We start from the raw sequence: 63,679 nt of genomic DNA, 5'->3' as shown, positions 1-63,679 counted from the left end.
AGCATATCATCTAACTTTTGATAAATATTGTGCTCGTGACATTTTAGGCCTATGTATTGACTACATAAGCCAAATAACTTTCAATTGGTTGAATCAAAAGTTAATTGATTGTCGAGTCACAAATATGTGAAGTGCCAAGCTATAGTGTGTGCTCCATAAGTTCAAGGGGTCCAACAAGCCTTTCATGGAACCTTTTGTCAGTTAATGTGATGGAGGATTGACAGTGGATTGAAATGACATCAACAAATTGGTTGATCAATTCACATGAGTACGGATCACATCTGTGATTTCTTGGATCCTCAAAAAGACGCGTCTAAATGCTCAAGCGTGCAGCCTCTAGGGGTATCCACACAGTCCCTAACAAGCCAACTTTTTGTCTCGTTGCGCCATCCTGATAGCATAAAAAATGGATAGGAGATATGGGGAGAAGGGAGAAGAAGTGGAGGCCCCTTAACAATTCAAGGCCTTCTCGAATTTTTATTAAGTGGGTAGTACATTTTTGGCATCCAAAAGACCATTTGCATGTGACCCTCGAGGCTTATGTGTTAATACAGTTAAAAACTCCATTGGCCCAATAACCTTCATTACCATTCTAAATTAATTAACTATATAATAGTATAGATTAATTAATGATGGATATATTTAACCTAATAGATAGCTCGTGTCTCCGACATGCGGGGGGGTGCCAAGCTACACCTCTAGAAGATACAAAGGAGTAAGTATCGACTTACTCATAAAACCTTTATGTCATCGATTATATTGTATGTATAGTCTCTCATCCACTTGAGGCTCCTAGGATGACTCAGGGTATGGTCAACTATTAAACCCTAATTGGTCATTCGAGTTACCACTGATGCAGTCATATATCGTCAGAGAACTCTTCTTTGATAGTTCATTGCATTGGCCAATGACTTCATTGCATCCTTCCTTAAGCTATCCTCTTATATCGAGGGTGGATGATCCCATCTTGACCTTTCAATCACATTTGTGAACTTCTTGATGCACTTGAACTAAGAATATTTAGAATTCTACGATGAAGAACTCATAGCTCAATGTCAAAGTAAAACCGTCCATCTATAAGACCTCCTTGGTGTCTCAAGTCTAAGGAAGGCTTACACAACCATGATATAAATCAACATGGTTGAGAGTTTGGTATAATACAATTCAGGGATTCATACAAATCAATTCAGTAAACTCTTTCCACTAAAGAGCACCATTGTCTATTATTAGTGTCTCCACACTAATGGCTAAAGGACCAACCATACTCATCATATGAGTGAGACTATATAATTCTTTTCTACATGGATACTTTGATGTACTTCTGGACTATCCATTGAATAAAAATAATTTGTACACATGCTTAAAGACTAATGATATCGACATTATGATCTCATCATAATTCACTAAGTCTGATCATGTATTCATGGGCATCATTATAAGAGTCACCTGTGCACTATAATTAATATATTGTATTAATGAATAATGAAGTGATACAAAATGTAACTTTACTTATAGATTTAGCTTTGCTCACCCTTCTCATCTCTTATGTATTTCTTATTTAATAAAATATATCTTCTTGTTCCTTAATTACCATTCCAAAAAGGCATTTAATCCCCATTATATGTTTCCTATTGACATGACCTGTGCTCATCGCTAACTTTTCAAATTATTTTGTTAGTCAAATTTTATATTTTTTAATTGATTAACTGAAATAACAACAAGTTTGAGTTCATCAATCCTCCTATGGGTATCCATGTGTGAATGAATTCTTCAAAATCATATTATTGCAAGTGTATCTTTTAAGATCATATGGAGCAATAATTACTCTTAGGTCATTAATGACCTTTGTTATTGTATTACTTTTTTTCTCCCATTTAAAATTCATAAGAAAAAATTATGGTGCGGAGGAGCAAATTTACATTAGATTATATTTAATTGGTTATATTTTCTTGAATGTAGAATATTTACTTCCCTTTTCCAAGAGTTAATAGCAGATTTGTGTCTCATTTTTGGTTCAGATTCTATTCGATCTGTCATCTATACTTTCATCTATTTGACGAGTTGCACCAGCTAGGGTATTCTGGTTTCCTACCTGATTTTCTTGAGATTTAGGCATTATCTTCTCATTTTCCAAGACGTCAAAACAAATATAAGAAGTTATTTTTTTATGGATTCAAAAGGTTAAAATATCAGTAGCATTGATTGTTTTAACTATAAAAGGTTAAATAGTTTCTTTGAAGAATTTAAATTGTATTTTAATTTGCATATTGTAAAACTTTTAAAGCTAACTAAAATAACTTTATGTTCTTTTTACATTAAATAAAAACTATTTATCTGTAATGCATGCTCTTAACACACATTTAAATGTCTTTTATCATCGTTCATAGTTTGAATTGATTGGGAAAGCACATGTTAACATTTAATTTTGACATTTTCGTGTTTTCCACGGGTAAAGATACTGTTTTCCATTTTATATTATATCTAAATAAATAGGGGTTATATCACGGTGTGGCCCGAACTTTTTTAAAATTCGAGTTACAGCCCTTACTTTTTTTTTTGCCGCGACACAGCCCGAAGTCCCATTTGGTCCGAAGCCTGTGACGTGGAGTCTACGTGGCTGCCAGGTGGAGTTCCGGCGGAGTCCACCTAGGCAGAATCCACGTGGCAGCCACGTGGATTCCACGTCACAATGCGATTTGAAGAAAGAAAGATTTTAGCCTGCCCAATGTGAGTCACCCGGGAGAGAGCTAAGAAAGGCGACGAAGGAGAAGGAGACGGTGGAGAAGGAGGAAGAAAGGGCGCGAGGGAGAAGGGGCTTCCGCGCTGATCAACGCCGTCGGCGCCAGAATCGTTGCGAGCACGTCCTCGCCCTCGCCCTCCTCGATCGGGTGAAGCGGCCGCCCTACTCTATCGCGCCGACGGTCCTCACCTACAACACCGTCATCAACGCTTGCTCTCGGGCCACGGAGGTGCCCTGGGATAAAGAGGAGATGGGCGAGCTAAATTCATGCTCTTCCATACCCATTCGTTCATTTGCGTTTGCTGTTCTAGGGTTCATTGAAATTTGATCTTCAATTCTTCTTCCTCGCCGATTCTTTTTTGCTTTGATCCACGAGTGATGGTAGACTGCGGACTGACTGGATCTCAAATTTCAATCTCTCTCTCTGTAGAACTCTCGCATGAAGGAGAAGGGGGGGGAAGAAGAATTCCATGGATCGGAGCATTGTCTTCAATTTGCCAAGAAATCAATTCTCAGGCCTTGGCGAATTTGTTTTCATATGCTTTTTGTCAAATTCTGTTGGAAATTTGGTTTCTTGTGATTTGAATCAAGATTTATTTTAAGCAGTACAGTTATCCGGCGGATGGATCTGTTGATGAACAGATTCATCTTTGACTGTTTTGCTTCTTAGTTTGATTCGTCCTAGGTTTGACGCCTTCTTTCCGCGTCGCCTTTTCTCTTGGTAGATCTGTGCCTTTTCTCTTGCGGTCGTCATGGATTTAGGCTGCTTCAGGATTCAATTTCTTGCTTCTTTAATTGGTGGGTCTCTTTGCAGAGCAGATTCTTGTGAGGATTGTATCGTTGACCCCCCGGTTCCCTCTTGGCCTATGCTGCAAGATCTAATGGAAAGAAAGAAGAACACGACAGATCTATTAGCCGCCGGACGGAAGAAGGTTTTTCTTGCCCCAATTCCCTTTCATGTTGCTTTTTCATTGTTCCAAGCATCAGTTTCTTGCTCTTTACGGATATTTCATGCTATTTTTCTCATTTTTAATCCTCATTTCTATTCAGTTGCAGCAATATAGGCAAAAGAAATATCATAAATCTCTCATGGTTTGTCGAGCACCTTTGAAGATGTTGTTGCTAGAAATTACCTTGAGGAACGCCAAGCCCTCCAGAAGAAAGCAGAATCAATCAAAAAAGGAGAAACACCTCAGAATAACTTCTCCTGCCTTTCCCAGACGACTGATGATGTACATCTGATTGAGATTCTGAAATCTCATCTTTATTTGAGCAGTGTCACTAAGGATTTTCTCCAGTCGCAGATTTCTGAGCTGGTCGATGAACGATAACTTAGTTCTGCTATTGAAATTTTACAGCCCTAGGATCTGGCCAAGGCGCATTACAGTTGAACATTATTTTTCCTCCTACAGATGTGAACCTGCCTTTATTTTATTCTCTTTCATTTAACGCTTTTAGATATGCACCTATGTCGTTTGAGAATTTATTGAAAAACATATTTCAAATTTCCTATCTCGGTTGATACCGAAATTTCCAGGCAAGAAAAGCAAGTGAGTTGGCTGGATTCTGTGTTCCCCACAGATAAAAAACTCCAACGTAGGAGACTGAGTTCCCCACAGCCGGGCTGCATTCTGTGCCAGGTGAGACGAACAACTATATTGCACCATGCGTTTATTATTAATAAACAGCATTTCAATAAAGTTAAACATTATTCTTGATTGGCAATTTGAATTTAAAATATGTTCTTGTTGGGTGAGAGCAGGGGACGGTGAAGGAGGCATTGAAATGATGGGGAGCATGCAGCTTATCGGCTTATCAGAGAGCTAATGACGGGGAGCATGCAGCTCGACCATGCCTGGAGGTTGACCCAGCACGGACCGGAGGTGGCCCGGAGGTGGACTGCTTGGCTCGACCCTGCCCGCCCCCTTTGATGTGCCCCGGGCGTTCAATGAGGCCATATCAATTTTGCCAACATCTCGCAAGAATGATGGATCACTTGTATCGAATTGTGAATGAGGACGTATCATTTTCGCAGACTTGTGAATTATATTCTGTTCTGTGACTCAATTTTAAGGTCGCGAGGAACATAATGAAATATGTTTTATTGGAAGACAATTTCTTGGTTTATTGGAGAATACGTACTATAAGTAGGCATGACACTGGCCGATTTAGTTCGTAAGAACCTATTGTTTTACTGTGAAAACATGGGCCCCGACGAAGAAGAAGGGCGAACAGGAAGGACGAATAAGTACCGAAATGCATGGATTAATCAACGGCGATTCAGAACGGCGAACATGAACGAGAATTCTGTGGAATTGGATAACAAAGTTCGTATCATCATCCGAGAACTGAATCCTGTTCTACAAATGTTTGTTTAGGGCGAGCGATTAATAAGCTTGAGCGCGTTGTGTTTCGTAGCCGAATTGCAACTTCACCGCCGATGGTCTTCGACAATTGGCAGATATGTAGCTTCTTGAGATCCCTGCATGATTAGTGAAACAAGTTAACTGGTTAACGTTCGGAAAAAAACGATGACACATGTAAACAAAGTTAGACATAAAATTGAAACTGTACCTGGCCTCCAGCTTCCATTTTTGGTTGGGTACATGTCTTCCGATTATGCCCAACTTGGTGGCAGAGGGAGCACGTCATGTGCAGGCCTCTCCTCGACAATCTATGTACTGTGGGTTCTTTCTCAGCGACGTCAATCCTCCTCTTCAGCTTGGGCCTTCCAGGTTGTCTCCTCACAAGAGGAGGGAATACATAGCTCCCATCAACTTCACTCCATAGGTTTTTGCTATTCATTGGCGGGATACCATAAGTGTAAGCTAGTTGGTATACGTCTTTCTTGAACCATTCACTGACAAAAATGACGGGGTCCTCTTTGACCCAATGAATGCAACATATAGCATGGGGGCATGGAATGCCCCTTAACTCCCAATATCCGCAACTACATGTTATGTGAAGTACATCGACCACAAACCTGCTTCCCAAGTCTGTGACCTCGAATTGATACTTCCCTGCATGCCTAAGAGTGCATCTCCTAGACTTCTTCTTGTTCTCTTCGACCACCTCCCTTATCCGAGGGCATAACGTATCAGTTCTATTTGAAAACAACTCCCTTTTTTTTGCTACCCTCTGCATTACTGCACCTCTGACTTCCTCCAGCATGTCGATGATTGGCTTAGACCTGGCCTGCATGATGTAGTTGTTGAAGCACTCGCAAATGTTGTTGTCGATCACCTCACACCTTCTGTCCTCATTAATGTACGCCCTGCAAAACTTCTTTATACCTATATCTTGGAAGTCTTGCGCGGCTTGTGGGTTCACACTGCTCATCTCCCTCATCAGCCGTTGGAAATCTTCGTGCGTGGTGGCCTTCGCAGCTTTTCAAAATAAGTTCTTCAAAAATGCCGTGGAATGTCCTTTCTTCTTCCAATTCGCGTAGATATGCCGAGCACAATTCCTATGCTCCTCGTTGGGCAATAAGGAGGACACTGCGTTCTCCAGTCCCTGCACAATGTTAGACGGTACACATCTATTAATGTACTACACGTGTTTGACAGTAAGCGATAAGAGTCCAAAGAAATAAATTAAGTACCTTCTGCTGATCGCTAATAATCGTCCAGCCATTTCCGTCCACCATTCCTAGATCATTCATCAGTAGCTGAATAAACCACGTCCACGAAGATTGATTTTCACCTTCAACTACCGCCCAGGCGATGGGGAACATTTGATTATTCCCGTCCTTGCCGACAACACTCAATAGTTGGCCTTTCAGTTCGGTCTTCAAAAAACATCCGTCCATTCCAATGACTCGTCTACAGCCTTCAAGGAACCCTCTTGCTATCGAATCGAAACATATGTAGAGCCTCTTAAACCTAACCAAGGAATCTGGGGTCGCTCTATCGAGAACCAGCTCAAAAGTACCACGCCTATTTACCCTCTTCAACTCGGCAACATATGCGGGAAGCATGTGGTAATGGTCGTCCAATGTTCCTAGAAGCTTCGTGCGCGCCTCGGCTCTGGCTCTATAACATGTTTGTTTTGAAACAGTGATTCCGAACAGATCATTTATTTCCCGCATCATATCTGTCACCTTCATATCCAAATTCATTCGAATTTTCTCCAAGAAGTGTTTCGCAACCCAGTGATAATCAGCTTGGCTATTCCTCGGCGTCCTGCTACACATATGAGTATCATTAAGCGTTTTCACAACAAACGCCTCTCTCCTAGCATCCAAACTAGCATATATCCTCCACGGACAGTTTCCTTTGCAGACAACCTCCACTTTCCGGTCACCGGACCTCAGAAAAGTGATGTTGAATCCGTTCCAAATAGCGTGGTCCTTCACAGCTGCCCTAAATTGCGACGCCGATTCAAACTTCATGCCCACTTGAAATATAAAACTCTCAGTGGGGCATCTCGGATCATACGTATTGCCCCTGTATCTGTACCTTCGATTTTCATCATCGTCATCGGTACCATCGGGGGTTAACATATCATCCTCTGAATCGTCATACTCGCTATGATCTACCAATTCGTCATTCCATTCCTCACTGTAATATTCGTCTGGTGCACTTAAATACACGTCACGTTCCTCAACTTCCTTACAGATATCATATTCTGAGTCATCATCGCTATTATACTCAGAACCGAACACCTTGCACTCTTCATCGGCCATGTTAAGTGACGGATGGTAAATAGTAATAGAACGTGCGTTAACACCATAAATTTTCGTCATGCAGGTTTTATAAAAAGATTATACAACCCACAGACATATTTATAACTCTGTAGAGAGTTCAACGCCAAAAAAAGTACATTACCAATTTTAAATATAATTTGAATCATCAACGCGAAGAGGGTTAGTATCGCGATGTACAAATATATCTCAAATAACATTGGAAATAATTAAAAATTAAAATTATAAGACGTGCAGGAAAAATAGAGATAATAAAATCTTACATTACTTGAATCCAAGCGTCCACTGTCGAAGAAGAGAAGAACGCCTAAAAGCGCAAAAAATAGATGACTATGATGAGAAGAGGACAACTCTTCATATTTTTCATAACAGAAAGCAAAACAAATTCAAAATAAATTAAATAGGGATCACACTTCTTGTTCTCACCAATAAGTATGAGAAAGAAACACCATATCCTCCGTGATCAATAGAGAAACACCAACATCTTTGTCATGAAAATAATCTTATTCATCCAAGAGATATAAAGAGAGAGAGAGAGAGAATAATGATACACATAATAAGAGAGAATTGCACGAGTGAACTCAAAACATTTATCCCAAGCGAGAGAAAGGAAATGCGGGACATATAACTTATACAAATGCAAGAGAGAGAACGCCACACATTTAAAAAATAAACATAGTAAGATGAAAAGAAGACAGAGAAAGTTAACTTTTACACCGAGTCAAAAAACGCAGCTCACCGTAAACATCATTTATGGCAGAGAGGAACTGAAATTTCGAAATGCCATTGTATGAAATGTTTAAACTGATAGAGAAAGTCACATGAGTGGACTGTGAAAGTTCTACATGAAGGCAAAAGTAACAGTCATAAATAATCTTCGATGAAGAGAGAGAGAAAGACTAAAATTATCCAAATGTCATTGAACAAGATGTCAAAACTGATAGATAAATTTACACGACTGTAGTCTGCAAGTTTTACACGGAGACAAAAAACAACAGCCCAAGCGATTCTTCATTTAAGAGAGACTGTAATTTCCCAATGTCTTGTTAATCAAAAGAGCAGCTCAAGGAAATCTTCCTTTAAGAGAGAAAGAGATCGTAAAATTTTCAACGGCCACTAAACAAGATGTGAAAAATGAGAGGAAGCTGCAAGAATGGAGTTTGAAAGTTTTACATAGAGACAACCAAACAGCCCAAGGTAGTCTTCATTAAAGGGAGAGAGACTGCACAGCTTTCCAAATGTTACTGAACAGAATGCTAAAAATTAATAGCAGCCCTGGGTAATCTTTATTTAAGAGAGGGACAGAGAGAAGAACTTTAAAAAGTCATTGAACAAGATCTTAAAATTGACAGAGAAAGTTACATATGGGCTTCAAGAGAAAGAGAGAATATCATCGGTATGTTGAGAAGCGGCAATGCATGTCCATCTGGAGAGAGAGAAAGAAACCCACATGTAGCTAAAGAATGCGGTAAACCATGAAATCTAGAGGGAGACACAAAAAGTTACATGAATGGAAGAGAAATTTACACGACTGTAGTCTGCAAGTTTTACGCGGAGACAAAAAACAACAGCCCAAGCGATTCTTCATTTAAGAGAGAGACTGCAATTTCCCAATGTCTTGTTAATCAAAAGAGCAGCTCAAGGAAATCTTCCTTTAAGAGAGAAAGAGATCGTAAAATTTTCAACGGCCACTAAACAAGATGTGAAAAATGAGAGGAAGCTGCAAGAATGGAGTTTGAAAGTTTTACATAGAGACAACCAAACAGCCCAAGGTAGTCTTCATTAAAGGGAGAGAGACTGCACAGCTTTCCAAATGTTACTGAACAGAATGCTAAAAATTAATAGCAGCCCTAGGTAATCTTTATTTAAGAGAGGGACAGAGAGAAGAACTTTAAAAAGTCATTGAACAAGATCTTAAAATTGACAGAGAAAGTTACATATGGGCTTCAAGAGAAAGAGAGAATATCATCGGTATTTTGAGAAGCGGCAATGCATGTCCATCTGGAGAGAGAGAAAGAAACCCACATGTAGCTAAAGAATGCGGTAAACCATGAAATCTAGAGGGAGACACAGAAAGTTACATGAATGGAAGAGAAATTTACACGACTGTAGTCTGCAAGTTTTACAAGGAGACAAAAAACAACAGCCCAAGCGATTCTTCATTTAAGAGAGAGACTGCAATTTCCCAATGTCTTGTTAATCAAAAGAGCAGCTCAAGGAAATCTTCCTTTAAGAGAGAAAGAGATCGTAAAATTTTCAACGGCCACTAAACAAGATGTGAAAAATGAGAGGAAGCTGCAAGAATGGAGTTTGAAAGTTTTACATAGAGACAACCAAACAGCCCAAGGTAGTCTTCATTAAAGGGAGAGAGACTGCACAGCTTTCCAAATGTTACTGAACAGAATGCTAAAAATTAATAGCAGCCCTGGGTAATCTTTATTTAAGAGAGGGACAGAGAGAAGAACTTTAAAAAGTCATTGAACAAGATCTTAAAATTGACAGAGAAAGTTACATATGGGCTTCAAGAGAAAGAGAGAATATCATCGGTATTTTGAGAAGCGGCAATGCATGTCCATCTGGAGAGAGAGAAAGAAACCCACATGTAGCTAAAGAATGCGGTAAACCATGAAATCTAGAGGGAGACACAGAAAGTTACATGAATGGAAGAGAGAGCAATAAAATATGGGCTTCAATATAAAGATAGAAGATCATCGGTATTTTGAGAAGCAGTAATGTATGTTCATCTAGTGAGAGAGAGAAAGCAACCCACACGTAGCTAAAAAAGGTGTAAACCATATAATCGAGAGAGAGATAGAGAAAGTTACATGAATGTAACAGAGAAACCCTACCTCGTGGAACTCCCGTAGCCAGGAAGAAGCTCGCAACGATTCCCGTAGCCAAGAAGAAGCCCTTCTCCCTCGCGCCCTTTCTTCCTCCTTCTCCACCATCTGCTTCTCCTTCGTCACCTTTCTCAGCTCTCTCCCGGGTGACTCACATTGGGTGGGCTAAAATCTTTCTTTCTTCAAATCGCGCTGTGACGTGGAATCCACGTGACTGCCACGTGGATTCCGCCTTGGTGGACTCCGCCGGAACTCCACCTGGCAGCCACGTAGACTCCATGTCACAGGCTGCGGATTAAATGGGACTTCGAGCTGTGTCGCGGCAAAAAAAAAGTAAGGGCTGTAACTCAAATTTTCGAAAAAGTTCGGGCCACACCGTGATATAACCCCAAATAAATAAATATGAAATTTTACTAAGGAAAACGAAACCCAAATTACAGTAGAATTTCCCCTGAGCCAAAACAATTTTTATTGAGAATGTTTGCATTTATTTCACAATGATATGAATTGTTGATGTCATTATGTATATTTGAATGGTTGATTTCTATTTATTTTAGATCTTATGAACTTATAAGAGCTGCCTACGTGGTACGTGGATATGTATAAAGTGCGACAAATTATTTTTAATTATTGTACAATTATCTATACCAATTTTTAAAGATCTTTTACTAGCGGTCGTCATGCCGACATCATCCATAAAGTTTTGGGGTGTAATATATTAATTCCAGAGCCAAGTTATGTTGACATTTTTCCTTTATTTTCCAAAAAATAAAGGAAAAATGAATCATGAATCTCATGGAATATTACCTAAAAGAGCAACTTCTGATTAGAATATTCTCTGAATTTATGACCCACAATAAATGCAGTAGATATTTTTTAATTATTGGGAATATTAATAATATTAAATAAAAACATATTCCTTTATATCACCGTTACTCGAAATGGAACTCCCGCCATAAACGTCCCTTTCACGCCTTCATAACGACCTTTCGTCTTCGTGCGAGATCTCGCTGACCGTCAGATCCCTCTCGGAGAATCTGGACCGTCCATTGCGAGTGAGGACAATTTAAGCAACGCTGTCCCTAACGTGTCCACTACCTCGCTATCCCTTCCCAGCCAGTCCAGAGCGGATCACGTTAAACACAAACGAACAACTGCGGAGCAGGGGACCGCAACACTATAAATACCGCCCGCAACAAAATTTCAATTTTCGAGCTTGTCTTCGTCTTCCTCGAGCTTGGAGAGTGCGCTAGGGTTTGCTCGAGGTCCTGCCATGGCGAAGGAGCGATTTCGCTTTGCACTAGTTCTTGCTGCTGTTATTCTGCTGATGGAGTCGGCGGCCATGGCGATGGCGCAATCGAGATGTGCGATGAGGAGCTTTTCCTCTAACAAGAGGTTGTACTCTCTCTGCAGCAATCTTCCCGAGCTCGGATCTACGCTTCAATGGAGTCAGGACGCGAATTCCTCTCTCCTTCACTTGGCGTTTTCCGCTTCTCCTGCTGCTTCCAGTGGATGGATATCGTGGGGAATCAACCCTGACGGCCTCGCCATGATCGGCACGCAGGCGCTCCTCGCATTTCGATCCTCGAACGGCTCCATGGACGTCGGCACGTACAATATCAGCGCTTACCGGATCCGCAAGTCGGAGATCGGTTATCGAGTCTCGGATTTGGGCGCGGAGTATGGAACGGATGGCGTGATGACGATATTCGCCACCTTGGAGCTTCCGACGGGGACTTCGATGGTGAACCAGGTATGGCAGGTCGGTCCGGGGGTTGCGGATGGGGTCCCGGTTAAGCACTCTTTCGATCCGGCGAACTTGGCGGCTAGATCCACGCTGGATCTTGCGGCCGGAGGGATTTCATCACGCCCCAGCCGTTCGAGGATCCGCAAGGCAAATGTGAGAATGCTGCCTCCGATTTCTTCTTCTAGATCGCTAGATTTCTTGTTTTCTTCCCCACTTCCGGTTCAGAACACCCGCAATAACGAGTCTTAATGAACCCGTGCGCCGTTACCGTTGACGGTGACGAAATCAAATCCTCATCATCGTCATCGATATTCGTCTGGCGGAGGATGACGCTAACCCAAACCTCATCGTCTAAGGTCGATTTTCCTGATGATTTTCGTCATCCTTGTCATCGTTGAGAGGACGCGGATGACGATTTCTTCATTAAAATTATTTTAATGATCATTGACAGCGATGATGTCTTACCGTCAACCGTTTATCATCTTAAAATCGTTTGTATCGTTGGCATTAAGACGACGATGTTTTGATTAAAATTGCTGAAGTCATGGTTGACGGTGATGGATGCTTCTTTAAAATTATTTTAATGATGATTGACAGCGATGGATGTCTTACCGTCAACTGTCTATCATCTTAAAATCGTTAGTATCGTTGGCGTTAAGATGACATTGTTTTGATTAAAATTGTAGAAGGCATGGTTGACGGTGATGGATGATGCAAACCGTTAACCACCATCCCATTACCGTCAACCGTATACTGTCATCGTTGAGAATCGATGACGTTGACGCGTTTTGACGGTTGACTTTGACGTGATCCGAATTTGTTTAACAATTGAATGAGATATTGTCCTGCAGACTCACGGGATCCTGAATGCAATTGGGTGGGGAATCTTGATCCCAATCGGAGCCATCATTGCGAGGTACTTGAGGGCCTTCGAGGCCGCTGACCCCGCCTGGTTCTACCTCCATGCCGCGTGCCAAGTCTCCGGCTACTCTGTGGGTGTCGCTGGCTGGGCTACCGGCCTCGATCTTGGGAACGAGTCTAAAGGGATCCAGCGAACCACGCATCGCGCCATCGGCATCGCTGTCTTCTGCCTCGCCTCTCTCCAGGTAAGCCAGCCAGCCGACCAACCAACTTAACCTTCATCCCCTAGCTCAGTGATAAATTCAATATCGTCATCGTCGTAAACGTCAACCATGACGAAGATGTTGACCACTTTTGAATGGACGTGGTGCAAAGGAAGCTTGCTGCCGGGTGTCAATATCAGTCCTAAATCATGATCAAATTTAAGAAAAGAAGCTTTACCGCGCCATCGTCGCATCATTGCTGTCATTGTTATTGCTATTGTTATCGTCAACATTGTTATCGCTGTCGTCGTCATCATCATTGCTGTTATTGTTGTCATTGCCATCACTATCGTGGTTGTCTTATCATCATCGTCACCATTGCTGTAATTGTTATTGTTGTCATTATCGTCACTATCATCATTATCATTTTTGTTGTCATCTTATCATGTTTTTTGTCATATTCATTATCATCATCTTTTTTCTTGTGTTATCATTATCATCATTGCTGTCATTGTCATCATCATTACTATCGTCGTCATTATTATCATTATTGCCGTCATCGTCATCCTCATCCTCTTCATCATCCTGATCATCATCATTATCTTATCGTCACTGTCATCTTCATCATCATTATCTCGTCGTCACTGTCATCTCCATCATCATTGTCGTCGACATCGTCGGGATCATCATCATCATCATTGTCATCGGGATCATCATCATCATCATCATCATCATCATCATCGTCCTCGTCAGTACTGTCAGTACCCTCATCATCGTCATTGTCGGGATCATTGTCAGCATCATCATCATCATCGTCAGTACTGTCAATATTGTCAGTACCGTCATCATCATCATCGTCATCAGTATTCTCAGTATTGTCAGTACCGTCATCATCATAATCATCATCATCACCATCAGTATCATCATCATCGTCGTTGTCAGTATCGTCAGCATCATAATCATCATCATCGCCATCAGTATCATCATCATCTTCGTTGTCAGTATCGTCAGCATCATCATCATCATCATCGCCATCAGTATCATCATCATCTTCGTCGTCGTCAGTATCATCATCATCATCGTCGGTATCGTCATCATCATATTCGTCAGTATCTTCATCATCATCATCGTCGTCGTCGTCAGTATCATCATCATTATCATCATCATCAGTATCAGCATCATCAACATCATCATCATTCCGCAACGGGAACTGACGGGAGGAGGGGTGGTGACAGATACTGGCGCTGTTGTGGAGGCCGGGGAAGAATCACAAGCTGCGGGTGTGGTGGAACGCGTACCACCACGGGGTGGGGTACGCGGTGATCGCGCTGGGGATAGTGAACATCTTCAGGGGCTTCTCCATCTTGAAGCCCCCCCAGGCCTGGAAGACGGCCTACGTCGCCGTCGTCGCCTCCCTCGGCGCCCTCGCCCTCTCCCTCGAGCTTCTCACCTGGGCCCTCTTCTTCCTCCGCCGCCGCCGCTCCAACAAGCCCCCCCTTTCCTCTTCGCTCTGACGCTAATCTCCAAGGTACGCTCCTCCTCTTCATGCCTGCCATTATACTGTTCACATACTTATAGTTTATATGTTTCTTATCAAGATTAAATGTCCCGCCGTCTTAGCTCAGCCGGTAGAGCGCGTGGCTTTTAACCACGTGGTCGTGGGTTCGATTCCCACAGACGGCGCGCTATTTTTTTCCCTCCTTTTTTTCAAGGAAAACGTGAGCGTCTTCCTTAATTTCCTCGCATGATGATTAATATTAGCTTGCTAGGATAACGTAGAAGTTAGCATAATTAACTTTGAGGATGATATGTGGAGATAGCCGACGTTTCCCTTTATTGTTTTCTTGGGGAATGATTGTAGTAAGCTGTAGTAGTTTTTTCGACGATTAACAATAATTTTATGTGTTGTTCTGACAAAAATTTAATTGAGACTTTTAACTATAATTTTATATCTTTTGCCTCCTTTTTAAGGAAAACGTTAGCGTCTTCCTTAATTTTCTTGGAGGATGATGAAAATTAACTTGTTAGGATAACGTAGAAGTTAGCATAATTAACTTTGAGGATGATATGTGGGGATAGCCGACGTTTTCCTTCATAGTTTTCTTGGAGAATGGTTGTAGTAAACTGTGGTAGTTTTTTCGACGATTAACAATAATTTTATGTGTTGTTCTGACAAAAATTTAATTGAGACTTTTAACGTTAATGTTGAAGAAGATATAAATATGGATATATTATTCAGAGATGACATTTTTCTTGGAGGATAATAGTATAAGAATGAGATTGTTTTTGTGACGATTATTGATAACTTCTTGCAAGGCTCTCTCTTTAGTTGTTAAAGGATACAACTTGGATAATTTCTTCATTGTTATATTCTATAACACATATTTACCAAATCTGTAGGGCCTACATATTTACTGTATAGTTATATAACCCAGGGGGTTACACCTTCTCAATAACTTTAAAATTGTTCTCCATAATTTTTAGAAAGATATACAAATGTATATAGTGTACCTTAATTTATATGGACCAGTTTTTGTGGGGCCAACACATTTTGCTATTATATAACTTTCAAAATTTTTTATCAGCAAGTTCAGTAAGGTGTTATAGACATTTTACTTTAAACACATGTCAATCATAGACTAGTTTTTCTGGGGCCAATACTGCTTACTATGACATATATCTAAACTTTTTATTTACTAGATTTAAGGAATATATACTTGTTATTGTGTTCTATATCAAATATAGTTACAAAAATTAGATTAATATAGCCAGTTTTGTCGGGCCAGTGCTACTTTCTATTATTATATCTTTTGATTTGGTTTGAGACACATCTCTATTTTTTGGATGATAATGAATCCTTATTACTCATTATTATGTTCTACGTCAACTTAATTTATCCATTCAATAATTGACATATAATTCTTTACTAGCGCCAAGACTGATAGGTAGAATTATAAATTTTATTTATTTTATATTGTCGTTTATAACTTTTGGTTAGAGATAGGGATTGATATACTTCATTGCCATGTTCTATACGAAACATATTTATCAATTCTACAATTGAAACGGATTAATTTATGCAAGATAATTTCTGCGCTTCTTTGTTCTCAGCACAAGCTCAGCATCAATGAGTTGAGACAAAGCTTAAAATATCTCTAAAATGTTATCGCGTTTTTTATTATATTCTTAGACAGTTTATATACTCTATAAAGATATACAAAATGTTCAACATTTTTATCATACCAAACATAGTAAACGCACAATCCCCAATTTCATTATAGTTGTTGGCTATGACATTCAAGAATAAAGTGTATAATACTGCATTATCACCCTTCTTTCTTTTCACCATGAAATATCACAGAGCATCACAGTCTAGATTTGGAAGTTGACATCCTCTACAAAGACTGGAGATCCAAATTTTCAACATTTCAATCATGACACTTCAGAGGTCTAGTTGTAGTTCTAGTGTGCTACATGAATAGAAAATGATATATGTTAAGGCAAGTCAACCACTCACTATGTGGCCTGTTCAAGATGATGTCAAACGCCAAACATTAACCATCAAGTAGTCTCAATTTACTCATAAAAATATAGAGAGACCAAGAGGGATATGAAATTAAGACGACCAAAACAGAATCACAATGATAACAGCTCTCCAAATGGCGGCTAAAAAACCAAAAGTACTAAACCAAATCAAACAGAGCTCATAAACCGTACCGTAATAGGGTCATCTGCATACGGCATGGGACGAATGACGAATGAAGACGACTTCACCACGAGAAGATATAGCCATAAGACGAGGACGACAATTCTTCATCATCCACATGTATTCATCATCCCTATAACCTTACTGACCTTCTCCCTTGAATGCTGACAGAGGTGGGGTCTCTGAATTCTCCCATGTTGCCATGGATGAGCCATACCGGCCGCCTTTGACGGCGTCGGCGGCGGCGGTGAGCGATTCAAGTTCAACCAACTCGTCCGGCGTGAGCCCCACCGAGACGGCGCCGATGTTCTGGTCCAGGTTCTCTATCTTGGTGGTGCCCGGGATGGGGCAGACGTCACTGCCCTGGTGGTGAACCCAAGCCAGGGACAGCTGCGCCGGCGTGCAGCCCTTGCGCTCGGCCATGGCTTGCACCTTCTCGAACACCAGAGCATTCGTGCTGAGATTCTCGGGCTGAAACCTCGGCAGCATCTGCTCGATCAACCAGAATCCATCTTTAGAAATATACTTTTTAAAACAGATTTGATGATCTAGTAATATATACCACATACTGTAGACAAGCAAACATATAGTTATGAACAATGAGTAGGAGATGGATAAACAAGCAGATGCGATGGGTGAGTAGTATAGTTCTGGAGCGTCCCGGACGTGGACAATGGACGGGACGGGACGAATTTCGTCCCGTCTAACATCCAGAGTAAGTTCAGGGACGAAGGATGGGATGGTTTTTCGTCCAACGACAAAAAAACCGTCCCGTCCAATCATACCAGGACGGTTTTTCGTCCCGCCCAGTCCTCCCAGCATGAATTTTCGTCCCGAAATTCATCCGGGACGAAAAAAACCTATTTTATATTTTTAATATATTAAATAAAATTTTCAATTTTTTAGGGAATTACTGAGGAGATAGAATGCAAAGGGACATATGTACACTTATTTCTGAGTGGCGCCATTTGCACGCACGTAAAAATATAGGGACTTTGATGCAAATTGTCATTGCGAGGCCACGTGGCAACATCTCAACCGTCGGATGTGAATCCGGCGGTTTTCTGTCCAGATTCGTCCGTCCATCGTCTGAGACCTCTGGAGGGATGGTTTTTTCGTGCCGAAATTCGTCCATATCCTTGGACGGGACGATTTTTTCGTCCCGGGACGAAAAAATCGTCCCGTCCGCGTCCCTGCACTTTAGTGAGTAGAATTCATTGAGATACACGAATAGATCTGTCACATAGATGTAGATAGACATGAAGATATACAGAGAAATAGAGGGTGTAGGTGGTGGACAGAGTTGGCATGAAATATCAAAAGGTTGGATGGATAAATTGCACAAATACGTGTTTGATCGGCAGATTAATTATGAACAATGAGTAGGTAAGAGATATAGATAGACAAAAATGGATATTTAACCCCATTAAGAGAGGAAGGCAGACAGATGAGATACATCGACTGATAAAAAAGAGTTGGAGTATATAGATTGTTGGAAATTGCCATGTACAAAATTAGTTGAGATTAAGTTCAAAATAGAGAGAGAGATATATTAATATCAGAACGTAGAAAGAAGAGAGAAAAAGATAGTCTGCAATTATTACAACAAGGAGTGGCGCAGACTAGAGCCGATAAAGATGATAAATGATGGGGATTTCTTCTTTTGAAAGAAGCTGAATGATGGGGATGAAGATGAATGATCGAGTCTGACCTTGCAAAAGTACAGAATTAGTTGAGATTAAGTTCAAGATAGAGAGAGAGAAAAAGATAGTCTGCAATTATTACAACAACGAGTGGCGATGACTAGAGTCGATAAAGATGATAAATGACGGGGATTTCTTCTTTTGAAAGAAGATGAATGATCGAGTCTGACCTTGCGAAAGTCTTGATCTGACAATTGGTTGACCATGTCAGGGCCATAGGAGAAGAATCCCCTACCCAGGGGGCTATAGGCCACGATCCCAATCCCGAGCTCTCTGCTTGAAACATGGACCCAGGTTAAAGGAAAATGATTGATTAAAAAATAAATAAGGAGGACCGAAAGTATAGATGAAATGCAGGTATTATAATCAACCTGCACGTGGGAATGATGTCTTTTTCCACATCTCTGCTCCAGAGAGACCATTCGAGCTGCACTGCAGTGATGGGATGCACGGCGTGCGCCCTCCGGATTGTGGATGCACATGCTTCTGATAGACCAATGTACTTGATCTTCCCCTCTTCCACCAGCTTCTTCAGTTCCCCCATCTTATTCAACAAAGACTGAAGGTTAGTATTCCTATTTCCATCTATTTCAATCCTAGTTCATTAGAAAAGTGATTTTTGAACAAAATTTAAACATATATTGGCTTTCTAAAATAAATGTAGGACAAGAATGGACACAGGATATGTGATTTTTCAACTAGGGTTTGGAATTTTTCAGGATGATGACTATAGTCAATGATGAATCATGATTGCCTTTGTTATACACACTGATCATAACCGTCATCATTTCATTTTGGTCATTTCCATTCATCCACAATATCAAAAAACAGACTTCTCACCAAGAGGATGAATGGATGATAACAAATCATCATTCTCAGTCGTCTCATTATCATCATGACATTCGACAAATTCTTCCTGTAATTGTCCCATACCACAAACATACAATAACAAATTGGTGACAATGATGATAATTTTTCATCATCTGCCAACCTGATCATATTTTAGACATACATAGAACACATTCGTTTCATTCCTTTTATCATTTTAAAGGGAGTGAGTGGTCTATAGACAAATGGACTATGATATGGACAAATGCATTAGATGGTTCGACAATATATTTTTCAACACCTAGGCATGTGGCTGCAGATGGTCTAAAAAGGTATAGGAATCCTTTTTAAACATAGGCAGTATGATCTGATATAATGTTTGTCTACATGTTATGAAGATTCAGGGAGAATGTAAAACTACAAGTGGGATAGAGTAGAGGCCAAATATATTTTTTGCTGGAAATTAAATGTTATTCAGCATTGACAGGGTCTTCAACGTTATGTCCTCTTCAGGCCTCTGTCAACAACCAGCAAAATCAAAACTCCAAAACTTCAAATGGCGGGAGAAAAAAAAGTCAAGAACAACCAATTTTAACGATAATGTACTCGAACTGAAGCTCTTTTGCTCATTAAGAAGCAGCAGAAAAAAAAACCCTCCAGTCTGCTGGGCCATTAACTAAATCAAAACTACCAAACTTTAAATGGAGAGTAAAAAATCAGTGAAGAACAAGCAATTGACACAACAATTCCACGACAAGTCCTTTTGCTTTATAAGAAACAACAGAAAAACTTCCTTCACCGACCCAGAAAAATCTCCCCTTCAAATTGACCTTTGATATACAATCCAAACCGTAAACAACATTTAATTCATTAAGATATACCCTGATCATCAAGTAATAAAAAATGGGCGGATTATAAAATTATGAATAATAGATAAATGAAATTGCTTTCAATTTAATTTAGAGACCGTCATATCGGTTCAATGATTCTTCTGATGTCCCATGGAAATTATTTGGCATGCAAGAACTCAAGAATTCACAACCAAAATCGAAACCACAAAAAGGCATAATCAATCGGATTTCTAGTATCGACCCAGTGCTGATTGCACAAAATCAATAAAATCCCCAAAATCGAACCCCCAAACTTCTAACAGAGGATGAAAAACCAGTCAAGAATTAGCCGATAACCACAACAATGAAATCACAGCAAAATTCTTACACTACAGACAACCATAAAAACTTTAAACGCCCCGAAACTTCAAATGGAAATTCAAAAAATCTGTCAAAAAAAAAGTCACTCAAAACAACAACCAATTTGAACGAAAACAAACTCAATTTGAAGCCCCTTTGCTTGATCACCGCTCACTTTGACCTCAATCGAAACTCCAGTATCGACTCAGTGCTAACAACAGAAATCAATACAGTCCCCAATAGAACCCCCAAAATTCTAACAGAGGATAAAAAGTCGACAAAAATAAAAAACGAACTCGAATTAAACACTATTTTTGGCTATGAAAATCATCAAAACCCTGACCCCCAAAACTTCAAATGGAAATCAGTAAAAAAAAAATCTTTCAAAACAACAAAAACGAACTCAAGTAGAAGCCCCTTCGCTCGATCACCACTCACCGTGACCTCAATCGGAACTCTAGTATCAACCCGGTGCTGATAATACAAATCAATACAATCCAGCCCAAGCCGGCGCAAGCTCGCCTCGCAGGCCTCCCTGACATAGCCCGGATCGCCCCGCACCTCTCTCGTCCCATCATCACAATACTTGATCCCAAATTTCGTGGCGATCTCGACAATCCCCTTCAACCCGCCTTCCCGGATGGCCTTCCCGATCAAAATCTCGTTGGTAAATGGCCCGTAGATGTCTGAAGTGTCGAGAAAGGAGACGCCTTGGCGAACGGCGTGGAGGATAAGATCGATCATCTGGGATTCGGGCTTGGGGGGGCCGTAGAAGGAGGACATGCCCATGCAACCCAGCCCCTGGGCGGAGACTTGGAGGCCTTGCGATCCGAGCTTGATCCGGCGGAGGCCCTTTGAGCTGGATTCCGCCATGGATTGGATTCGAGCTTCTCGTGGGGGAGGACTCTGGGGCTGCCATTGGCGTTGTTCTTGAGGGGATTGATTGATCGTTGGAGGTGGTGGGTAGGTGGAGATTGCGGTGGATCGCGACGGGATCGAACTGTGTCAGAGGTTGAAATTGGAATTCTGGGCAATTGGGCAAAGGGGTTCTCTCACAGTGTGCCCCGAACTTTTTCGAAAATTTGAGTTACAGCCCTTACTTTTTTTTTGCCGCGACACAGCCCGAAGTCCCATTTAATCCGCAGCCTGTGACATGGAGTCTACGTGGCTGCCAGGTGGAGTTCCGGCGGAGTCCACCAAGGCGGAATCCACGTGGCAGCCACGTGGATTCCACGTCACAGCGCGATTTGAAGAAAGAAAGATTTTAGCCCACCCAATGTGAGTCACCCGGGAGAGAGCTGAGAAAGGTGACGAAGGAGAAGCAGATGGTGGAGAAGGAGGAAGAAAGGGCGCGAGGGAGAAGGGCTTCTTCTTGGCTACGGGAATCGTTGCGAGCTTCTTCCTGGCTACGGGAGTTCCACGAGGTAGGGTTTCTCTGTTACATTCATGTAACTTTCTCTATCTCTCTCTAGATTTCATGGTTTACACCTTTTTTAGCTACGTGTGGGTTGCTTTCTCTCTCTCTCTAGATGGACATACATTACTGCTTCTCAAAATACCGATGATCTTCTATCTTTATATTGAAGCCCATATTTTATTGCTCTCTCTTCCATTCATGTAACTTTTTGTGTCTCCCTCTAGATTTCATGGTTTACCGCATTCTTTAGCTACATGTGGGTTTCTTTCTCTCTCTCCAGATGGACATGCATTGCCGCTTCTCAACATACCGATGATATTCTCTCTTTCTCTTGAAGCCCATATGTAACTTTCTCTGTCAATTTTAAGATCTTGTTCAATGACTTTTTAAAGTTCTTCTCTCTGTCCCTCTCTTAAATAAAGATTACCCATGGCTGCTATTAATTTTTAGCATTCTGTTCAGTAACATTTGGAAAGCTGTGCAGTCTCTCTCCCTTTAATGAAGACTACCTTGGGCTGTTTGGTTGTCTCTATGTAAAACTTTCAAACTCCATTCTTGCAGCTTCCTCTCATTTTTCACATCTTGTTTAGTGGCCGTTGAAAATTTTACGATCTCTTTCTCTCTTAAAGGAAGATTTCCTTGAGCTGCTCTTTTGATTAACAAGACATTGGGAAATTGCAGTCTCTCTCTTAAATGAAGAATCGCTTGGGCTGTTGTTTTTTGTCTCCGTGTAAAACTTGCAGACTACAGTCGTGTAAATTTATCTATCAGTTTTGACATCTTGTTCAATGACATTTGGATAATTTTAGTCTCTCTCTCTCTTCATCGAAGATTATTTATGACTGTTACTTTTGCCTTCATGTAGAACTTTCACACTCCACTCATGTGACTTTCTCTATCAGTTTAAACATTTCATACAATGGCATTTCGAAATTTCAGTTCCTCTCTGCCATAAATGATGTTTACGGTGAGCTGCGTTTTTTGACTCGGTGTAAAAGTTAACTTTCTCTGTCTTCTTTTCATCTTACCATGTTTATTTTTTTAATTTGTGTCGTTCTCTCTCTTGCATTCGTATAAGTTATATCTCCCGCATTTCCTTTCTCTCGCTTGGGATAAATGTTTTGAGTTCACTCAGTGCAATTCTCTCTTATTATGTGTATCATTATTCTCTCTCTCTCTATTTATAGCTCTGGTCTGAATAAGATTATTTTCATCACAAAGATGTTGGTGTTTCTCTATTGATCACGGAGTATATGCTTTTTCTTTCTCATACCTTTTGTTGAGTACAAGAAGTGTGATCCCTATTTAATTTATTTTGAATTTGTTTTGCTTTCTGTTATGAAAAATATGAAGAGTTGTCCTCTTCTCATCATAGTCATCTATTTTTTGCGCTTTTAGGCGTTCTTCTCTTCTTCGACAGTGGACGCTTGGATTCAAGTAATGTAAGATTTTATTATCTCTATTTTTCCTGCACGTCTTATAATTTTAATTTTTAATTATTTCCAATGTTATTTGAGATATATTTGTACATCGCGATACTAACCCTCTTTGCGTTGATGATTCAAATTATATTTAAAATTGGTAATGTACTTTTTTTGGCGTTGAACTCTCTACAGAGTTATAAATATGTCTGTGGGTTGTATAATCTTTTTATAAAACCTGCATGACGAAAATTTATGGTGTTAACGCATGTTCTATTACTATTTACCATCCGTCACTTAACATGGCCGATGAAGAGTGCAAGGTGTTCGGTTCTGAGTATAATAGCGATGATGACTCAGAATATGATATCTGTAAGGAAGTTGAGGAACGTGACGTGTATTTAAGTGCACCAGACGAATATTACAGTGAGGAATGGAATGACGAATTGGTAGATCATAGCGAGTATGACGATTCAGAGGATGATATGTTAACCCCCGATGGTACCGATGACGATGATGAAAATCGAAGGTACAGATACAGGGGCAATACGTATGATCCGAGATGCCCCACTGAGAGTTTTATATTTCAAGTGGGCATGAAGTTTGAATCGGCGTCGCAATTTAGGGCAGCTGTGAAGGACCACGCTATTTGGAACGGATTCAACATCACTTTTCTGAGGTCCGGTGACCGGAAAGTGGAGGTTGTCTGCAAAGGAAACTGTCCGTGGAGGATATATGCTAGTTTGGATGCTAGGAGAGGGGCGTTTGTTGTGAGAACGCTTAGTGATACTCATATGGGTAGCAGGACGCCGAGGAATAGCCAAGCTGATTATCAGGTTGCGAAACACTTCTTGGAGAAAAGTCGAATGAATTTGGATATGAAGGTGACAGATATGATGCGGGAAATAAATGATCTGTTCGGAATCACTGTTTCAAAACAAACATGTTATAGAGCCAGAGCCGAGGCGCGCACGAAGCTTCTAGGAACATTGGACGACCATTACCACATGCTTCCCGCATATGTTGCCGAGTTGAAGAGGGTAAATAGGCGTGGTACTTTTGAGCTGGTTCTCGATAGAGCGACCCCAGATTCCTTGGTTAGGTTTAAGAGGCTCTACATATGTTTCGATTCGATAGCAAGAGGGTTCCTTGAAGGCTGTAGACGAGTCATTGGAATGGACGGATGTTTTTTGAAGACCGAACTGAAAGGCCAACTATTGAGTGTTGTCGGCAAGGACGGGAATAATCAAATGTTCCCCATCGCCTGGGCGGTAGTTGAAGGTGAAAATCAATCTTCGTGGACGTGGTTTATTCAGCTACTGATGAATGATCTAGGAATGGTGGACGGAAATGGCTGGACGATTATTAGCGATCAGCAGAAGGTACTTAATTTATTTCTTTGGACTCTTATCGCTTACTGTCAAACACGTGTAGTACATTAATAGATGTGTACCGTCTAACATTGTGCAGGGACTGGAGAACGCAGTGTCCTCCTTATTGCCCAACGAGGAGCATAGGAATTGTGCTCGGCATATCTACGCGAATTGGAAGAAGAAAGGACATTCCACGGCATTTTTGAAGAACTTATTTTGAAAAGCTGCGAAGGCCACCACGCACGAAGATTTCCAACGGCTGATGAGGAGATGAGCAGTGTGAACCACAAGCGCGCAAGACTTCCAAGATATAGGTATAAAGAAGTTTTGCAGGCGTACATTAATGAGGACAGAAGGTGTGAGGTGATCGACAACAACATTTGCGAGTGCTTCAACAACTACATCATGCAGGCCAGGTCTAAGCCAATCATCGACATGCTGGAGGAAGTCAGAGGTGCAGTAATGCAGAGGGTAGCAAAAAAAAGGGAGTTGTTTTCAAATAGAACTGATACGTTATGCCCTCGGATAAGGAGGTGGTCAAGAGAACAAGAAGAAGTCTAGGAGATGCACTCTTAGGCATGCAGGGAAGTATCAATTCGAGGTCACAGACTTGGGAAGCAGGTTTGTGGTCGATGTACTTCACATAACATGTAGTTGCGGATATTGGGAGTTAAGGGGCATTCCATGCCCCCATGCTATATGTTGCATTCATTGGGTCAAAGAGGACCCCGTCATTTTTGTCAGTGAATGGTTCAAGAAAGACGTATACCAACTAGCTTACACTTATGGTATCCCGCCAATGAATAGCAAAAACCTATGGAGTGAAGTTGATGGGAGCTATGTATTCCCTCCTCTTGTGAGGAGACAACTTGGAAGGCCCAAGCTGAAGAGGAGGATTGACGTCGCTGAGAAAGAACCCACGGTACATAGATTGTCGAGGAGAGGCCTGCACATGGCGTGCTCCCTCTGCCACCAAGTTGGGCATAATCGGAAGACATGTACCCAACCAAAAATGGAAGCTGGAGGCCAAGTACAGTTTCAATTTTATGTCTAACTTTGTTTACATGTGTCATCGTTTTTTTCGAACGTTAACCAGTTAACTTGTTTCACTAATCATGCAGGGATCTCAAGAAGCTACATATCTGCCAATTGTCGAAGACCATCGGCGGTGAAGTTGCAATGCCTGAAACACAACGCGCTCAAGCTTATTAATCGCTCGCCCTAAACAAACATTTGTAGAACAGGATTCAGTTCTCGGATGATGATACGAACTTTGTTATCCAATTCCACAGAATTCTCGTTCATGTTCGCCGTTCTGAATCGCCGTTGATTAATCCATGCATTTCGGTACTTATTCGTCCTTCCTGTTCGCCCTTCTTCTTCGTCGTGGCCCATGTTTTCACAGTAAAACAATAGGTTCTTACGAACTAAATCGGCCAGTGTCATGCCTACTTATAGTACGTATTCTCCAATAAACCAAGAAATTGTCTTCCAATAAAACATATTTCATTATGTTCCTCGCGACCTTAAAATTGAGTCACAGAATAGAATATAATTCACAAGTCTGCGAAAATGATACGTCCTCATTCACAATTCGATACAAGTGATCCATCATGCTTGCGAGATGTTGGCAAAATTGATATGGCCTCATTGAACGCCCGGGGCACATCAAAGGGGGCGGGCAGGGTCGAGCCAAGCAGTCCACCTCCGGGCCACCTCCGGTCCGTGCTGGGTCAACCTCCAGGCATGGTCGAGCTGCATGCTCCCCGTCATTAGCTCTCTGATAAGCCGATAAGCTGCATGCTCCCCATCATTTCAATGCCTCCTTCACCGTCCCCTGCTCTCACCCAACAAGAACATATTTTAAATTCAAATTGCCAATCAAGAATAATGTTTAACTTTATTGAAATGCTGTTTATTAATAATAAACGCATGGTGCAATATAGTTGTTCGTCTCACCTGGCACAGAATGCAGCCCGGCTGTGGGGAACTCAGTCTCCTACGTTGGAGTTTTTTATCTGTGGGGAACACAGAATCCAGCCAACTCACTTGCTTTTCTTGCCTGGAAATTTCGGTATCAACCGAGATAGGAAATTTGAAATATGTTTTTCAATAAATTCTCAAACGACATAGGTGCATATCTAAAAGCGTTAAATGAAAGAGAATAAAATAAAGGCAGGTTCACATCTGTAGGAGGAAAAATAATGTTCAACTGTAATGCGCCTTGGCCAGATCCTGGGGCTGTAAAATTTCAATAGCAGAACTAAGTTATCGTTCATCGACCAGCTCAGAAATCTGCGACTGGAGAAAATCCTTAGTGACACTGCTCAAATAAAGATGAGATTTCAGAATCTCAATCAGATGTACATCATCAGTCGTCTGGGAAAGGCAGGAGAAGTTATTTTGAGGTGTTTCTCCTTTTTTGATTGATTCTGCTTTCTTCTGGAGGGCTTGGCGTTCCTCAAGGTAATTTCTAGCAACAACATCTTCAAAGGTGCTCGACAAACCATGGGAGATTTATGATATTTCTTTTGCCTATATTGCTGCAACTGAATAGAAATGAGGATTAAAAATGAGAAAAATAGCATGAAATATCCGTAAAGAGCAAGAAATTGATGCTTGGAACAATGAAAAAGCAACATGAAAGGGAATTGGGGCAAGAAAAACCTTCTTCCGTCCGGCGGCTAATAGATCTATCGTGTTCTTCTTTCTTTCCATTAGATCTTGCAGCATAGGCCAAGAGGGAACCGGGGGGTCAACGATACAATCCTCACAAGAATCTGCTCTGCAAAGAGACCCACCAATTAAAGAAGCAAGAAATTGAATCCTGAAGCAGCCTAAATCCATGACGACCGCAAGAGAAAAGGCACAGATCTACCAAGAGAAAAGGCGACGCGGAAAGAAGGCGTCAAACCTAGGACGAATCAAACTAAGAAGCAAAACAGTCAAAGATGAATCTGTTCATCAACAGATCCATCCGCCGGATAACTGTACTGCTTAAAATAAATCTTGATTCAAATCACAAGAAACCAAATTTCCAACAGAATTTGACAAAAAAGCATATGAAAACAAATTCGCTGCGTCTGGAGAATTGATTTCTTGGCAAATTGAAGACAATGCTCCGATCCGCGGGAATTCTTCTTCCCCCCCCTTCTCCTTCATGCGAGAGTTCTACAGAGAGAGAGATTGAAATTTGAGATCTAGTCAGTCCGCAGTCTACCATCACTCGTGGATCAAAGCAAAAAAGAATCGGCGAGGAAGAAGAATTGAAGATCAAATTTCAATGAACCCTAGAACAGCAAGCGCAAATGAACGAATGGGTATGGAAGAGCATGAATTTAGCTCGCCCATCTCCTCTTTATCCCAGGGCACCTCCGTGGCCTGAGAGCAGGCGTTGATGACGGTGTTGTAGGTGAGGACCGTCGGCGCGACAGAGTAGGGCGGCCGCTTCAGCCGATCGAGGAGGAGAGGCGAGGCGTGCTGCACGATTCCGGCGCTGACGGCATTGATCAGCGCAGAAGCCCCTTCTCCCTCGCGCCCTTTCTTCCTCCTTCTCCACCGTCTCCTTCTCCTTCGTCGCCTTTCTCAGCTCTCTCCCGGGTGACTCACATTGGGCGGGCTAAAATCTTTCTTTCTTCAAATCGCGTTGTGACGTGGAATCCACGTGGCTGCCACGTGGATTCCGCCTAGGTGGATTCCGCCGGAACTCCACCTGGCAGCCACGTAGACTCCACGTCATAGGCTGCGGACCAAATGGGACTTCGGGCTGTGTCGCGGCAAAAAAAAGTAAGGGCTGTAACTCGAATTTTTGAAAAAGTTCGGGCCACACCGTGATATAACCCCTTGGGCAAATGGGCAAATGGGCAATTGGGCAAGGGAGAGATAGATGGATAGATCGATTGATGGATATATGTTTCTATACATAGAGAGAGAGAGGGTAGAGAGAGTGAAAGAAGAGAGAGAAAGAGAGAGTGAGAGATGGAGAGAAGAGAGAAAGAGAGAGAAGAGAGTGAGAGATAGAGAGAGGGACAGAAGAATGAAAGAGAGAGAAATAGAGAGAGATAGAGAGAGGGAGAGAAGAGAGAAAGGGGGAGAAAGAGAGAGTGAGAGATAGAGAGAGGGACAGAAGAGTGAAAGAGAGAGAAAGAGAGAGTGAGAGATAGAGAGAGGGACAGAAGAGTGAAAGAGAGAGAAAGAGAGTGAGAGATAGAGAGAGGGACAGAAGTGTGAAAGAGAGAGAAAGAGAGAGTCAGAGATAGAGAGAGGGACAGAAGAGTGAAAGAGAGAGAAGGAGAGATAGAGGGAGGGACAGAAGAGAGAAAGAGAGAGTGAGAGAAGAGAGAGAAAAAGAGAGAGTGAGAGATAGAGAGGGAGAGAAGAGAGAAAGAGAGAGAGAGAGAGAAAGAGAGAAAGAGATAGAGAGAAAGAGAGATTGAGAGAAGAGAGAAAGAGAGAGAGAGAGAAAGAGAGAAAGAGATAGAGAGAAAGAGAGATTGAGAGAAGAGAGAAAGAGAGAGAGAGAAAGAGAGAAAGAGAGAAAGAAAGAAAGAGAGAAAGAGAGAAAGAAAGAAAGAGAGAAAGAGAGAAAGAGAGAAAGAGAGAAAGAGAGGTTCAGAGAACAGAGAAAGAGAGAAAGAGATAGAGAGAAAGAGAGATTGAGAGAAGAGAGAAAGAGAGAAAGAGATAGAGAGAAAGAGATAGAGAGAAAGAGAGATTGAGAGAAGAGAGAGAGAGAGAGAAAGAGAGAAAGAGATAGAGAGAAAGAGAGTGAGAGATAGAGAGAGGGAGAGAAGAGAGAAAGAGAGAAAGAGAGAGTGAGAAAAGAGAGAAAGAGATAGAGAGAAAGAGAGTGAGAGATAGAGAGAGGGAGAGAAGAGAGAAAGGAGAGAGAGAGTGAGAGATAGATAGAGAGAGAGAGTGAGAGAGAGAGAGAGAGTCACTAAACTTATTTCTCTCTCTCTCTTGTGGTGCATGGTGCCGGGATGAAGTGGGAGAATCGAAATAAGATGCTGGGCATCGAGCAAGGGAGACTGGGAGAGAGTGAGAAGAGAGAGAAAGAAGAGACAGAGAGAGAAAGGTTTCTCCGTAAAATAATTTTAGCGAATTTTGCCTTTCTCTCTCTTCGCTGAGAAAACAGGAAAAACTCTCTCTCTCTCTCTCTCTCTCCTTTCTCTCTCTTGAGGTGGATGGCGCCTGGATGAACTGAGAGAGTCGGAGTAAGATGCTGGGCATTGGGCAAAGAGAGAAAGAGTGAAAGAAGAGAGAGAGAGAGATTTCTCCGTAAAATAAGTTTAGTGAATTTTGTCTTCCTCTCTTTTCGTTTTTTACCTCTTTCTCTTCGCTAAGAAGACAAGGAAAGCTCTCTCTTTGATGAGGAAACATGGAAACCTATCTCTCTCTCTCTTCTTTCTCTCTCTAGCTTGGCTGAGAAAACAAGGAAACCTCTCTCTTCTCTGAGAAAACAAGGAAACTCTTTATTTCTTCTTCCTCTCTCTTTCTCACATAAATGAATTAATAATGGTGGATACTGAATTGAGTGTTGTGGACCCTGAACATCTGACTTTGACATTATTCCATCTTTAACATTAACTTTGATTTTCACTGTCCTTCATCATAAAAACCATGAATTATACTGGGCCAGATTAATCTGCCATTAAATTTATATTCTCAAATCCGTTTAGAAATCAAGAATTCAAACCAAAAAATTAAACTAATACTCTTGATTGAATGACTTTCAATCTCCTGCAACTCGGCAAAGTCATAATGACAAAATAGAAGAAATATGCAAATTAATCTCCACGCAAAATTCATCATCAATCAAGTAGAAACCATCAAAAACATGAAACCTTGTCGAAATCTCAGATTTTTGGCCGTTCCATTCCTCTTTATTATAATGAAATTATTTCCTCATTAATATGCAGGATGTTTTGTCGATGTAACCCTCTGGAGAGTCAGTCGTCTGGTCAAGTTCTTGCATGTTAAGGGCCTATTTCACATTTACCATTTAATCCATTCATGAATGGACTATAAGAAAAAAATAACACAAGAATATTGAGAATATGAGCATCCAATCATAGTTAATTATTGAATGCCCATGAAGAATCAGATTAAAAAAAAAACAAAAATGCGCTCAAATATCATCGGCCCTTCTTCAGCAATGCGTCACAGAGCTTGGCCGCATCGGAGCAGAATCCCATGTTATGAGCTCTCACGATGTCGGCGCCGCCAAGAATTCCGGTCGTGACGGCCGCCACGGTCACTGCATCTCTCTCTTTCGGATCGACCCGGCCGCAGATCTCCCCCAAGAATCTCTTCCTCGAGGGACCGACAAGCAGTGGCCCATGTGAAGCAGCCAGGCTTCTCTTCCCAAGCTCCTCTCTGATCCTGGGCAGGCCCATGAGAATCTCAAGATTCTGCTCTGTCGTTTTCGAGAATCCTATTCCCGGATCGATGATCAGATTCCATGCAGGAATCCCTGAAATCTCTGCTTTACTTATCCTTTGACCCAGCTCAGAGGCCACTTCTCTGCATACATCATCATATCTGATGTTCTCCCCTTCCTGCATGGTTGAAGGGTCCCCCCTCATGTGCATGGCTACGTAAGGCACGTCGAGCCCGGCGACGACGTCGAACATCTTTGGGTCAATCTGCCCGGCTGACACGTCGTTGACCATGTGGGCCCCGCTGTTAACAGCCTCCGAGGCAACTTCTGAGTAGAAAGTGTCCACAGAGAGGAGAACCTTCTTCTCTTCGAGCTCCGGGACTCTCTGAAAAGCGGCCTCGACGACGGGGAGGAGTCGGTCAAGCTCTTCGTCGACAGAGACTCTTCGGGCTTTCGGGCGGGTTGACTGGGCTCCGAGGTCAACCATGTCGGCGCCCTCCGATACCAGCCGTCTGATCTGGGAGACGGCAGAGTCCACTGAATTGAACTCTCCACCGTCGCTGAAGCTGTCTTGGGTGAGATTGACCACACCCATCAAATGCGTCTTCTTTGACCATTCCCACAAGCGGTTTCTCTCTCCTCCTCCATTGGGCAGAGGTAGAACTCTCTTCAGGCCATCGGAACCCACCGTTGACTCGCCACCAAGCCTGTTCCAAGCCTCGAAGACTCCGCCGTCAAACCCCGAAAGGGAGTGCCACGTGGCAGTAACATCACTATCTACATAAGAACCAAGGAGATCAACTACGGGGGCGAGGACGAATGGCCTCTCCCAGATCCTCTGGTGAGGAACAGTCAACGCTTCCGAAGAAATCTTCAGCCTTCCATAAAACAAGATATCGAGATCAATTGGCCGAGGGCCGTACCGTATTCCGCCCCCTTTCCGGCCCAAATCTTTTTCTATCTTCTTGAGAACTGCCAAAAGTTCATGTGGGGAAAGCTTGGTGATCCCCCTGACGGCTGAATTTAGAAAATTGGGCTGATTTGTCACATAGGCAGGCTCTGATTCATATAAGCATGCATGTCTTGTGATGTGAATGCCGGATTCTCTCATGAAATGCAATGCATCCTCGAAGTGCTTCAGTCTGTCGCCCACGTTGCTTCCCAGGGCAATTACTACTTCGTGTTCTGGATTGTGCACCTCCACCACCGTGTTTTCAGCAGATGAGTGAAGTAGGGCCGATCGAGATCCTGTGGGGAAAGATAGATACATAGGTTGATGGAGAGAGAGAGATAAAGATAGATAGATACATAAACAGACAAAGAGAGAGATGGATAGATAGAGAGATAAAGATAGATAGATACATAGACAGACAAAGAGAGAGATGGATAGATAGAGAGATAAAGATATAGATTGATAACTAGAGATACAGATGGATAGGTATATAGAGATATAAAGCGATAGATAGAGAGAGATAGATATATATATTGATAGATAGAGAGATAATGACAGAAAATATAGATTATATCAATCAAGCGAGAAAGAGATATACAGAGATAGATAGAGAGATGAAGACAAAAAAATGGATTTATGGGTCGAGAGAGAAAGAGAGATGGATAGATATATGCATAGAGAGAAAAAGGGATAGCTAAAGAAAGAAAGATGAATAGATATATGAATAGAGAGATTTTTTTGTATGCTGAGTGAACAATTTTCAAAATATTTCAGATCAAGGATAAAATACAATACTAACCGAAGATGGAGCTCCATGAAGGAGGATGGCTAATGAAGTAATTTTTCTTTCTTCTTAATTGCTTCAGCTCTTGGAGAGAGATGGGCCGGATGTGCTTAAATATTTTCATATGTTCAAGATGTTGAATAAACAGCTCGTGGAAACAGAAACTCACTCCACAATTTTTTTTCCTCGATCAAAGTTATTAAATGCAAGTTTGATAAAACAGCGCATCTTCACGGTCATAAATATCGCACAATCATAAAACCGCAAGTAATGTTCTGCAGAGAGATAAAATAGGAGCATTAAAACAAAACACTCTAGCCATACTTGAAATCATCAAATTCTTCCATCACAAGAGTGCTGAATGAGGAAAAATAGAAAACCAACCAAAGTTGTCTGAAGCTACAGTAAGGTTGAAGAGATTGGCGTCAAGTTATTTTCATTTTCAAAGTGGAATTCATCATTTAGGGAATAGCAGAGAAGCAATGCCCATCTTTTCTTTATCATCCATCATTCTCAAGCTTCATTCTCTGGTACAAGAACATAAATAAACAGATAAATCAAACGCAATTTTACTCTCTGTAAGCTTTAAAAACGGTTATCAGTTAAATTTTCGCTTCGTTCCTTTATCAGGTAAAGCTTTAAAAACAGTTGAATTCAGACGGGCTGTCGAATTCGATAGCCCGTCTGAATTCTTGGAATTAGCCTAAGTTTGATCTCAACTCACATTGAGAAGAAGATTAAACGCAAAAGGGTGAAAGAACAGATTTACCTGGAACATTCCCTTGAAATGAGAAACGGAAAAAATATGCGACTTCCCTTCTGCAACAAGAGTCAGGGAGGTCACAGAATCGAATTATATAGGGGAACGGGGTAAAGAAGAACAGCTACTCCTGGGTTTATCACGAACTGGGTTTCCTCCGTTGAATGGAAAACAGTCGAAAACTTCAATCAAAATGATCTTGCAAGGAGAAACCCATGTTCAGATTTTTCTCAAATAAAAGAAAACCATTGTTCAGATTTCAATCCGGATCTTACGACAAGCCTACCTGCGTATCTCTACACGTTGCGCCACGTCCTCCGGTGCATTATCCATAACTTTAACAAGTGAAAATTTTAAGTGGCGATTCACCTCAAACGCGTATATCTATTGGATAAGAAGCCAATCTGCTTATTAACTTATATTAAGTGAAAGTAGGTTTTGTTGAAATATTACTTGCATTACAGAATGAAAAATGTCCAAATATTATTGGATCTTATAAGAGAGTAAAAACTGTCCAAGGGTGAGAATTTAGTCCCTCTATCTATAACCCAAAACAGTATAGTAATACAGGTAGGGAATGACAATCGTTATCCGTCACGTCACATGTCAAGGTGATGGCAAGGTGACGGTGACAAAATTGGGGGCCCATGACGGTGACGGTGACGAATGACGAACTGAGCGTAACGGTAAAGTGACGGCGACATGACGGTGACGGAGGGCCTCAGACGAGTGACGTGACGGGATGGCCGTCACGGATGAGGGCCGTGACGGTTTTTTAAAAATGACCCAAAAAAGCTTAAAAATCGTTAGATTTAAGCTTTTTGGCGGCTGAGATTTTGCCACGTGGTGTCGTTAACTTGATTTCTTGGCATTTTACAGAAAAGTCCCTTCATAAATTTGCGAGCGCAAAAGGATGTCATCCAAAGATAATTGGAGATATGCCCCTCCAATTCTCTCCTCCGCATGGTTGTTTTTCCCGTCACATGTGATGGTGATGCTGTCCGGTGACGGGGATGTGACGGGGATGCCGCAAACCATGACGGTGACGCGAATGTGACAGATTTATTTGAAATCCTAGGACGTGTGACGGGACAGTGACATGATGAAACTTTCATCACGTCACCGTCCGTCACGGATCGTCATCCATCCCGTCACGTCTGGGGCGTCACGTCCGGGACGTGTCGTTCAGTAAATACAGGGCATGAGATGGTTGTATTTGGGGAAGCCACAGTCCTGTCTCAGTTCTTGTTTAACAAAAACCTAAACCTAGACCTGAATTTGGTCTGGTCTCATTCAGGTTGACTATTCAATGTGAAAGTCAAGGTCAATCTTGAAGCATAATTTAAGTGAATTTTAGAAAATATTTTAAGTCAAAATTAGAAAAATATGCAAGTGGTCTCTGTTTCTCCTATTTAGCTTGCCTTTGCTCCACTTGGTCGTCTTATTGCATCTAACTCTATTTCATCTGAGTGTTCCCTCGGATGACAAGTAGTGTTTGATTATGAGAGAGTGAAAGAGGGAGGGAGAAAGAGTGAGAGGGAAATAATAAAAGAGTGACAGAGTTAAAGAGTTGGGGGGGGGGAGAATCAGAGTGAGAGAGGGAGATAATGAGAGACTGAGAGAGGAGATAATGAAGGGAATGAGAGAGAGAGGAAGAGAATGAGAGTGAGAAAGGGTCAGCGTGAGATGAGAGAGTGTGAAAGAGTGAGAGAGTGAGAGACGGAGAGAGGAAGAGAGTGTGAGAATGAGAGAGGGAGTGATGGAGCGTGCCAGCCAGCTCCACCGACGACGTCCGACATCAGGGAAAGAGTGAGAGAGTTAGATTGGGAGAGAATAAAAGAGTAAGAGAGAGAGAAAGAATGAGAGGGAGATAATTAGAGAGAGGGAGAGAGTGAAAAAGGGATAGCAAGAGAGTGACAGAAGACTGTGAGAAATTGAGAGAGAGAGAGAATGAGAGAGGGAGAGAGGGAGAGATGGAGAGACTGAGAGAGGCAGAGAGTAAGATAGAAAGAGAATGAGAATGAGAGGGAGATAATGCGAGGGGGGGAGAGGGAGAGAGGGAGAAATGTGAGAGAGGGAGGGTGAGAGGGGGATAGGGAGAGGGTGAGACTGAGAGGGAGAGAGTGTGAGAGGGAGGGATTTCAAGAAGGAGAGAGGGATAGGGGGAGAGAGTAAGAGAGGGAGAGTAAGAAGGTGGAACTGAGAGAGTATACGATGGAGAGAGTATGAGAAGGGAGAGGGAGAGAGTGAGAGGGTGAGACTGAGAGGGAGAGAGTGAGAGAAGGAAAGGATGAGCCAGAGAGAGAGAGGGTGAGAGGAAAGGAGAGAATGTGAGAGAGAAGGAGAGGGTGAAAGGAGAGAATAAGAGAGAGAGAGAGAGGAAAGAATGAGCCAGAGAGAGAGGGTGAGAGGAAAAGAGAGAATGTGAGAGAGAGGGAGAGGGTGAGAGAAGGAGAGAATGAGAGAGAGAGAGAGAGGGAGAGGGAGAGGGAGAGGGAGAGAGAGAGGGAGAGGGAGAGGTAGAGGGAGAGGGAGAGAGAGGGAGAGGGAGAAAGAGAGAGAGAGAGAGAAGGAAAGAATGAGCTAGAGAGAGAGAGGGTGAGAGGAAAGGAGAGAATGTGAGAGAGAGGGAGAGGGTGAGAGAAGGAGAGAATAAGAGAGAGAGAGAGAGGGTGAGAGGAAAGGAGAGAATGTGAGAGAGAGGGAGAGGGTGAGAGAAGGAGAGAAGAAGAGAGAGAGAGAGAGGGGGAGAGGAAAGGAGAGAATGTGAGAGAGAGGAGAGGGTGAGAGAAGGAGAGAATAAGAGAGACAGGGAGAGGGTGAGAGGAAAGGAGAGAATGTGAGAGAGAGAGAGGGTGAGAGAAGGAGAGAATAAGAGAGAGAGAGAGGTGAGAGAAAAGGAGAGAATGTGAGAGAGAGGGAGAGGGTGAGAGAAGGAGAGAATAAGAGAGAGAGAGAGGGTGAGAGGAAAGGAGAGAATGTGAGAGAGAGGGAGAGGGTGAGAGAAGGAGAGAATAAGAGAGACAGGGAGAGGGTGAGAGGAAAGGAGAGAATGTGAGAGAGAGGGAGAGGGTGAGAGAAGGAGAGAATAAGAGAGAGAGAGAGAGGGTGAGAGGAAAGGAGAGAATGTGAGAGAGAGGGAGAGGGTGAGAGAAGGAGAGAATAAGAGAGAGAGGGAGAGGGTGAGAGGAAAGGAGAGAATGTGAGAGAGAGGGAGAGGGTGAGAGAAGGAGAGAATAAGAGAGAGAGAGAGGGTGAGAGGAAAGGAGAGAATGTGAGAGAGAGGGAGAGGGAGAGAGAAGGAGAGAATAAGAGAGAGAGGGAGAGGGGGAGGGAGAGGGAGAGAGAGAGAGAAGGAGAGGGAGAGAGAGATAGAAGGAAAGAATGAGCCAGAGAGAGAGAGGGTGAGAGGAAAGGAGAGAATGTGAGAGAGAGGGAGAGGGTGAGAGAGAGGGTGACGTAGGACGGCTACGGAATGGACGACTAAGGAATGGACGACTAAGAAAAGAGCGACTGAGGAGAGGGATAGGTTGACGACGGGTAAAGGGTGATAGACGGGTTTGTAGGGAGGGATAAAACAGTCCACAGAAATTCAAACGGTCGGATTCGGACTTTAAAACCGATGAAATCTGGTGGTGCAGCTCCGACCCTTATCGAGGGCGGGAGTACTGTCTTCCCCCACCGCAACGATGCCTAAGCACCGAAATCAATACCCAAATTTGCGTCACGAGGAAACACTCGAGAAGAGGGAGAAGAAGTAGAAAATCTAAACCAAATCTAATTCTGACGGCGGTGGAAACTTCTTGAGAAAACACTGAACGGAGAACACTTCGACACCAAAGAGTTCAGGCATACCTCGGCACCGTAGTGCGTGAAGAGGTTGCGGGGAATTCAGATTGTTATGAGGCTGGGCGAATCCGGGCGTTGAGTGGCCCACTGGACGAGCAAGATTCTGGGCGTTCCGGGCATTGAATGGCCCTGGTAGTGAGTAGATGTCATTGTCGCAGAGTCAGGCGTAGGCGACTACCCCCGTGCGCGAAGCGCGCGTAGGGTGCGCGGAGCGCACAGAGCGCGCGGAGCAGCGCGCGCGCGCACTGAGCACGCGGAGCGCCGGCGCGCGCGGCTCGAAGCGTCGGACGGCGTCGACTATGACCGGCGGCCTAGGCCACTCTGGGCGACGGTCTAGGACGTGGCTTGGGCGGCCTAGGTAGGGGCGGCCTGGGGCAGCCCTAGTAGGGGTGGCCCTAGGCGAGCCTGGGGCTGCCCTGTTGGGCGACCTTGGCGGGGCTGCCTGAGGGTGGCCCTGGGTGTTCTTGGGCGGCCTTTGCGGGGCTAGCAGGGGCGACCAAGGGCTGCCCTGTTGGGTAGGCTTGGGGGCGTCCTTGGGCGGCCTTGGGGGGGGCTGCCTGGGGGCGACCTGGGGACGTCCTTGGGCGGCCTTGGCGGGGCTGCCTGGGGGCGGCCTAGGGGCGTCCCTTGGTGGCCCTGGCGGGGCTGCTTGGGCGGCCTTGGGCGGCCTTGGGTGATGCCGGACGTCGTCTCAACGGCGTCCGACCGTCACCGAAGGAAGGAGCTCGGTGTCGTATCGCTAACTGATCGGATTACGTCCACGACGTCAACCGATGGATATGCGGAGAACAGAAATATATGTATGACGATGACGAGGACGATGATTCTACAACGGTACGTGCAATGCGCCGACAAGCTACGAGAGCCAACCCGGAGCGGGGACGGGGTCGCCAAGCTGGGTCGGTCCAGCCCTCCAAGTCGTCCGAGGTGGGTCGAGGGCGCGCACGCCGTCGAATGGGGCAACTCCCACTGGAATGCTCACACGCTGCGTCGGGCGCCCCACTGCATCGACAGGTAAGACGCCGTCTTTGTTTCGTCGTTCTCTCAATCTGTCCCACTCACCTATCTAACCCGAGCGCGGTGGAGGCAATACGAAAGAATACTGACGGAAATAAATGACGAAAGAGGCTAGGGAAAGCAGAGTACCTTCGCCGCGCTGGCGACGGGATTTTCGCACCAACTGGTCCGGAGGAGGGAGGGGTCGGGTGCGCCGGAGGTTGATTGGGGCGGAGGGGCGGGCGTGCGCAGTCAGCGCGGAGCGATGCGGGGAGATGTGGTCGACGGTGGTGGGTGCGCGGTCGGCGCGGCGGCGGGCGCGCGGTCAGCGCGCGGGCGACGGGCGGCGGCGGCGGCCTTGGCGGCAGGCGCGCGGGCGGCGGCGCGCAGGCGCTGGCGACGGCGGCGGTGGCGCCTTGGCGGCGGGCGCGCGGCGGCGCGCAGCGGTGGCGCGCAGCGGCGGCGCGCGGCGATGGCGCGCGGCGGCGCGGCGCGGTGGCGGTGGCGGCGGGCGCGCGCGGCGGCGCGCGCGGCGACGCGCGGGCGGTGGCGCGCGGCGGCGCGCGCGGCGATGGCGCGGCGGGCCGCGGCGGGCACGCGAGGGCGCACGCGGCGGCGCGGCGCGGTGCGCGCGGCAGCGGCGCTGGCGGTGAGCGCGCGGCAGCGGGCGCGCGGACGGCGCGGGCAGCGGCGCGGGCGGCGCGGGCGGCGCGCGCGGGCGGCGGCGGCGGGCGGCGGCGCTGGCGGCGGGCGCGGCGCGCGGCGGCGAAGGCTGGCGGCGCCGCGGCGGCGCGCCTTGGCGGCAGCGGCCAGCGCGGCGGCGCCTTGGCGGCGGCGGCGGCGCAGCAGCGCGGGCGTGCGGCGGCGCGCGGCGGCGCGCGGGCGGCGGCGGTGGCGGCGGCTGCCCTTCCTCCTTCCTCTCCCCTTCTCCTCTTCCTCCTCTCTTCTTCTTCCTCTTCCTCTTCTTCTTCTTTCTTCTATTCTTCTCCACGACCTGACCTTCTTCTCAAAATACCAATCTTCAAAATTTAGGTCAAAGGTAAGGAAGAGCCCACCTTTTCCCCTTATATACGGTGAAGATGGCCCTTCCTTAAGTCCAATAACACAAAATAAAAGGAGAGAAAATAAGCAAGAAAATAGGAAACGGGCTTGTCAGGCCCAACATAAGAAAAAGGGAAAGGGTTCCTCCCATGGGCCCTTCCCCGCTACACGACAATACGAATAAAGGGAAAACTATAAGATAAATTAACCGAAGGTGTCGGTGTGCTCGGTGGTCGGCGTCCGCGTCATGCCGAGTAACGGAATGCGAATCCCGTGTTGCTGCGGCGGCTCGCCGTGGTGGCTGGACTCGCCTCTCGGTGGCGAGCTGGGTAGTGCCGGCTCCTCGGTGTTGGGTCGGGAAGTCCTGCTGCTCCTCTGCTGCTGGCTCGATGACGCCCGGTGGTGACGCGCCATCAACCCTCCCGGTGGGAAGGACTCGACCCGCGAGTCAGGGTGGAGGATCGGCGACGGTGGAAGGAGGTCGGGACGAGGCGCCGGAGCTCCTGTTCTGTAACCCACGTGTCGCCGCGCAGGTGTGGCCCGCCCAACGTACTAGGAATCTCCTCGATGCTTCCCCACCTGCATGGTCAATTACCTCTGCAGTACACAATCGATTGCCTCGTGCCTATCGGGTGAAACAATTGGGGAGTGGTGTCGGCAAACTCACTCATGTTGAAGGGGTCTAGAGAGGTTGGGGTGGGGAGGAAGAAGGGGCCCGATCTGAGCTAGGTCCGCCACATTGAATGTAGAGCCTATTCCCACGTAGGAGGAATTTCGACGACGACGCGTTGTCGCCCACTCTACGGAGGATCCGAACGAGCGGCGCTGCGAGCATGCAGCCGTTGCCGCCCCGAGAGTATCTCTCCGCCCGAGTCTGACCATCACTAGGTCTCCCACGCCAAATGCTCGGGTCGGCGATGCAAGTCGGCGGCTTGCTTGTACAATGCATTTTGCTGCGTGATCCTATCATGAATGCGATGATGTAATGCAGAGACATGCTGGGCAAATGCAAGTGCATCCTCGGAAACCCTAACATGAGGATCTATGGGAGCTAGGTCTAGGGGTCGACGGTGCCTGGCCGTAGGCGATCTCAAAGGGGCTCAACCCGGTGGTTCTGTTCACCGAGGAGTTGTATGCGAACTCAGCGCGTGGTATGACAAGATCCCAAGACGCGAGGTGTTCACCCACGAGGAACGTAGTAGGTTGCCCAAGCTACGATTGACCACCTCCGCCTGACCGCCGGTCTGCGGATGGTAGGCAGTCGAGAACTTGAGCCGTGCCCAAGAGGCTCCACAGGTCCTCCAGAAGTAACTCGTGAAGCGCACGCCACGATCGGACACGATCGAGGATGGCAGGCCATGGAGGCGCACGATCTCTCGGAAGAAGATCTGGGCGACCTTCACGGCGCCGACGCCTTCGCGCAGGGCACGGCGGGCCATCTTTGAAAACCTATCCACGACTACCATGACGGAGTCGAGTGCCCGCGGTGCGGGCAGTCCCAAGACGAAGTCCATGCTCACGCCGTTCGTGGACGCCTCGGCGTCGGTAATGGGGTATAAAGTCCGGCGCTCTTCTTGACCTGCTTGGCCAAGGCACATACACGCACTGGGCAACTATGTTGCCAACATCGCGCTTTAGGAAGGCCAGTAGAATTGGCCTTCCATGGCGGCGATCGCCTTGTCGCGCCAAAATGACCGCTAAGGCCTCCGGCGTGACATTCCCAAGTGAGGAAGTCACGAGTGATGTGCGAGGTACGCACAATCTGTTCTTAAAGAACAGGTATCCGCCGAAGCGACATAGTCCTTGTAATCGTGGGATGGTCCTCGCCGGACTTCCGCGTTGATGGGGCCGAAATCAGGGCAGTTATCGCATCCATCTCGATGGTCTCAACCCCAAGACTGTCACCTTCATGACGTTGAGCACGTGAGTTCTCCGGCCGAGGGCGCCGCCACGACGTTGTCCTTGCCCTTCTTGTGCTTGATGACGAAGGTGTAGTCCTCAGAGGTACTCGACCCACCTGGCGTGCCGATCGCCGCCATTCTGCGAGTGCAGGTACTTGAGCGCCTCGTGATCCGAGAAGAGCACGAACTCCGATGATAGGAGGTAGTGTCTCCAATGCCGTAAGGCTTGGATGACCGCAGAGAACTCCTTGTCGCACGTGGAATATCGGCCTGGCATCGCTCAGCTTCGCTGAAGAACTCCACGGTGGCCCTCCGGCCGAGGACGCCCGATGCCGATACCGAGGCATCGCATGTAACCTCGAACACTTTCCCAAAGTCGGAAGCCGTAGTACCGCGCTGTGTCATCATGAGCTTTATCTGCTGGAAAGCTCTCTCTGCCGGTGTTCAGGCGTAACGACTCTCCTTGAGGCGTCGGTGATGGGCCGAACGGAACTGAAGTTCCGTATGAATCGCCTATAGAAAGTCGCCAGTCCTATGAAACTCCTAACGCCGTGCATGTTTGCCGGGTCGCCACGACGTGATGGCCCGGACCTTCTCCGGTCGGCGGTTACGCCTGGGCGGACACGATGAACCCTAAGAAGGCAACCTCGACGCCAGGAAGCTACACTTCTTGGGGTGGGCGAGCTGCTCCTGCCAGAGGATGGTGCAGACCTGCCGAAGGTGGTCTGCATGCTCGCCTCTGGATCTGCTATAGACGAGGATGTCGCCGGGCGAGACGACCACGAACTTCCTATGAAGGCGCCGCAGTACCTGCTCATGAGACGTTGGAAGGTACTGGGCGCATTGGAGAGGCCGAAGGCATAACCTCCACTCATATAAACCGCCCTTCATCTTAAAGGCGGTCTTCCATTCGCCGGGACGGATCCGTACTTGATGGTACCCACTCCTCAAGTCTATCTTGGAGAAGATAGTGGATCCCGCCATCATGTCGAATAGATCCTGCACACGCGGAATGGGAAAACGGTACTTGACCGTTATCTTGTTGATGGCACGGTTATCGCAACACATGCGCCACGTGCCATCCTTCTTTGGGCGCTAGGAGAGCGGTACGCGCAGGGGCTCATGCTCTCCTGGATGAGGCCCTTCCCCAAAAGCTCCCTCACTTGCCGTAGTAACTCCTCGTACTTTGGCGGCTCCATGCGGTAATGCGGTAGGTTCGGAAGCGACGCGCCGGGCACCAAGTCGATGGCATGCTGTATGTTCCTCATCGGGGGTAATCCGCTTGGTAGCTCTTCCGGGAAGACATCTCCGAACTCCGATATGAGAGCCTCAACCTCTGGGGTGCGAGGGTCACTGCACTGTCAGCAGGGACGCCAAGGGTGACGCCAGACACATAGGTGTATCGTCACCTCGCGCCAAGGTCGCGAGTGAATAAGGGTCCTCGGACTATCACTAACCCTACTGGTCGGGTCGCGCCGGCTTGCTGGCCGGCCGGTGTACGGTGCCACGTAACTCGCCGCCCCTGGTGCGTAGCGAGCAGGTGTTCACGCCGCCTGCTAAGGTGACGCCGTGATCATATAACCACGGCCGACCGAGGATGATGCTACCCACCTTCATGGGTAGTACATCACAGAGCACGCCCTCGGCGTATGTGTTCACCTTCAGGGGACGCGCACTGACGCTTCACAGATAGTGATGAAGCGTCGATCCATGAAACGTCATACGGCGTGGGGTGCTCTATCGAAGTCAACCCTAAGCCGCTGACCATAGTATCTGAGATCGCGTTGATGCAACTACCGCTATCCACGATCACCTTACATGCCTTGCCGTTGATCTTGATGTACGCGTAGAAGATCGACGACGGATGGCCGCATCATCGAACGGTGTCGGCTGTTGAGCGCCCGTGGCAGTCTAGCGGAGTTGTCAACCCGCGGTGATATCCTATCTCTACTGCTGCCGGGGGGTCGACAGCGATGTTGGCTAACGGCCGGACGGACGCACGGCCTGTCACGGGTGGGGCTCCTCGCGCCTCGATGATCTGGATGAACCCTATCTGTCCATCGGGCCTCGCACTCAAGGGCGCATTCCTCGCTCCCGTGATAGTGGTCCTCCTGGGGTACGCCGGCTCCATCGCAATAATCCTGTTCGGTTTCCCGACATCAATCAAAAGTGTAGATGGGCATTGCGCGCCCGTGCCTCGCCCTGGCATTTGTAGCACGTGATGTGTGCTTGACTTGGTGCAGCGCCACGGGCGGGCATCGCCGGTCGAGGCCCGGCTTGCGGGTAGACCCCACTGAGGTGGTTGGGGTCGCCTTGGCCCCGGTGACCGGTGCACCCGAGTGGTCGCGGGTAGGGTGGAACGAGCGGTGCAAGCCGAACCGTAGGAACTCGCGCGTGGTGTGCGCGTTGGCGCCGGGTGTCTTCGACAGGTGGATCCATGTGCTCCACTAGGTGGTATGCCTCATCGACCTCTGCCGGTTGGCAGTCAAGGACCTTGCTGCGCAAGGCGGGCCGGCCGTGGCAAAGAGGCCGGCGATGACGCGGGGTCCTCCACGAAACGGCAACGCATCCGGCATTCCTCGAAAGCCTCGATGTACTCCGACACCGGAGTCGACCTTGCTTAAGGTCGAGCCACGAGAGGAAGAGTGTCATCTGGTACCGACGAGGAACGATTTGTTCCTTAGCTTCGCGCCATTTCTGCCCATGACATAATGGGCTGTCCTCTTCGCTCGCCGAGAATTGCTCATTCTCCCAGAAGATCTTGGCTTGTCCGCTGCCGCGTTCTCTGCGCACTCGACGCAAAGGTCGCCATCCATCCTGTACCACCTGAAATACGAAGTTCATTTTTGATTCCCAATCAATGAACTCCTGGGCTTCCTCGAGCCCTCGTGAGACGGTACGCCGGCGCGACGCCTCCTCTGGATGCGTGCACGATGCTCCTCACGCCGACGCCGTCGTCATCATAGTGCCGCCGGGCACGGTAGTTTCGCCGCGGGTCCATGGGGCGACGGGCGGAATGGTTCGTGTCCGCGGTCGTCCCCGTGGTAGAGACGACCATCCCGCGGTGCTCGGTCCCAAGGCACCGGGTGATGTGGTGGGGGGCGTGCACCGTCAACCCCGTAATATGGCGGGGGTGGCGGCCGTGGGTAGTCTCTGCGCTGCGCCGGTGGCTCGCCGAACCGCGGACCACGGGAGGAACGGGTCGAACCGACGGGCCGGATAGTCACGGCTCGGTCGCGCCAGACTGACGATAGGGAGATCAGGTCGAGCATAAGGGACCCGCCGTGGCCACGGGTGTAGTCATCCCGCTGGCGATGCATGTCCCAAGCGCGACATCCTGTGGGTCGCGTATGGGCTCCTGGCTAGGCGTACCGGTGGTGGTACGCCGCAAAACGGGCGATCAGGGGCATCGCACTCATCAGCTAGGTCCGGGCCGGGGTGCCCACGGTATTCGGGTCCACCAGCCCCGTAAGGGGGGCGAGGGGGGCCTCGTGCAACCGGTCCCGCCAACTCCGCGTGCTCGGACACTCGGGTGTCGGCGAGCATCCGCTCCAAGCGCCCGTCCTAGCTGCCGGCGCGCGACGTTGAGCTCCTTGGTCTTCCGGAGGTTCTTCTCTTGGCGGGTACTGGCGAGTGGCGCCGTCGCCCCGCCCTCTACCCCGCAGGGGTCGCCTAGGGGAGTACTCGACGACGGAGATTTCCAGCGTGGTCGCCGCCAGAGTATCCCGGCCTCGTAGTCACCGACCGAGTCATCGAGGACGCCGCGTGTGCCGCGTGGGGAGTGCTGGGATCGGCGTGAACCACCGGCGATGCCGGTGATTTCGATGTGCCTGAGCACCCGTGACGCCGGGTGGGACCGGCGTGTCCTCGATATGGGGTAAGGTAGGTTCCGCAACCGGTGAGGCCGGTTGAGGTCCCGAGAGGTCAATCTCGTTGCCTCTCGCCTCGCGACGGTTCGACTCGCCGCGGGAGGTAGAACCTCCGCGTGTGCCATCCGCGGCGGATCGCGCTCACGGCCATTCCTGGGTACCGATATGGATGCACGTAAAATCGATGGATGCGATGCACTAGATGCGCGATGCGATGCGATGCGCGACGCCGGAGACGTGCTGGGCGACCACAGCCTGGCTCTGATACCAATTTGATGCCGGACGCCGTCTCAACGGCGTCCGACCGCCACCGAAGGAAGGAGCTCGTGTCGTCGATCGCTAACTGATCGGATTACGCCCACGACGCCAACCGATGGATATGCGGAGAACAGAAATATATGTATGACGGCGACGAGGACGATGATTCTACAACGGTACGCAATGCGCCGACAAGCTACGAGAGCCAACCCGAGCGGGACGGGTCGCCAAGCTGGGTCGGTCCAGCCTCCAAGTCGCCCGAGGTGGGTCGAGGGCGCGCACGCCGCCGAATGGGGCAACTCCCACTGGAATGCTCACACGCGCCGGGCGCCCCGACTGCATCGACAGGTAAGACGCCGTCTTTGTTTCGCCGTTCTCAATCTGTCCCACTCACCTATCTAACCCGAGCGGTGGAGGCAATACGAAAGAATACTGACGGAAATAAATGACATAAAGAGGCTAGGGAAAGCAGAGTACCTTCGTCGCGCTGGCGACGGGATTTTTGCACCAACTGGTTCCGGAGGAGGGAGTTGTCGGGTGCGCCGGAGGTTGACTGGTGCCGACGGCGCGGCGGTGGGCGCGCGGCGGCAGGCGCGCGGCGGTGGGCGCGTGGCGCAGCAGCGCGAGCGGCGCCGCGGTGGTGGCGCGGCGGCGGGCGCGCGCGGCGCGGCGCGCGGGCGGTGGCAGCGCAGCGGCGGCGCTGGCGATGGCGCGCGCGCGGCGTGGCGGCTGCTGGCGGTGGCGCGCGCGGCGGGCGCGGCGGGCGCTGGCGATAAGCGCGGGCGGTGGGCGCTGCTGGCGACGGGCGCGGCGATGGCGCGCGCGCGCGGCGGGCACGCGAGGCCGCACGCGACCGGGCGCGGGCCGGTGCGCGCGGCGCGCGGCGGTGAGCGCGCGCAGCGGCGCGCGGACGGTGCGCGACGGCGCGGGCGGCGGCCGCGTCGGCGCGGCGCGGCGCGCTGCCGGGCGGAGCGCGGCGGCGAGCGCGCGGCGGCGGCGCGCGCGCGCGGTGCGCGCGGCAGGCCGCGTCGGCGCTGGGCGGCGCTGGCGGGCGGCGCGCATGGCGGCGGCGGGCGGCGATGCTGGCGGCGATGCGGCGTGGCGCGGCGGCGCGGCGGCGGGCGGTGGCGGCGGCGCGGTGGCGGCGGCTGCCCTTCCTCCTTCCTTCCTCTCTCCTTCCTCCCCTCTTCTTCTTCCTCTTCCTCTTCTTCTTCTTTCTTCTATTCTTCTCCACGACCTGACCTTCTTCTCAAAATACCAATCTTCAAAATTTAGGTCAAAGGTAAGGGAAGAGCCCACCTTTCCCCTTATATATGGGTGAAGATGGCCCTTCCTTAAGTCCAATAACACAAAATAAAAGGGAGAGAAAATAAGCAAGAAAATAGGAAACGGGCTTGTCAGGCCCAACATAAGAAAAAGGGGGGAAAGGGTTCCTCCCATGGGCCCTTCCCCCGCTACACGACAATACGAATAAAGGGAAAACTATAAGATAAATTAACCGAAGGTGTCGGTGTGCTCGTGGTCGGCGTCCGCTATGCCGAGTAACGGAATGCGGAATCCGTGTTGCTGCGCGCGGCTCGCCGTGGTGGCTGGACTCGCCTCGGTGGCGAGCTGGGTAGTGCCGGCTCCTCGGGTGTTGGGTCGGGGAAGTCCTGCTGCTCCTCTGCTGCTGGCTCGATGACGTCCGGTGGTGACGCGCCATCATTGGGCGAGAGAGAGGGAGAGAGGGAGAGAGAGAACGAGAGAGAGTAAGAGAGAAAGCAGATGGAGAGAGAGGAAGGAGAGAGGATGGTAGACCGACGTCGTGAGGCAGCGGCGGTGGCGACGGTGGCGGCGGCGGTGGCGGCGGCGGTGGCGGCGGCGGTGGCGGCGGCGGCGGTGGTGGCGGCGGTGGCGGCGGCTGTGGCAGCGGCGACGGCGGCGGTGGCGGCGGCGGCGGCGGCGGCGGCGACGACGACGGCTAGGGTTAAGAGGAATAGGGGAGGCTGGGCCATCCTCCAAGAAGAGTTAAACAAAACTCAATTCTTGAAAACAATGGCCTTTATATAGGCCTTGGAGGAAAGAAAAATTGACGAGAAAGTAAAGACGTGCGCCGTGTCACGCCAAAGGGCAGTTGTGGATCTGCCTTTGGCGTCGTGTCATGATGCGCGTAGAGACGTGCGCGAGTGGAGATGTGCTAGTTGGCGGTTGTGGCGTGTTGGCTTTAGTGTTGACTCCGGTTGACCGTGGTCCATAGCAGGCGTGTTGACTCCGGTTGACCGTGGTGACGCGTTCGTCGATGATATGTTGGCATCCTCGTCATCAGAGGGAGTGGGAGTGGGAGAGAGAGAGAGAGAGGGAGAGAGAGAGAGAGAGAGAGAGAGAGAGAGAGAGAGAGAGAGAGAGAGAGAGAGAGAGAGAGAGAGAGAGAGAGAGAGAGGAGAGAGAGAGAGAGAGAGAGAGAGAGAGAGAGAGAGAGAGAGAGAGAGAGAGAGAGAGAGAGAGAGAGAGAGAGAGAGAGAGAGAGAGAGAGAGAGAGAGAGAGAGAGAGAGAGAGAGAGAGAGAGAGAGAGAGAGAGAGAGAGAGAGAGAGAGAGAGAGAGAGAGAGAGAGAGAGAGAGAGAGAGAGAGAGAGAGAGAGAGAGAGAGAGAGAGAGAGAGAGAGAGAGAGAGAGAGAGAGAGAGAGAGAGAGAGAGAGAGAGAGAGAGAGAGAGAGAGAGAGAGAGAGAGAGAGAGAGAGAGAGAGAGAGAGAGAGAGAGAGAGAGAGAGAGAGAGAGAGAGAGAGAGAGAGAGAGAGAGAGAGAGAGAGAGAGAGAGAGAGAGAGAGAGAGAGAGAGAGAGAGAGAGAGAGAGAGAGAGAGAGAGAGAGAGAGAGAGAGAGAGAGAGAGAGAGAGAGAGAGAGAGAGAGAGAGAGAGAGAGAGAGAGAGAGAGAGAGAGAGAGAGAGAGAGAGAGAGAGAGAGAGAGAGAGAGAGAGAGAGAGAGAGAGAGAGAGAGAGAGAGAGAGAGAGAGAGAGAGAGAGAGAGAGAGAGAGAGAGAGAGAGAGAGAGAGAGAGAGAGAGAGAGAGAGAGAGAGAGAGAGAGAGAGAGAGAGAGAGAGAGAGAGAGAGAGAGAGAGAGAGAGAGAGAGAGAGAGAGAGAGAGAGAGAGAGAGAGAGAGAGAGAAAGAGAGAAATTTTTGATCCAACAATGGTGGGCCAAGTCAAACAACACTCTTCTTAAGGTCCGTTCTTGCTCCTCAAAAGTGTGGAATAGATCCAAGAATGTATGACCAAGGAGTTGGAGAAGAAGCACCAAATTAACCTTTATTGGGAGTGACAAAAAGGTCGCTGAGATTTTCCCTTCTTGATTGTATATTTTAAAAATGATTTTTAAATGGTTTAGTCCTAAATGGTATCTAAGATCTTGAGATTTTAGATGCTTCAAAACATGCATGATAATTCAAAAATTAGCAAAAGCTATAGATGATTTAGTGTGTCATAAGTTGTCACATGTCGACCACATGACCATCACGGCTCCCAACTACCCATACATGATCTACTTTTTGGTTTGTTTTGGACTATGTCAACTTGGCCAACCTGATTAAATTTGGCCAGATCAAGTTAACTCAGCTCAGTGGATCGGATATCGTTAGCAGTCCACCATGGCTTGGCTCCACAAATGTGTACCCTGGTGCCTATCATGTGCCTTTGTGGAAGCCTTCACACTCCCCTTTCCTTTTTGCCCTGCTCTGCCATATAAGACAATAGTTTGATTTTTTTTCAAACTTAAAAAAATTCCAAAAAATCCCTAAAAATAGTTATAATATCTGTCAATTGATTTAAATTCTAAAAATATAGGTTCTAAATCTCCAAATTTAAATGTATCATTAAAATATTTAGGCATAATACTTATAATTTTAAATTAGTCCAACAATCATTATAAAAAATATAGTGCGTTTATCTCGCATAAAATAGTTATAGTTGATATTTCAATAAAATAGTTTTCAACTCATTAAGTAGCTATAGGGAGTGAACTAAAGCTTGCCACCTATTAACTATTGAGTTTTGGTGCTTTGATTGAAATTTTGAAAGCACTGTTTCAGAAATATATGCTGACATGTATTCCCTCCTATTAAGTAAAACTATATTTTTCAGTACCCCTATAATATTTTACGAGGGATCGTCCTGTCTCATACATTGCTCTAAGTTATAATTTGAATCACCTAATAACAATTATTAATTAAATTTAAAATTTAACTATATTAGATATGGAATTGTTAATTAATGATAGATTGAACTCAATGGATAGTTAATTTTCCAGCGTCTGTAGTGCCAGTCTACACTTGGTGCTCTAGAAGTTACGAATCATGCCCACGATTTTAATTAAAGCTAAGTATAAACCAAATGGCGACATTGACAATTAGAAAGCCAGACTTGGCACCATAGTTTTTAATTAACAAGAAGGTTTTGACTTCAATGAAAACTTCTACTTTGTGGTTAAGCACACAACTATCCGATTAATACTTTCTATTGTTGTAAGCAATAATTGAATAATTCATCAATAAGATGTTTCTAATGCTTTCTTACATGACGATCCTAATGATAGCATATTTATGGTGCAAGCACCAAGGTTAAAAAATCCTAATTAGTCAAATCATGTTTGTCAACTGAGTAATCTATACATGGACTAAAGCAATTACCAACAGCATACCTTACAAAATTAATTACATTTCTCAGCCCTGTTGGTTTCACTGCGTAAAAAATAGACACCTCGCTTTTCTTAAAAACTTCATTATATGTTGATTATACATTGGGTTCATTGATCATACGTTGATGACCTTCTTACTATATATTTACATTCATGTAAAGTTCATTTATTAGCCTCCTCATTATGATCTGAATTTTCCATAAAGGACGTTGGTCCTTAAGATTATTTCCTTGGCATAGCATTTTTTAAGCATGATGGTGAGTATGTTTGATGGACGACCATCCAATTGAATGTGCCCAGACCCATCGTCAGCCCAGTCGCAGAACCCGAGCCGATGTGAAGAATCCATAGTTCCACTATCAGGCTTGAGAAGCTACATCGTCGTCTCGAGACGTGTCAATTAGTTCTGGATGTAATTTTCCTGTTGTCTGTTTTCATTGTTGATGTACTGACGGGAGGCCCCTCCTGCGCGAGTACCGGCCTCCTGAATGTTTTCTTTATTTGAATTTGATTTAGTGTCCTCTTTAGGGAAGAAAACCTTGTTGGGTTTCTCTTCTCCTAAGGAATCCTCTTAAGAGAATCCCAATGGGCACTTCCTTAAGAGGAGGGCCCAATCGGGCCACCTCCCCCACAACTGCAACTTCCCCAGTATAAGAAGGGAAGAGCGGACGTGGAGAAAGGAGAAAGTCATTTGAAGATTTCAGATCTGAAGTTCGTTGACAGTTATCCTGAATAGAGTGTCTGTATTGTGTTCTTTTGAAAGTTCTTCATCTTGGTTTTCTTCATCATGGCCCCTATGGAATGCTGAATTGCAGATTGATCGAGGAGAAGGAGCGTTGGCAAAGAGAAGACACTCCTTGACTGCCGGATTCAATCATCCTTAGCCTTTTGCGAATTCATCAACCGATCGGTTATCTTGGTTCTATTCCCCCCTTCTGAAGAAGAAGAATACACCGCATAAGAAGAAAACAAGCCTTTTCATCCCCATCGTTACTAGAAGGAGAAGGAGAATTCGTAATTTTCGGCCAGTTATTGTCGCTGATCCCTCCTCATCGAAGCATCTGAACTTTCTTTTACTGGGTGGTTCATCGGCCTATTTGGATCAGATTCAACAGGAAAGCTAGACGAACATGGAATCGGTGGACCACGCAGTTGATTTATCTCAATTCATTATTCCGCTGATTCGTCATTGTGTTGGAGAACCAAAGTAGAAAGGCATCGTGATGAAAAGATTTTGTTTGCCATCTTGTACTTGCCCCCCTAGTTCAAATCGAAACAAAGGAAATCAAGCTTCTTCGATTCCCATCGGAAACATCTCGCTGTTCTTTTCCTGATTCTCTTCACCAATCTCGTTTCTCATCTTCTTGCCTCTCAAATTCTGCTGGAGCTGTGACGATTCTTTCATTGTACTCTTCCATCAACTTGGCAATTGAGATCCTTTCCTTACCCATTCAATATCCCTCATGCGTTAATTTCTCTTCGGATTTCTCCTCGGGATCGAATTCTGACCACCGATTACAAAATCTTCTTCCTCTATTGCGCCCTCTGAGCACCCTTGTGAGCCCATCGCTGGATTTCTCCTTGCCCACCTATCGTCGATGGCTCTACTTGACCCCATTCCTATTCTTCTCAGCCTCTATTTCCTTGACTTCCTGAATGAACACCGGATTCCTTCCGGTAGATGTTCCATTTCCTCCCTGGTCAGTTTACCCTTGGAGAACGTTTACTTTGACTGGCCCCCCCTTTTTTTTTGTCTCGCAAGCGTTTCACTTGACAGGTCTTTGAGTGTGGATGACAACCAATATCAAGTCAACAGCTACCGCTAGCTTACTGGGTTTTAACTAATGATTGTTAACTCCTGCAATATCTCAACATGCTTGGTTCTACATCAACATCGACTCTCTAGTTCCAGTGCATTGGAACAACAGGTATCCATTCAATCTACCCTTTATTTTACAATGTTGATTGCTTCTTTCAATGCCAGTTACAACTGTTCCTCTGCCTAGAGAGAATTGAATGTATATTTAGGTTCGCCACCGAACACTGTGTTGGTTAATTTTTCTTGACGGTACTTGATCATTTTGTACTCGTTGAAAGTGTGGACATTATTGGACGAAGAGCGTTCCCCACCATGTCGGTCCCTATGATCTGGTTACTTGGATAATTGGGAGCTTGATCGTGACTAAACCTGTCTTGTGTCGTCCAATTGTTCTGTGTCTCAGGTCATCACCGATCTTCGTATTTCTCGTTAAAATTTACTAAAATCATGTACGTCAATTTCTCATTATCCCTTTGCATTTAGAGCCAACCTTCTGCACGTAATACGAAGTGTTAATCCTGTCCGTCGTGTTACATCAAATTGGTATCACAGCCGATCGTACTAAGCTCCGTGCTTAGCACCGTCGGTCCTAGATATATTAAATATATATATAAATCATATTAGTACGTCTTGTACACATTCATTTCTCGAAACTCATTGTACGTGCATTCATAGATCGCATATTACTCGTCATTACATCATCTTAGATAGGAACCCTGGAGAACGAGATATCTGGTCATAGGATGCTTCAAACACATGGCCAATTACGGTCCTCCATGGATGGTGCATCACACGACGAGGATCCACTGTTCGATCCTGAATTCCCAGATCTTCTTATGGAAGAACCCATTCTAGCACTTCCTCAGGCTGCTTCGCCGAACGTCATCGAGGCCGAGTCATCTACTTGTGCCCGTAGGGAGTCTTCACTGAGGCACCCTACTCATACTAGGGAGCCACCAAGGATGACGACTCCACCACGGTCTGAAGACCCAGGGCAAACGACAGTGCCCACAGCGCCAACATCGATGCTGAACCCTCACTACTCGTCGTCACGATCCGGAGACCTCGTCCAGCGACCCGGGAAAGCGCCAGCCAGAGATTACTCAGAATTCCAGCCGCCTTCTGACGTGTCACCCCAACCGTACGAGCCATCGACGTGCCCCTATCAGCCATGTCAGACGCCATGGGGACAGAAACCACGACGACAACCTTCGACCGGCCGATATCCTCCTCCACGATGCAACGAGGATCGATACTACTACCAAGAGCAAGCACAGAACTATATCTCTCAATTCTTATGTCAATAAACTATGGAACATAATAAACCATCATCCACTCCTTGCAGGATATCTAAGTTATGATCTAGCATAGAGAGTTCTGTGGATCGCAACTTATACAGGAAAAATGTGGGTTCCCTACAAAATTTGATACTAACATGTCTTGATATATCGTGAAAAAAGCCAGTCAAAAGATGCATCTACCCACATGAAGAATAGAAGTTCTTAAAACATCTGTTTTGTTATTTAAAATGAACCATTTCCAGGGATTACTTATACATAAAAGCTCAGATCTCTCCATTAATGTGTCTAGTGATGAAGATTGGGCTAGTGATCAAACTGACATATGCTTCAGTTAGGCCTTATTAATCTTTCCTGGAAAAATTTTAATCTCATGGAGTTCTAGTAAACAGCTAATGGTAGCAAAATCCAATGCTGAGGTTGAGTACAAACCCTTAGCAAACGCGGCTGCTGTAGTCATATCGGTGCAGTTTATTCTAAAACAGCTCCACATCGACACAAATACAATGCCAGTGCTATGTTGGGATACTATTGGTGCCACCTAATCAACAGCTAATCTTGTTTCTCATTCCAGGACAAAACATGTGGAGATTGATTTCCATTTTGTGGAAGAGCAAGTTGTGGCAAAAGACTACATATTTGATTTGTTTCTAGTCAAGGACAGATAGCTGGTGCTCTCACAAAGCCGCTTCCTCAGATTCGGTTCTGTCTATTATGGAGCAAGCTCTGCACCTCTCCTATGCCATTTTGCGTGAGGGAAGGTATTAAGGAGGATGAAGACAGAACTGATAGAACCTCGGCACCCAAGTCAACTGTAGTGCCGACCAATAAAAACTTTAAGAAAGAGTTACTAATATAAATACGACATGTATCCTATACTCGTTAAGAGAATCAGCATTCAGGAATAAATTTAAGTTTAAACATAGATAGGACGAAACATAGATGGCCAGGATAAAGGCAGGTATAGGTAACAAACTCATGAAGGGGGTTAGTTTGGTTTTAGATGTTAGAACTAATTATAACAAATAGATTGAGCGAGAGAGGGAGAGGGAGAGAGGATAAGGGAGAGAGAGAATAATAAAGATAGAGAAAGGGAGGGAGAGGGAGACAAGAGAGAATAAAATGAGAGAGAAGGAGAGGGAGGGAGAGGGAGAGTGTTGGGGTTTTCTCAGCCCCCCCACTGTGGGTATGCAAGAGGAGGGGGCAAGAATGGCCAAAGCTCGCTCTTTAAAAGAGGGGCATGTGGGAATCAGGGCGGACTTCTTTCTTTTTTGTTGTTTTGTGAGGACATTGCCCATTTGGCGCTCATTTCTCTTTTATTAAAAATGGTGCTCACCCCGCTTGAACCCTAATCCTAACTGGAGCCGTCAAGCATATTTTTTGTGTATTCGTCTTCTATCTTCATCCATTTACTCCTATCTTTCCCTTGTTATTTTATTCATCACTCCTTGGCAGTTACTCCTTTGTCTTGGGAGTTCAAGGAGGAGTTGCTCCACTGCACTACACAACAAGCTAGTGGCCTGCACTAAGAGCCTTGTATGTTTACATTCAGTTGGTGATGCAAGAATGTTCTTATTATCTATCTCTATACACCATCATATTGATCTTGTCCAAATTGTTATACACTACTTTTATATCATAGCATCTTGGGTTGGATTTCTTTCTACAAGTGGTATCAAAGCTAGTTGGTTGTTTTACTCAGATTTGATTTTGCATTGTCTTCTCGTTTTGATGTTGAGAAGCTTGACAGTTTATCAAACTTTAACATGTGGCAGCAGCAGGTCTATGACCTGTTGATCCAGCAGGATTTAGGGTTGACTTGGATGTGCCAAAGCCTAATAATGTTACAGTAACTGACTGGCACAAGTATCAACAGAAGGCAGTGAGAACCATTTAGTCATGCATGTCTGATAGTGCTCTTTATTATGTTCTTGGAGACAAGGATCCTACGGCAATTTGGGATAAGTTAGCAAAGTGCTTTGCATCAAGTCGATGATGTGCAGGTAGGCGTTCAAGAGATGACTAATCAGGCTACATATGGCTGAAGGTGCTGATTTACCTGTTCATTTTGAGTGTTTTAATCAGTTGACTACAGCTTTTTTGATGATAGAGGAGTTAATCTCCAACGAGAAAGAAGTGGTATTTCTGCTTGTTTTCCTTCCCAAGTCATATGATAATATTGGTAGAACCTTGTTGCATTGAAGAAAAGCACTAGGAATTCAAGAGGTTACTACAACCTTGATGTAGGATAATCAGCAGAATAGATGCACTGAAGATACTCATGGCGAGGCACTCTATGTGAAGAACGGGAAAGAACATAGAAGGCATTACAAGAAAGGGAAGTCGGGAGACAAGACCCATTGGTCCAAGTCTTGGACCAATTGGTTGAACACAATGACATGTCACAAGTGTCATGCGAATGGAAAGATGGCTGTTGGTAAGAGAACTACTACTATTGCTGCAAGGGTTGAGGAGGGTAGTGACGGAGACCTCTAATCTGCCATGGGTGCAACAGATGAATTTGTAGGCTCGTGAATTATGGATTCTTGTTGCTCTTACCACATATGTCCTCATGCTGACTGGTTTCAATATTGTTTTTAGTCCTTTAACAGGGGTTTCTATGAAGAGCAACTCTCATTCCAAGGTCGTAGCATTGAAATAATTAAGATCTCGATGTTTCATAGAGCAGACAGAGTATTAGGAAATGTACGTCGTGCTAGAGCTATGATAGAGTTTGATTTCCCTCAACTTTTCGGTGGTAAACGACTGCACTTTAAAAGCAACGAACGGAGTTATGAAAGTTTTTAAGAGAGCTCTCATTGTGATGAAGATGACACATCTATGAGCCAATAATGGGAGCATTGTGATAGGTGGAGCTCCAATTGCTACACCGCATGAGCCAGTGATGAATGATACACTCTTGTGGCACTTGCGTTTGGGCCATATGAGTAAGATGGGTATGTAGAATCTACATAAACAAGTACTACTACCCTTGGTGAGATTTTGTGAATTGATTTTTTCAAGTACTATGCCATGGGCAAATAGTGGCGAATGATATTCAAGGTGGCAAATCATGACACTAGTGTTGTCATGTACTATGTTCATTCTGATGTTTTGGGGCTCGTTGATGTGATGAGCCACTGTGGTACTCTGTATTCTAGGAAAGTTAAGGTTTATTTCTTGAAGCACAAGTTAGAAGTCCTTTCGTGGTTCAAGACTTGGTGTTTAAGGTTTGAGAACCAAACAGGAATGAAGATCAAGGTCTTGCAAACTCGCAACAGTACGAAATTTAAAAATTCTGATTTTGATCAGTTTTTTGCAGCGCATTGTATTTGGCATGTCTACATTATGTTCTTACATTTCTTAATGAGAGATCAAAGCTTGATCTAGGGTGTAACAAGTGCATCTTCTTGGGGTATAGCAACGGAGTAAAGGGATATTGCTTGTGGGATCTGGAAGGGTAGAAGTGTGTTCAACAAGGATGTGGGTTTTGATGATTATCGCTTAGTAAAGCCTTCTATTAAGTAAGGAGATCAGAGTTCTGGTTTTCAAAATTTCCAATATTGGACTTGGGTTTGCGTGAAGCATGTGTAGATTCCATCCAATTTAGTTGATGGAGGAGGATCGACTGTGGAAGCCACAGAGATTTTTGCGAACATGGATGTTCGGCGGGTGAGGCAAGAGATGAGGCTGCTCACACATTTAGATCATTGCTGCAGGTTTTGTTTCCAGGAGATGGAGAACCAACAACTTTCAAGTAGGTACATTAATTTTCACAATAAATAAATAAGGTTGCAGGTTATGACTGTGGAGGACACATGCTGCCACAATAACGAAACATGGGAGTTGGTGGAACTTTTAGCAGGGAAGCAAGCTATTGGATGCAATTGGGTATTGAAGAAGAATGTGTCACTTTTCGATGTAGAGAAGGCATCATAAAAAGCACAACTCATCGCAAAGGGCTTTGCTAAAAAATACGGAGTTGATTAAAATGAGATGTTCTCACCTGCTATGAAACATACATCTATTCGCATGGTGTTAGCCATTGACGTGCATAAGAACATGTAGTTGGAGTGGAAGGATGTGAAGAGGACATTCCTTCATGGTGATTTGAAGGAAATGATCTACATGCACCTACATGAAAGATTCGTTGTACCAGGGTCATAAAATATTGTGTGGAGGTTGAGGAAGTCCGTGTATTGGCTGAGGTAGTCCCCAATGCTATGGTACACAAAGTTTCACTCAAACATGATGCATATTGGCTAATCAAGCTGCGAGTTTGATTGTTGCGTCCACATGAGGGTGTTTGCTGATGGTTCTCCTAATTTTTTGATGCTCTACGTGGATGATATTATCATTGCTTAAAATGGCTTGCATGAGATTGCATGGTTGATGACATTGTGAAGTAGGGAATTGGAAATGAAGAATCTTCGAGCTATGAAGAAGGTCCTAGGAATGGAGATTTTTAGAGACTGTGTGAATGGCCGTCTATGGTTGACTATGAAGAGCTAGCTTGAGATGATTCTTGACTTCATTTCAGGTTGTGGCCGTCTATGGCATGAAGAATGTCAAAGTAGTGAAAACTCTTCTAGCTAACTATTTCAGGTTGTGTGTTGCTTAGAGACCTGCAGGTGCTGAAGACATCTCTGAAATGAACAATTTCCTAAGCTAATACCATTAATTCTCTAACTTATGATATGGTGTGTACAAGACCGGATATCACTAATGTAGTTGGGCTGGTGTCCAGGTTTATGAGCAACACGGAGAAGGATCCCTGGATCACAGTGACTGCCTTTTTCAATATTTGAAGGACACAACTCATATGTGACTTCTCTTTAATAGAGTATGCTTCAATACATGGTTATGTTGATGCTGTTTTTTCTGGTGACATTGAGAATCAAAGATCTAGGACAAATTATGTGTTTTCCATGCCTGGTGGACTTGTGAGCTGGAAGACGACACTTCAGTTAACAATTGCATGATCTACAATGGAGGCGGAGTAAATGGCATCAAGTCAAGCTGCTAAGGATGCTTTGTAGTTGAAGGGTTTGTTCGAAAAGTTTGGTATTTCTCAAAGCAAAGTTCATCTGTTATGCGATAGTCAGAGTGCCATATGATTGGTAAAGAGTCAGGTCTATCATGCATAGTCAAACCACATTGATGTTTTTGTGTTTATTCTTCTTGTCTATTCATCTCTCCTCCTCTCTCTCTCTCTCTCTCCCTTGTTATTGTATTTGTCATTCCACGTGCGTTACTGCCTTGTCTGGAGAGTTTGAGGAGTTGCTCCATTGTGCCACACAACAGTCTTGTGCCCTGCGCTAGGGGTCTTGGACTTCTATGCCATGTCAGTGACATAAGAAGGTAATTTTTATCTATCGATATACGTTGTCCAATTGATCCCGCCAGAGTTGTTATATTATGCATTTCTACCATAGCATATTGGGCTGGATTTCTATCAACAGAGAGGGAGAGAAAGACAATGAGAGAGAGAGGGAGAAAAATGCAATGGGAGAGAGAGGGAGAGGGAGAGAAAGACAATAAGAGAGAGAAAGGGAAATGAGAGAGAGACAACTGCAGAGGGAGAGAGGGAGATAGACAGAGAGACAATGGTAGATGGAGAGAGGGAGAGGGAGAGAAAGACAATAAGAGGGAGAGGGAAAAGGAGATAGAGAAAATTAGAGAGAGAGGGAGAGGGAGCGAGAGACAAGGAGAGAGGGAAGCCAAGAGAGAGAGATAGGGAGAGGGAGATAGAGAATGAAAGAAAAGGGAGAGGGAGAGAAAGGATGAAAGAGAGAGAGTAGGAGGGAAAGAGAGGCAGAGAGGGAGAGGGAGAGAGAGCGAGCGACCAGAGAGAAGGAGAGCAAGAGGGAGAGAAAAACAGCTCATGAGAGAGAGAGAGAGAGAGAGAGAGAGAGAGAGAGAGAGAGAGAGAGAGAGAGAGAGGGAGAGAGAGAGAGGGAGAGAGAGAGAGAGAGAGAGAGAGAGAGAGAGAGAGAGAGAGGGAGCGAGAGAGAGAGAGAGAGAGAGAGAGAGAGAGAGAGAGAGAGAGAAAGAGAGAGAGAGAGAGAGAGAGAGAGAGAGAGAGAGAGAGAGAGAGAGAGAGAGAGAGAGAGAGAGAGAGAGAGAGAGAGAGAGAGAGAGAGAGAGAGAGAGAGAGAGAGAGAGAGAGAGAGAGAGAGAGAGAGAGAGAGAGAGAGAGAGAGAGATAGGGATAGACAAGGAGATGGACAGAGGATGAGGAAGATGACGAGAGAGAGTGAGAGGGAGAAAGGGAGAGGGGGAGGGGGAGAGAGAGACAATGAGATAGAGAGAGGGCGAGAGAGGGAGTGAAGGAGATCAAGAGGGAAACATAAAATGAGAGAGAGAGACAAGGTGTTGAAACTCGTTGAAGAAACAAACGACCCAAGATGCTATTGTAGAAATGGGGAATCAGCTCGGACAACATAAATATCGATGTATCGATATAATAGGAACTGCTTACATCACCAGCGTGACGTCAACATCCAAGGCTCTCGATGTAAGGCACTGGCTTTTCGTGTGGTCTAGTAGAGCAACTCCAACTCCCAAGCCAAGGGAGTAACCACTAATGTGTGACAAAGATAAAACAAGGAAAAGAGATAGAGGAGAAGAGAGGAAAATACAAGAAGAATGAACGAAAATCAGTTGACGGTGGCAAATTCAGATTAGGGTTCATCATGGGGTGAAAGACCTTTAAATATGAGACAAATGGGCCCCTAAAGGGGCCATTCCTCACAAAGGACAAGTGGGGGGGGGGCACACCTTGATTCCTGTGGGCCCCTCCCTAAGTGGGCATTGACAAGACAAGCTCCCCTTCTCCTGCATTCCCACTGTGGGGGGGCTGACAAACCCCAACACAAGGAGAGAAAGAGCGGGAGAGAGAGACAAGGAGTGTGAGATGGAGTGGGAGCGAGGCAAAGAGAGAGAAAGAGAGAGGGGGAGATGGAGAGAGAGAGGAAGAGGGAGAGGGAGAGGGAGGTGAAGGGAGAGTGATGGAGAGAAAGAGAGGAATGTTGGAACCTATCTCTTGCTTCAAAAACTTACTCAGAAAAGAGAAGCACAGACACTCACTCTCTTGATCTCACACAGAAAAAAAAGGTTTTAAGCCCACTCTCTATTGATCTCACACAGAGAAACAAGATGCAAGAACACTTTGAGAGAGGAAGGAACCTTGATGCATGCAGCATACTAAAACAATGAAAAATCCTACATATTTATAGGCACTCCCCCATAACTGCCTATGGATTTAAACAAACCCTGACCACATACCTGCCCATGTGCTTGGTCTTCAAAAACACCAGTCTTTAGTTCCTCAAAATAAGCTGCTGCCTCCACATCTCCTCATGCCATGCTGACTTGGTTATTCTTGACTTATTGAAAAACTACTGACTCCTAAAATAACTGAGTCAAGATTAACTCTCCAACAAGGGAGACGAAGATGGAAAGAGAAAGCAGTGGAGAGAGATAGAAGGAAACCGAGAGGGAGATGGAGAGGGAGACGGAGAGGGAGAGGGAGATGGGGAGAGAAAGAGTGAGAGGGAGAGGGGGATGAAGAGAGAGAAGGGAAGAGAGATAAAGAGAGAGAGGGAGATGGAGAAAAAGAGAGACGGAAAGAGGGAGAGGGAGATGGAGAGAGAGAGGGGTAGAGGGCGATAGCACTGCGGGATATATTTATAGCATTCACTTTAGGTGTGGTAATAAAGCATGACTAAGCCACGCACACTCTGATCAAATTATACGATGTGTTTACATATGTATATTTGGTGGTCAAAATGGAGTATGATTGTTGACATTGGTTATAACATTCGCGGATGATTTAAGTTAGGCTCATTGATTAGCCAAAAATAGGGGTGAAAATTACGCAAAATTTTTAGCCCTTGTCGTTGTGAATTTTTGGCTTATGCAATAAAATTTATAAAACTCTACTTAATATGTATAGTGATAAGTATGAGTGTCGTCCAAGGGAGGCAAGTAGGAATTTCAATTTGATTTTATTTTTGGTGTTTTAGATCCTAATTAGAGTGAATTTGATCTTCAATGAGGATCAAGTCACCCTAATTAGGTGAGAATTTAGAGAGGGGGGTAGAAGAGATGAGATGAAAAGAAGAAATGTGGGCTCTAGATTGAATTAATTGATCCAATTGGATGGATCAAAGAATTCAATTAGAGAGGTTGGAAGAAATTTTTGATTTAAGTTTTGGTTGGTTTTGAGAATTTGCTAAATCAGAAATAAAAAGGGAAATCTTAATCTCCTAAGAATTAAAACTAAATTTTTTAGAGTTTTCTTTTGGAATGCAATTGAATGCCAAGGTAAATCCTCAATTTCTCCTCTAAATCCTAATCAGGGCTTGTACATGCCGCTCAAGCCAAGCGATTTAGAAGTTCAGATCAGAATAGAGATGAAGAAACAAACAACTTAACCTAATTCATTCAAAATGCATAAAAGTTCAAATACAATAAAGGAAAAAAGTACCAGATAACTTGATCCAAGCTAGAGCTCCTCTCTGTCTTGCAGCTGTGATAGAGCACCATCTAGAATGAGCTCCTCTCGAAATTTAGCTTTTATACTTAGGTTATAGGGTAAAATCACCATTTTACCCCCATTTAGTACTTAATATTTATCTATCAATGTAGGCTAGATCTGAATGATCTAACCATACAGATAGAAAGAGGATCAAGACGAACAAATCCATAAAAAATCATCTCAATCGGACTTCAGGATCAAAAGTTATTAATAAATCAATTTTAAACCAATTTAATCCATTGGATTTAAAATTGATTTATTTATTAGTTTCGTTTTTAAACACGCAATGACGTGTCGCTCTCTCATTGGCTGGCGCATTTTGAATCCTCCTTTTGCAGAAAAGTCCTTAAAAGCCTGGAATTGCTTTTGGACGCGCCCAAAAGTAATTGCGTATATGCCCTGGCGCACTCTCTCTCCTCCGATTTCTCCTAAAACATTAAAAATATATATTAAAAATTGCAATAAAACCCTGAATGATTTTAAATAGGATCTTTACGCCTGCCGTGGCGACCGAGAGTTGTTTTCAGGGTCTTTTGCAACTAAACGCTGCAAAAAGGCCCCAAAAAGTCTAGAAATTGCATAAATATATTTTTTCTCTTATAAATATGCCCTTTTCATAGAATAAATGCATTTCTTCTTGAAATAAATCCCAGAAAATTCCTAAAAATTCGTAAAAATTCTAGAAAATTCTAGAAAATTCCTGATTAATTCCCATGTTGATAAATGTCGAAATCAACTTTTGAATGTGCCATTTTCATCCAAAAATAATTATTTGAGCTTCAATAAATCCTTAAAAATTCATATAATTAACAGAAAATTAGGGAAAATCAGAAATTACTAGGAAGCATTATTTTTGTGTAAATATATGATAACAACCCAAATTTAAGCCTTTTAAATGCATAAATCATGCTAATAACATGAAATAAAGACCAAATTAGGGTGTTATCATATACCCCTACTTAGACATTGCTAGTCCCTTAGCAACATCTATGTACTTTGCTGAATTATCATCTCTTTCATCCTGTAAGTTAGACAACAAGTGTGGGAAGTGTTAAGTGTATCAATCACAAGCGAACTAAAACACTAAATGACATTTTGAGCTCCGACCTTTTCAGGAATGTGGGGTTTCTCTCTCCTTGGCTTGGATGCCTAAGTGGATGAGAAGGGAGTGTACTTGTTTCTAGGTATAACGCTATACCCTCAGGTAAACTCTCTCCACTCATGTGCAGCTGGCCTCACATCTCTAGCGAGCAAGATCACTCTCCCGGGGTGACGGCCACCTAGTACTTGCCTCTCCATTAGCCTTTTCTCTTTCCTAAGAATAGAAGAAGCCATTTCCTCCTCCTGTTGAGCACAGAATATTGAACACAACGAGAATAATATATGATAGAGTTGTGATGGGGGAGAATGAGACTTTGTGAAAGAATTAGGGTGAGCATGAACAATGAGAGATTTATGGTCCAACGGGTGCTGTGCTACCTTGGATAACCTACTCCCAAGATTTTTAGAGGAAGTGAGGGAGATAGAAGAGATGAGACCAATGTGATGATATAGAGAATAAAGACCATCTTGCCCTAAATTGAAAGTCAAAACCAGAAATGGTGCAAGTCAAACCCCTCCTTTCTCTTTGTCTTCTTCTCATTCCTCTTTTTTTTTTTTTTTTTTTCTTTTTTTTTTTCAAACTCCTTTTTTTTTTCGCTTCTTTTTTTTTTTTTTTTTTTTTTGTATAGCAAACAAAGAGGATAACAACAAATGAAACACTTTCCATGACTTGAATGGTTTTTTAAATATTTTATCACAACTAGCATGAGTGTCATAACAATCAC

General features: G+C 45.4%; 3 protein-coding genes, 1 long non-coding RNA gene and 1 other non-coding gene across 11 annotated transcripts; 3 read left to right on the top strand and 2 right to left on the bottom strand.

Annotated features, from left to right (window-relative positions):
* The first annotated feature begins 3,578 nt into the window (after nucleotides 1-3,578).
* On the top strand, nucleotides 3,579-4,689 carry LOC144711287 (uncharacterized). The gene is made up of 3 exons (XR_013583513.1): nucleotides 3,579-3,672; nucleotides 4,278-4,380; nucleotides 4,503-4,689. It is a non-coding gene; the product is annotated as an uncharacterized LOC144711287 (long non-coding RNA).
* Nucleotides 4,690-11,490: 6,801 nt separating this feature from the next.
* LOC144711367 (cytochrome b561 and DOMON domain-containing protein At3g25290-like) lies at nucleotides 11,491-14,791 on the top strand. 2 transcript variants are annotated; one of them, XM_078585356.1, is made up of 4 exons: nucleotides 11,491-12,182; nucleotides 12,881-13,135; nucleotides 14,329-14,621; nucleotides 14,692-14,791. In XM_078585356.1, the coding sequence occupies exons 1-3, from the start codon at nucleotides 11,556-11,558 to the stop codon at nucleotides 14,605-14,607; spliced, it is 1,161 nt and encodes a 386-aa protein (XP_078441482.1). In that variant the 5' UTR covers nucleotides 11,491-11,555; the 3' UTR covers nucleotides 14,608-14,621; nucleotides 14,692-14,791. The 2 variants fall into 2 exon arrangements, with proteins under 2 accessions (XP_078441482.1, XP_078441481.1); XM_078585355.1 differs by having other exon boundaries at nucleotides 14,329-14,703.
* On the top strand, nucleotides 14,704-14,776 carry TRNAK-UUU (transfer RNA lysine (anticodon UUU)). The gene has a single exon. It is a non-coding gene; the product is annotated as a tRNA-Lys (tRNA).
* Nucleotides 14,792-16,647: 1,856 nt separating the features above from the next.
* On the bottom strand, nucleotides 16,648-21,525 carry LOC144711369 (putative aldo-keto reductase 2). 2 transcript variants are annotated; one of them, XM_078585357.1, is made up of 4 exons: nucleotides 20,959-21,517; nucleotides 18,874-19,046; nucleotides 18,673-18,775; nucleotides 16,648-17,288 (listed from the first exon to the last, which is right to left on the bottom strand). In XM_078585357.1, the coding sequence occupies exons 1-4, from the start codon at nucleotides 21,391-21,393 to the stop codon at nucleotides 16,941-16,943; spliced, it is 1,059 nt and encodes a 352-aa protein (XP_078441483.1). In that variant the 5' UTR covers nucleotides 21,394-21,517; the 3' UTR covers nucleotides 16,648-16,940. The 2 variants fall into 2 exon arrangements, with proteins under 2 accessions (XP_078441483.1, XP_078441484.1); XM_078585358.1 differs by lacking the exon at nucleotides 16,648-17,288 and adding an exon at nucleotides 17,695-17,997 and having other exon boundaries at nucleotides 20,959-21,525.
* Nucleotides 21,526-30,758: 9,233 nt separating this feature from the next.
* On the bottom strand, nucleotides 30,759-33,956 carry LOC144710968 (folate synthesis bifunctional protein, mitochondrial-like). 5 transcript variants are annotated; one of them, XM_078584840.1, is made up of 6 exons: nucleotides 33,896-33,951; nucleotides 33,738-33,807; nucleotides 33,619-33,668; nucleotides 33,234-33,376; nucleotides 32,865-33,124; nucleotides 30,759-32,361 (listed from the first exon to the last, which is right to left on the bottom strand). In XM_078584840.1, the coding sequence occupies exons 5-6, from the start codon at nucleotides 32,971-32,973 to the stop codon at nucleotides 30,869-30,871; spliced, it is 1,602 nt and encodes a 533-aa protein (XP_078440966.1). In that variant the 5' UTR covers nucleotides 32,974-33,124; nucleotides 33,234-33,376; nucleotides 33,619-33,668; nucleotides 33,738-33,807; nucleotides 33,896-33,951; the 3' UTR covers nucleotides 30,759-30,868. The 5 variants fall into 5 exon arrangements, with proteins under 5 accessions (XP_078440966.1, XP_078440967.1, XP_078440968.1 ...); XM_078584841.1 differs by lacking the exon at nucleotides 33,738-33,807 and having other exon boundaries at nucleotides 33,896-33,956; XM_078584842.1 differs by lacking the exon at nucleotides 33,234-33,376.
* Between the last annotated feature and the right edge of the window lie 29,723 nt (nucleotides 33,957-63,679).

Source organism: Wolffia australiana, chromosome 13 (genome assembly GCF_029677425.1).
Source record: "Wolffia australiana isolate 7733 chromosome 13, ASM2967742v1".
Lineage (NCBI taxonomy): Eukaryota > Viridiplantae > Streptophyta > Magnoliopsida > Alismatales > Araceae > Wolffia > Wolffia australiana.
This window is presented reverse-complemented; position numbering and strand designations above follow the sequence as displayed.

Coding starts and splice junctions, on each gene's coding strand:
- LOC144711367 (XM_078585356.1), top strand. CDS start 11,556: ATGGCGAAGGAGCGATTTCGCTTTGCACTAGTTCTTGCTGCTGTTATT. Junction 12,183..12,880: donor CGAGGATCCGCAAGGCAAAT/GTGAGAATGCTG, acceptor ATTGTCCTGCAG/ACTCACGGGATCCTGAATGC. Junction 13,136..14,328: donor TCTGCCTCGCCTCTCTCCAG/GTAAGCCAGCCA, acceptor GGGTGGTGACAG/ATACTGGCGCTGTTGTGGAG.
- LOC144711369 (XM_078585357.1), bottom strand. CDS start 21,393: ATGGCGGAATCCAGCTCAAAGGGCCTCCGCCGGATCAAGCTCGGATCG. Junction 19,047..20,958: donor GAGTTCCGATTGAGGTCACG/GTGAGTGGTGAT, acceptor TTGTTGAATAAG/ATGGGGGAACTGAAGAAGCT. Junction 17,289..18,672: donor CAGATCAAGACTTTCGCAAG/GTCAGACTCGAT, acceptor TTGATCGAGCAG/ATGCTGCCGAGGTTTCAGCC.
- LOC144710968 (XM_078584841.1), bottom strand. CDS start 32,973: ATGAAAATATTTAAGCACATCCGGCCCATCTCTCTCCAAGAGCTGAAG. Junction 32,362..32,864: donor TTCATGGAGCTCCATCTTCG/GTTAGTATTGTA, acceptor CTTTCCCCACAG/GATCTCGATCGGCCCTACTT.